Source organism: Dreissena polymorpha, chromosome 3 (assembly GCF_020536995.1).
Source record: "Dreissena polymorpha isolate Duluth1 chromosome 3, UMN_Dpol_1.0, whole genome shotgun sequence".
Taxonomy (NCBI): domain Eukaryota; kingdom Metazoa; phylum Mollusca; class Bivalvia; order Myida; family Dreissenidae; genus Dreissena; species Dreissena polymorpha.
Genome location: NC_068357.1, coordinates 79,581,587 through 79,653,675, shown reverse-complemented (window position 1 = coordinate 79,653,675; position 72,089 = coordinate 79,581,587). Strand labels below are relative to the sequence as shown.

At 34.6% G+C, this 72,089-nt stretch overlaps 1 protein-coding gene and 1 pseudogene across 16 annotated transcripts; both read left to right on the top strand.

Annotated features, from left to right (window-relative positions):
* The first annotated feature begins 942 nt into the window (after positions 1 to 942).
* LOC127872350 (uncharacterized) lies at positions 943 to 4,588 on the top strand (annotated as a pseudogene).
* An 11,302-nt stretch (positions 4,589 to 15,890) lies between these two features.
* On the top strand, positions 15,891 to 42,834 carry LOC127874896 (adhesion G protein-coupled receptor L3-like). 16 transcript variants are annotated; one of them, XR_008047157.1, is made up of 27 exons: positions 15,891 to 16,027; positions 17,191 to 18,625; positions 18,853 to 19,014; positions 19,322 to 19,486; positions 19,951 to 20,121; positions 20,613 to 20,723; positions 21,560 to 21,651; positions 22,489 to 22,695; positions 23,219 to 23,284; positions 24,212 to 24,455; positions 25,364 to 25,427; positions 25,573 to 25,678; positions 26,346 to 26,392; positions 26,841 to 26,958; positions 27,303 to 27,567; positions 27,867 to 28,076; positions 28,303 to 28,464; positions 28,771 to 28,935; positions 29,403 to 29,573; positions 30,064 to 30,174; positions 31,004 to 31,095; positions 31,972 to 32,178; positions 32,708 to 32,773; positions 33,620 to 33,864; positions 34,371 to 34,434; positions 35,427 to 35,473; positions 35,914 to 35,986. XR_008047157.1 is itself a non-coding variant. In XM_052419573.1 (26 exons), the coding sequence occupies exons 8-26, from the start codon at positions 22,549 to 22,551 to the stop codon at positions 41,638 to 41,640; spliced, it is 1,917 nt and encodes a 638-aa protein (XP_052275533.1). In that variant the 5' UTR covers positions 15,891 to 16,027; positions 17,191 to 18,625; positions 18,853 to 19,014; positions 19,322 to 19,486; positions 19,951 to 20,121; positions 20,613 to 20,723; positions 21,560 to 21,651; positions 22,489 to 22,548; the 3' UTR covers positions 41,641 to 42,834. The 16 variants fall into 16 exon arrangements, 4 of the variants coding, with proteins under 4 accessions (XP_052275533.1, XP_052275532.1, XP_052275534.1 ...); XR_008047159.1 differs by having other exon boundaries at positions 17,191 to 19,014; XM_052419573.1 differs by lacking the exons at positions 26,346 to 26,392; positions 26,841 to 26,958; positions 27,303 to 27,567; ... (8 more) ...; positions 33,620 to 33,864; positions 34,371 to 34,434 and adding exons at positions 36,700 to 36,800; positions 37,191 to 37,293; positions 37,647 to 37,797; ... (7 more) ...; positions 40,851 to 40,882; positions 41,377 to 42,834 and having other exon boundaries at positions 35,914 to 36,028.
* Positions 42,835 to 72,089: the final 29,255 nt, after the last annotated feature.

Sequence of the window (72,089 nt, the reverse complement as noted above, 5' to 3'; positions counted from 1 at the left end):
CTATGTAATATTTCAACGTTTTCACTGCGTACTCCCAAATTCATCCCTTTATAATGTATTTAATTGTGTTGGTAAGTCTCAGTCTTTAAGCTCAACTGCAAATACTGGATATCTTAATCATGGTTGAAATACGATAAATCAAAATCACTGCTCACTGTGTTAAATGTGTGTCTATGTTATCTGACGCGTTGACAGTCTGGATCAGTATGCATGGGCATCAATGTTCCGGTCTGTTATTCACGGACACGCGGGTTACTCAGTGTGTAGGTCAAGGTCTCTATTGTGTTTACTAACATGGTCGGTCGGGTTAGTGGAAACACACACATTTTTGCTTTATGTGCAGACACCAAGCTATAGACCGAAACATTGCTTGTGTAAATGCAGGTAAAAGGAAAAGACAGACATGTCATTTTTGTGACATAGTTTGCGTGTTCCGTCTGTTTTCTTTCAGGTGCAATTGGGTGCAAGATACTACTAATAATGTTTCCTCGCAGCTATATCGTTTAAAAGTGGTCCGTTGATAGATGAACTTTTAATGTGGTTAGATAAACAAATAATAATGAACGTAGTTCGTGACCGGGTAAAACGAATGAGGCATTCATACATTAGATTCCGAGGACTGTGATCACCTCTACCCATAACAAGTTATTACAATTATGAAAATAGTTATTTCTTAATTTAGAACGGAAAAATCGTTTGTTGTGATTAACTATATACGTTTATATTTTCAAGCTCACATCTTATGCACATATTCATACATAAGATTCCGAGGACTGTGATCTACTCTACTCATAACAAGTTATTACACTTATGAATATAGTTACTTCTTAATTTAGAACGGAAACATCGTTTTGTTGTGATTAACTTTGTACAATTATATTTTCAAGCTCACAACTTATGCACATATTTCAGGTTTATCGGGCCTTTCGCACGAGGGGCTGCATTTAAACGTCTGTTTTAACTACACGTATTAACATTATAATTTATTTAAAGCTGTATTCGAACTACATCGCAATCACCTGCCTCCAAAAAAAGAAGTTCGCAATACGCAAGTGATCGGCTTACAATGATGAAATCCAAGTACATTATCGACGTTGACACGGGAGTTGACGACGCACAGGCGCTTATGCTGGCGCTCTCGAGACCGGACGTTGACGTCATAGCAATCACGTGCGTGTCCGGAAATGTGCCCCTGGACCAGGTCGTTCTAAACACTCTCAAAGTCCTTACAGTGTGGGAACGGCTGGACGTAAGTTGTACTTTTCTGTTCACACTGGCGCTGCAATTCGTTGTGTTTCGTCTTATTTATCTTATATCGACTCTTTCATAGGTTTTAACGGTTCTCTTTGTTTTCAATGTTTTGTTGACAAACTTAATATAATTTGTAAACCTTAACATTGCTGTCTGCGATACCGTAAATTAGCAGTAAGTCTGCTGTAGATCACTTTTTTTAAGCCAATGCCCCACACACATTTTATTTTACTTGCATAAGACTTGAGATATGGGTGGTTTTATAATGCAGTTTTTCGTACCTTTTTTAAAAATGTTTTATATGAAATTTATCAATAAAGCAAATAGCTGGCTTTTGCAGAAATACGTTGCACAAACGCTTCGCTCTATGGCCGCTGTATACACATAACTTTTATTGTAAACACCTTTACTTAAGGCTTTATTCCACATGCACATTCTTTCTTATATATGTTGGAAAAGAAGCAAAAAATGACTATGTACCTTACGAACAGATCCCAGTGTTCGGTGGCGCCAGTAGCGCCATGGTGGTTGAAGGTTAAACCGCCACCCATTACCATGGGAAAGACGGCCTCGGAGATTCTGACCTTGACATCTCCGTATCCAGGGACCAAGTGCAAAAAGAACATGCTGTATCAGCTATAATAAGACTTGTCCATGAAAATCCAGGTAGGGCGTCTTTTCATTATTTCCAAACCTGCTTTCTAGAAACATCAAAATTTGACCTAAGCGTGATCAGTTATTTCGAAGGATGATCACAGTTTGACAATGATTATATGAAGAAAACATAACTAAAAAAAGAGAAAAAATATCTAATATTTTAGTAGCATTATGTATATTTATATCTTTCTTTTACATTTCTAAGATATACGTAAAATTAAATATGTCTGTGCTCAAATATGTACACATTATGTACTCAAAACAAACAGTACTACACCTTTGTTATACCTTGGACTTACCTTGTAACACTCGGCTTAATATCTGACAGTATCCACAGTTTAATCGCCTCTTTTTGCACGTTGTTATGGATTATATGACGATGTATGGTTAAAAGTTATACATTTGAACTACAAACCATCTTTTGAACGTAGGCAGATGCATGGACGTTAATCTGCTCCCATTGCTCTTGCGCAAAAAATAGAAATTGTATCAAACTCCTAACAAATGTCTCAATTGATCATTAGCATATAATAGAATCTATTAAAAACGAGTTTTCCAGATTTCCTGCTTAAGCCACCATTTTGTTTTATTAGGGGAGATCACTCTGGTTGCCCTTGCCCCACTGACCAACATCGCCCTTGCCTTGCGTCAGGACCCTGCACTCGGCGAGAAGTTGAAGAGAATCACGGTGATGGGAGGAAACCCACAAGGTGAGCATATTGACCAGAGTCCATATTTACAAGCTGCTAAGGATAAACTAAAGATAATTTCTTAAACTTCTAAATTAAGGTCTCTGGCTTTGTATGTGTTAGGTTAATTTTCGTGGCTATGATTTAACAAGTTAATATTGCTCAACAATTAATGTGTAAGCCTAAAACATTGGATTTGCAATAAAGTTAACATTTCTATAAAGGGCTATGGGAATATCAGCCCTATTCCCAAAACAACGTTGATTTTCTTAATGCGTTTGTATATTTGTTCGAATATGCAATGATGCAACAAAGTTGCAAAATAAACTTTAAAGCCATCATTGATCAACTCATTGAGTTACATAAAGTTACTGGTCAATTGATCGGTCGGCATTCGATTTGTAGTCACTCATGCTCATGTTCTCAATCTCCTGTTGGGCTTGTTAAACACTTTGTGAGTGAGAAACCTTTTCATATCTTATGTTCAACTTTGTGTGGGTGCGCATTTTATTTTAACACTTTTGACATAAATAAATAATTTAAGTGTTGTCTCTAACAGATAAATGATCTGCCGATTAAAAAGCGCAATGCATTCTTAGTTGCGCGTAGCAATGTGGCCAGAAACATATTCGTATAAGATAGGAGCTTTTCTCAATTTAGAACCACCGAGCGTTTGCAATGTTTTGTTTTAAGATCGCTAGAGCTGTACGCTACTCAGGATACTGTTATTTAATTTCGCCGTGCTCATTCACAATAATATGAGAGTATGAAGGGCATATTTACCGAAGAAAGTGTTTTTTTAAATAATTTTCAATGCTCCATTAGTTTTATTTTATCTACAGGTCGTGGGAACGTCTAACCGTGTGCCGAGTTTAATTTCGCCGTCGATCCTGACGCCACGTTCGTGGTGCTGAGCGAAATGGGGCGGAACCTGACAGTGGTGCCTTGGGAAATCAATCTCACTGCGGCAATAGGACAACCTTGGATGAGACAACGTTGTTATGTTGTGCGTCTTTTTTGTATTATTAAGGCCATTTGTTGAAATAATTAGCGAACGACGTTGCGCGGTTTGCGAGCTATTAAACAATCGCGCAATATATATTTACGTATTGCATAAAATGTTATGACTTTGATATTGTTGTTTTAATTATGTACTAGTCTATTTATCAAGAAACACTAAAACTACTACAATATTTAAATTGCAAGTATGATCAATGGACCCAATTAGAGATTTTCACAACGTTTTTACGTTTTAAAATTAGGATTTGGCCGGGCCTGTCTTGTAATAAACAATGAATATGACTGTGCATGGTTAAAAATGTAACGTGAATAGGGTAAAGAGAGTTGACAAGTTCATACTTATCAATCAAGGATTGAGATGGCTAATAACGGGGTTAGATTTGCAAGGGTATAAAACATATGCATGATTCGTGATCAAATCAATGTGCTTTAAAACCGTAAAACAAACCAACACACAAACGTAACTTTTAATGGAAACTGGTCGACGGTATCAAATTCGTTTCCTTTGTGAAAAAGCAACATAAGTATTGTTAAACATACAACATAGGCAAAATAAATGTATTCTGGCCTAGATCGATGTAAAGTCATATATTACTGTAGTATTAACACTTGTTACCGACATATATTTATAATGTTTTACAGGATTTTTACGACAAATGGGTGGAGACGGACACTCCGAAAGGGCGCTTTATGAAAGCGATTGTCAAATTACCCGCCTACCGTCAGCGTATCGAGCGCAAAATGCCAATATACAGGTCATGTGACCTGAACGCGATGCTCACAGTTGTCGATCCCTAATTGGTCAGTAGCACCAGTACGTATACGCGACAGTTGAATTAGCGGAAAAATATACACGTGGAATGATGGTGGTTGACTGGGATGGATTAATAGGAAAGAAGGCTAACATGACGCTTGTGAACGTCATTAATACGAAACTGGCTCAGCCGCTTCTAGAAGATATGCTTCTTTGAACAAAATAGAGCTTCTTTGAAAACAATCCGTTGTTTTCAGGGACTATTAACTCCACATCATTAATTGTTATATTTGATTCTCATGAACAAATAAACCTGCCGAGCACGGTTCATTTGATTTCAACAATAAGATGTGATGATTGCATCTGACTTTCAAAGGTCGAAATCTTGACGTTGTTGATACATGAACTGTCTATTTGCATATAAAATATGTGCACAATATTTTTCTTCTCAAAGAGATGGCGAAGATGTCGAAGAACAACACTGATTATGTCTTTTTAAACTTTTTGTAAAACATGCAAAGGTATAATAAGTTAAAACGTAGACTTAAGCTCGTAGACATTCGTGAAGTAAGGCTTTTTGTTGTCCCCTTCTGGTGTGTCTGTGAGTCTGTCACACTTTTCTGGATCCTGCGATAACTTTAAAAGTTCTTCATATTTTTCATGAAACTTGAAGCATGGGCAGATGGCAATATGGAGATTATGCACGTCATTTCATTTTGTTCCTACGTCAAGAATTTATGGTTGATATGGCAACAAATAGACTAAAATGGTGGATCCTGCGATAACTTAAAAAATTCTTCATAGTTTTTCATGAAACTTAAAACATGTATAGATGGCAATATGGAGAGTATGCACGTCATTATAATGTGTACCTACGTCAAGATTTTTGGTTGCTTTGGCAACTAATAGACTAGAAATATTGCTGAAAATGATGGAGTTTCCCCGGTTGGGGACCATATAGCTTGACAATAGTATTGTTCAATATGGTTCTTATGCAGCTAATATAGGTAAACAGTAATGTTGGTGTTATTGTGCAATGAATTATGTGCTTATACTAATAAATTTAATACTATTGTGTGCAGCTCTTAATTTCTTACACATGTGCGTTTGGTCAAATATTTGTGCTCGAACAAAATAAATGATACATCCAATATCAGCGTCATCATTTTGAATATGCAGTACGTTAGCCTGCTATATGTTGCTAAGTTAGCTTCACTTAAAATACAACAATTTAGTGTTCGGGTATACAAAAATATGTTATTTAAAATTGCGTGTTACGAACTAATTTGTCATCATTCTACAGAGCTCCAGATAAGGGCCGTACAGCCGTAAATACGCATTTTTCATGAAGATTTACGCATTTATTTTTATAAACTGGACGTACAATTACGACATTAATATCCATTTTACGCATTTACGAAAAAATCTGGCCGTACCGATACGTCTGCGTCAGCGCGGCGTGATTTGTTGGTCTCTAACCTAACGGCGCTTTTCGTTTTTTAAATTACCGAAAAGTTGTAGACTGGGTTCATATATTATTGTCCATTCTGTCACGTGATTTCCTGTAACTTGTTAATCCGTCAAAAACGATATGTCTGCGCGCAATTGAATGCCGGCTTAACCGAAAGGGGCTCAAAACAACATTTTGTTGTCATATAATGACTTCATACGATGTCTTCTAACCATCCTGACATTAAATCTGTAAACCCAGAAAAAGACATTGTCGCCCCGATATTAAACGATTTGATAGCATAAAACGTTAGAAAACACGATGGGAAATGGATGAGACAGTGAAATAAGTGTTCATTTACTTAGCTTACTAGTTGGCTTGTGTTTTCTTGTCAAGAAAAATGACGAAATAGTATTAGTCGTGAGTTTTAATGTGTAGTTGTATTAGCATCATAATTCAGAATGGAAAACCTAATACAGTAACTGTTTAAGAAGCTACATATATTTATCATAATTGCTGCAAATGTTTCTGTAAAGTCAGTTATATACCCTTCAATATCCAAGAACACGGGTAGTACAGTACTGCCCGTATTTTTGGATATGGTAGTACAGGTACTAATTGATTTTAAGCGTTACTCCTTTTCTTTCTGCCGGTGGCAGTACCGTTACTTATTTAACAAATCCTTATCTGGAGCACTGATTCTATTTATAGCGTTTAGACGTCACGGTAAGTGCGTATGTTAATCATCTATGCCAACACCAAATAACATATGCACTACACTATAGAAATCGAAAGCATGAAATAACATCCGATAAATAACTCGTCACTGCATTAATGACCGATTGGCTTGATACTTCACATGTGCATTGGCCTTGTACTGTAGATGACCCCTAGTAAAATTGGGTTTTAGGTCCAAGGTCTAGGTCACTGTCACAATAAGTTTAAAATAGTTTCCGATCAATAACTCATCAACGAATCGACCAATAGGCTTGATACTTCACATGTACATTGGCCTTGGGCAGTAGAAGACTCCTATTAAAGTTGGGGTCACTAGGTCAAAGGTCACTCTCACAATAATTGCAATGCTCGTTTCTGATAAATAACTTGTCAACTATTTGACCGCTTGGCTCGATGCTTCACATGTGCATTGGCATTGGGCAGTGACCTCTATTGAAATTGGGGTCACAATAGTTATTGCTAATACACTGATACAACTTTACAGACTCATAAACCTGCATTTGCGGTTGCACACCTAAGTATGAGCAGTACTTTTTAAATATTACAGGTGATTTTGCCCATTTTTGAAGCATACATATTGATAATTTTGAGAATATTTGGTGGTTGTTGAATACAGATGAAGCTCATGTGTTGCTTGAAAACATATGAACACGACATTTTTTAAGTCAAACGAAAAGTCCTTGTGAATCTTTATAGACTTTATTTTATCCAAAAGTTACCTACCATACACCAATTTTTACAACATGCCGTTATAAATATGTAAACAAGCGCGGTCACTGTGTGCTTTTTTAATCTCAAAAGTTTCATCGTGTATTTTGAAGTGTGGGAAAACTGAAGTGTTATTTATTCATTAATAAAATAAATAATTAAAAAAGAAAAATCATTCCGCAATGATATACCTCTGATACTTGCAGAGTAATGCTTCGCATATGAAGATGACTATACAAAAATACGCAAATGACAAAAACGTAACAGAAATATGTATACGTGTATTTGAGTCGTTGTTCTTGTGAGCTTCATGTACTCTAAATCTCCTCTATCACAATTTTACGTACATACTTATACACGTCTCATACATATGAAGTTATACTCCGCAAACGTCAATATCCTGAAGCGTATGACTCTTCAAATCTTGAAAAGTTATGTATGGTCCCTGTAATCTGCACCTTTTTACGTTTTGGTAAATTGACAAAATAAAAACAAAGTTGTTTTAGATTCGCGAATGTTCGTTGTGGTTATGATATTGTTGAGGAAACAGTAATACTGAACATTTACCATATTCTACAATATCCATTATATTTATTCATCTTTTGACGATTTAAAAACCTAAAAATTGTAAAGCGTCGCAACGCGAAACGATTGAATACTTTGGAGTGTTCTGTTGTTGTGGTTATATTTTGTGATACTACGAGGATTGCTTATATAAAGTATAAAATGTATTACTAATTGTATGAACATGGATGGCCGAGTAATCTCAGCGATATACTTTTACTCCAGGGATCAGAGGTTCGAGCCCAGTGGAGGGTTATTTTAATTGTATTCTTGTTTTTTTTACAGAAGCTTTTTAGATCCAATGTTGACATTTATCAATACAATCCATATAATGACAAACTTCAATACATGCCAAAATCTATGAAAAGGCCCCTTTAAGCTATCGATCACTATGTGATGATCTATTTATATCACGTCAATACTTCATGATATGTGCATAACAACATATAACAAAGTGCAATCATATGGAAATTAAACTTTAATACTAAGAAAGGTATGCTCCGACTAGAAATGTGACTTCAGGCCAATACATCCGTAAACCACAAAGAAAGACTTAAGTTTGATGTACCCTACTCTTCTCTTTAATCACTATATATTTGATATATGATGACTTTTTATTTTAATTCAATAAGGTCGAATAAGCAGAAGAACGGACGGTGCGATGACTCTTTGCATCCTTATGGAAGCACAAATGATATTACCTTTTGTGTACCTGTTCAAATACCTTTGTGTTTTCTTCCAACCTTTTTAAAACACCACAAAGCGATAAAAAAGAAAATATCGGATACAGGCTTACTATAGAATACATACTCTGGAAAATTGTCTGATTTACAAAGCTCTAATATGGGTGTATAAACAAAGTTGACCATTAAACAACATTTTAAAATCACATACAGTATAGTTGTATTTCTGACTCGTGTGCTGAAATGGGACACCAGTCTTATATTGGTAAGAGTTCAACATACAACTTTTTTTTTCCAATGCTGGATATGTGTATGTTTTGTTTGAAATAGACGAAATAAAAATTCCGTACTATTAGGCTGTACTTTTCCACTGGCGTATGCGACATGGGATGGCGTTCGACAAGTTCATATTGAACCAAATGACTAGTAGAACTTGTTTAACTTCACCGAAAACCATGGAGGAAAATTCTCATGAAACACGGGCATCAGACATGCAGTTGGCATCCGTATCTAAGTTTCAGACTTAAACCCAAATATAATTTCTCAGGCTAAACGTTATATGCTTCCATTTAAAATAATCAACCAATTTGAGGAAGTTTAATTAGAAGGCGTGTCAACGGAATAAAACGCGAACGGTCAATATTTATACAATATTGAACAGAATGGTTGTAACTCTGAGATTGCAATGGGCTTCATTTAATTGTTGGTAGCTGTTTGATACACACCTATATATTTATGGGATTGTTTTATTGTCCTTGTCGTATCGGTGCGGTAAACAACGGGATTGCGGCTGGGTAGTAAACGGTAGTGCTATGACCGTCAAAGTATATGTTACGTATTATGTGTGTGTTGGCCTCTAATTAAATAATAATTGTTATAAGAAGAAAAGAAATTTCATTTCAATCGAATACAAATAGTAAACATATAAATCAATTACACTCACTAATGTTTGATCAAAACAATATATCATAAAAAAGGTGCCATTGGTGAATTCGAATAACATCGCGATCTCAATCAATGAAGGCTTTGTCTGATACCTACACAATTAAAAGTCAATATTGATGAGCACTTGCATTAAATTTCAATATCAATTTACACCAAGAACATATTCAACTGTATACAGTCAATTTATAGGAGATGTTACGTCTAACGGCCTGCATATAAGTTTCAACCGAAATAAATACACTAATCTCGAGCTCGCTGTACAAAAACGTTATTAAATTTGAAGTGAATCTCGAAACAAGCTTTAAACAGTGGTTTTAAGTCAACGTAGTACCATTCGAATACAAATCCTAACAATCCTTGTATTGTCAAAAATACAAACAAATGAATATTAATATAGCATATGTAAAACGCTTTGTCTTAAATGAAGTTTGACAAGCCCACTATTCATTGTTTATAATCCTAAAGTCGAGGTATTTGAACAGTGTAGATTATCATCATCCGATAATGAATTACGCAATCAAGTTTGGCATTAATGCGATAATAGTGTATGCACAAGCATAAGTCCATAATATGATTATAGGTGCTACCTAATTTACGGGCAAAAGCTTTTTAAGTTTTTGTATAACCATGTATTTTTAATAAATATATGGACATGATTGTGTTTAAAATATTATAATTGTTGCAATAATTAAGTAATGCATCTAAAAAAATCAATCTTAAAACCAGTTACATGTTCCAAGCTTAAAGATCTAGCATCTTATATATATTTTGTTTTCTAGCCACAGGAATTTATTGCTAGTTCGGTGTCTGTGGTATAGTGGATGGAGTGTCTGCTAACTGGCTTAGTCACTGGGAGGTTTCTGTATTGATCCCTTAAGTGGGTAATTTATACCAAATTATGCGACTATCGACCGCTAACTCATATTGTGCGTATTTTGTATAAATTATAATAATAATAATGTTTAATAAATACATGTACGCACAATATCTATGAGTTAGTGGTCGATAGTCGCATAATTCGGTATAAATAATAATAATAATAATGTTCAATGTCAAATATCTCTAAAAGCAACAGACGTAAGGTGTCTTCTGATTGGCTAATACTCAAGGGTCGGTGAAAATTGTACGTCGAAGTACATTACTCGTTCTACCTAGTAGGTCTTGTAGACTTTCGACGTTATGGTACGTCATATAGACACTAAGTACTGGTCCTACCTAGGAATCAGTTTGTTTCATCAAATGTCTCAATTCAACTTGACAGCTTGCTAAAGCAGTTGCATTTAGCATACAGTACACTGATTTAACAATCAAAATCATGTGATGTGTCAAATCAATTTTGAATGACAAATTTGACAGGATTTTTTTTTAATCCAATAAGTTTTAGACTGTCAAATAACACACACTACGTATTGAAAGCCATACCTGGAGCTTTCGTCTGTATATCACTGACTTCATCAGAAGAATGATTTCTACTGTTGGGAAACGTTAACACCACTAATTGTCTTCTTATTTATTATCAATGTATAATTATGTGTAACAGCATAACAACATACTTGTTGCGCAATTAAAATATTTAATAAATTCAGGTATCTTGCAGGTTTCTAATTTTCTTTCGCAAACTATTGTTGAAAAGTTTAAATTTTGTCGCCACTAAAAAACTAGCCATTTTGTAGCAATTCTAAAATCACAGTCTAAACTGCATACACTTAGCTCTATAGTTACAATTTGAATGCAAATTTTAGAATGCATCATGTTATATCATCCATATTTTTTATTTAAACATTCAAATAACACATAACACAGTACATATATAAAAAGGTATGTGGTATTGTGTGGAGATACAAAACACTTCACATCATTTATTTGCACATAAAATTATAGTTACAAAATAAGTTTAACTAAAACACTGTCATCATCCTACATTTCAGGAATATTTACGTATATGAAATTACAAAGTGGTGTTATTGTATTACCTTTTACAAAATTAACATTGCTGGTTTTGTACTAGCCATAAAATATTTATCATGGATTAACAAGTAACAACCAATTTATTAATTACACAATAGAACGGAAATCATATTAATTGCATTATGCATTTACTAATCAAGCTATTTGCTACTGTTTAGAATTACACTATCTTACTAAAAATGATCACAGGTACTTAGTGCTTTTACATACTTGTGGTAAGTTTTGTATTACTAGTTTGACAATTATCGGCAGACACTTGTCGATATACAGACAAAATTTGCATGGGAACTTTCATATTTTTTCAGCATAATTGCCTTCAAATTGTTAAATTTAACAACCCTTTGACATTGTTTTCACATCTGATCTTATTATACCATAGCTGATTTTTGTTTATAGATAGACATATATAGACTTTTCAAAGTTCTATTAAAGTTCACACATGTTCCATCCAAGTAAACAAACAGAACCAATAAAGATCACCACAGATAATAACTGTGTGTATAGCTTTGGAAATTTTGATAGTTCGGGAATCCCTACTTTGTTGATTTCTGTAAACCAAAACTGTCAGTTTTGCCGGATAGAATGGCTTGTATGATGCCCAGCTCTTGCCTTGGCAGAACAGCTTCTAAAAACAGAAAACACACAAATATCTTAAAATTTGATCAATAATTCAGACAATTTATAAATGTCTTGTTTTTTGTTAATTTCGAATCTGGAAGATTTTTTTACGTAAGATTGTGGTACGAAAATCCAACGGTATCGGATTTTGTGGTTTAAGGCCTAAACTAATTATAGTGATATGTAACCTTTCGGGATATCGGTAAAGTGCGAGCAGACGAGGTGTAAATACGTTAAAAATTAAAGCTATAAGACTAAAAAGTTAGATCGGAATATCTTTAAATTTTGTGAATAAATGTTTTTCTGATGGATAACAACGACAACTTACCAGAATATTGCTCATGATCACAAGTAAAACTTCTTTCTGAGAGCGAATGGAAATGCGTCACAAATTCTGACAAATAAACAGTAGGGTGTCGTTATTGAAATACCGTGAGAATAGTGGAAGAATAGAGATGCCAACTATAATGTTTAAAACAAATAATTGTTTAACAAGCGTTTGTGATTTGTCAGGATAATAATAACAATAAGATATCGAAAAAATGAAAGCAAATAAATTCGACAGAAATCTGAGATTCGGCAATACATTAAAGAAGGGTTATGTTCACCTAAATTGTGTTTGGTAAAGACTGTCACTATATGTAGTGAACCAGTCTTCGGCTTATACCCACTGAAGAAGACCATTCAGGGGAGATAATTGAGTAATGACTTAATTCTGGAACGGTTGCGAAGAAAAACAAATAATGCGAGAATATTTAGTGCAATTCGCTACACAATTATGATGTCATTGATATAATTTATCTGAGGTATGTATTTATATGTGATTTAGCATATGTCAAAGTGTTATTGATTTGTTCAAGGTCATAAATAGCATCGCGAAAATATATGTCGCGTGGCAAATTTTTTTGAGACGCATCCCTATATGGTATTCTTATGTAATTTTATGGTCTAAATTTCCATATGTATGAACGGTCAACGCCCGCTTTGCGGGCTTTTGCCCGTATAACGTTTTCCTACATTGATGAATAATTATATTAAAGGGACCTGTTCACACTTTGGTAAATTGACAAACTTGATTTTTTTCCAGATTTGAACATTTTCGTTGTAGTTACTTGCGAGAAAAAACAATACTGAACAATTACCACGCTATAAAATATCCATTACATGCATCTTTTTACTATTATAAACCCTGACAATTAGTGAGCATTACAAACGCGAAACGATTGAATAATTTGGAAAGTTCTGTTGTTATGATTATATTTGTGTGACATTACATGGATTGCATATCTAAAGTACGAAATACACCTTTATAATAATAACACAAAGGGCTGAGTTTTCTAAGTGTTAGTCTTTTACCCCAATGGTCAGTGGTCCGAGCCCAGGTGTGGATAACTTTTTTTCTTCCTTTAATGTTATTATTGTTTGATACCTCAAAGGTCTTTGGATACCTGGAGCTATTTAGTTCCAATTATCAATTTATATAATTTAATGACACATTTTTAACATGCAAAAAACTGTGAACAAGTCTTTTGAAGATGATCTTTAGACTCAAAGATAATGTCTAACGGATGTAAAGCTTAGCTTTTTATGCGTATTGACTTTGCGTAGTTGATGTTGACATAATCCCCAAGACGGAAACGTCCGAAAGCTAGTCTGAAAATGGAAACGGTAAAAATTGGAGCGTTTTACGATTTATATCGATTATAATAAAATGTTTGCTATCGGAGTTACTTAACGTGGATAACGGTAAGTTCTAAACGCATACAATTATTTTGTAGATACGTGTTATCAATATACAAACATGTTCTTTTAAGCATCTATCAATTATTCGGAGACGTTCCCAATAATGTGGTATGACCATGTTATGAAAAATCGTTTCCTAAATCTTTAATCAATCTTTGCATTCCGCTCTGACATTTTTGTTTGAAAAAATAAATGTGATACATATGTTGATTGTGTGCCTGTTTTATATTAAAATACAAACGAAGTTTCCGGTGTCTTAATCTTTATAAAGGACATAACACTATCGGGATTTTATAGTTATGTTAACATTCCATAACTCGGTATCGGTTGCGAAACAAAATAGGCATCTCATGACACGGTTTCAAATATAAATATGACTAATACGTTTTTAGTTAATGCATTATTTATAAGTGTCAATAATTAATTCAGTAAATAAGAAGTCGTTTTAAATACATATTCGTATATTATTTTTGCCACAATGTGTGGAATTTTAATGGACCCTTTCACAGAGCTTGGCATGTTTTGAAGTTTGTAATTAAATGCTTTAAAATGATAAATGTAAACATCGGAACTAAACAACTCCTGTATAACAAAAATAAAGGGAACAAAGAATCGACACCTGGGCTTGAACCACTGACCCTTTGAGTACCAGATCAGCGCTGAAACCAATCGGCCATCCTTGCTGCTGGAACGCGGTATGTATTGTATTTCCAGTATAAGCAATCTTCGTAATGTCACAATATATAACGCTAACAGTCAACAGAACCTGTCAAATCATATAATCGTTTCACGTTTGTAATACTTGATAATTGTAAGGTTTGAAATTGTCAAAAGATGCATATAATGGATATTTAAGAGCATGATTAATATTCAGTTTTACTGTTTCCTCGCAAACAAACATTACTAAAACGAACATGTGCACATCTGACAAATGTTCTCTCTAATTTTTCGTCAATTTGTCAAAACGTGAAAGGTCCCTGAAACCGACATATTTACAAATAAATGTGTACTTTGATTTTAGTCTCATTATAATTACAAACAAATAAAAGCTTTATTAAGTATCAGTGTCATGAAAGAAGTATATATAAGTAACGGTAAATAATATGCTCAAAAACAGAATGTAGGGATATAAAATCCATGTGCAATAACTAAGCCGCCCCTAAATACAGACATGTGTATGTTAACAACAAACGATGTCAGTATCTTCAACTTAAACTTCATTTTATTAAATTAAACACAGTTAAACAGTTAAATATTTCAGGTGCAGTTTCAAATCATCATCTATCAAAATGTCGTTAATGCGTCATTTTCACTTTCGCAAACCTCAAACAAAATCAATCGCATATCACCCTTGATAATAGTTTACTAAATCGATTTTGAATGTAAAACTGATAGCACTATTTGCACGAGCATTATTTTACATCCAGCTGTCTGTAAACTGCGCGCAGACGAACTAAATCTTAGATTAGGTAGGTATTAATCATTTACTGAGTTATTTTGTTTGGTATATTATCACTGCGGAGCTATACATTTTCAGGGTGTGGTGTAAAATAATATACATTAAATGGCTTTCAATGGGTAACCCATACAACACATTTCAAATTAAAGATATGTATTTGTTTATTATAATATTAAAGTTCTTTCTTGTTCAATATTGATCCACAACAATAACCTACCATCGCCGAAAACATGTTACACGACAAGGAGCTCATGGACATGTCACAGTTATATCGTTGACATCTATAACGTTTCGTAATGGCAAATTATTCTTTTAAAATACATAACTATTTATTGTCAGTATTGGGTTTATTTTTATTTATTTTTTGAATCCTTACACCGCGTTTTAAAATTATTTTAATCAATATATTCAAACAATTTGATTTCAAACTTATTTAAATTATTTCTTTTTTGCAAAATGATGTTTGTGGAAAATACAACATGATACAACACAAACGGAGAAACATTTTTTACAATTATAATCTACGTATTGTATTAATTGTGCAACTTATACATTATTTTAATCTATAAGTATCGCTACGCCTCTTAGCTTTTATATTTCCTTTAACTTTATCAAACTGCCTATCCATAAATCTTCTGTCAGGTTAGCGACGTGAAATACTTCTTTTCCGTGAGCATGTTTGTCATAATGAATTCGTAAACTAAGGAGAAATAGTGCACGCGTCGTGACAAAAAGGAGAATAATTGCTTATGGGTGTAAATAGTTATACTTGTAGTACAGGTATGTTTAAAACCTAAAAAATGGCATGCAACCAAATAGTTATTTATGCATTTAAATGGAATACGCACTACAATGTCAATATTAAAACAATGCGTGAGAATACTATTCAGACGGTTCAATGTACAATTGCACGTTAATGTTATCCTATTTTGGTAAACTCTTCTAAGTGTTACAGTTACTGCATAAAGTGTTTGTTTACAAGAAATATTAATTGAAAAAAAATCACAATTGATTAGTTAGACATAAACGTTACAGCTGGATTATACGTTTGGTCAAAGTTAAGTATTTGATGCTTATGTCAATACCTGGAAAATGATCGTTATGCATCTTTCGTGGCATTAAGGTATTTCACAATCAATTTATTTTGCTTTTTAACAAATAACTGTTACACCTGGAAGTAAGATATAAACGTGTATAACGTATATATTGACATACACTTTACACTTTGGATGCATTAAAAGTTGAAAGTTGTATTGCATTAGGGAACTTGTTAATTTGTATATATATTGGATGATCGGTGATAAATGTTTAACTTTAATATTTTTATATTTTCGCTCAAATGAATTTTAGTCTTGATAAAGGCAAATGCGAAAAAATAATGATGTGCTTCCAGTGTAATTAAATAATCAACGACTATTTTTTCCATTATATACGGTAATTTAAACAACCAATACACATTTAAATTGTCTATTCATGCATACATGTTTTTTATATATCTTTTTGTTCTGCATAACATTCAACAAATTCTGTCCTAAAGTTATAAATATAACAGTCTTCGTTGATAATTAAATTTGCGGGTTAGATACGGGATTGTGTTTTTCTCTTTATTAGCTCTCGTCACGAGATTTATAGAAGCAATATAGCGATCCCGTGCTCGTATAATAAAAAACGATGTACACTCGTCTAATATAAAATCGCATGGATAAAAAAGAACGAGGCAGTTTTACGTTTGTTAAGCTAGATGTTAAGAGTTTATCTCTGCTTATGTGTTTTTATAACATAGTCTTACAATTTGTTCGCGTCAATACGTTCAGCTAAATTAATAAGGGTTCTAGGTAAAAGAATATAGTTCTTATAATAAATGACTAGATAAGCAAATATCACGCCGTATGAGAATATATAAAATTTACGTCCTATTTCAGTGCCTACTTTAATCATTTTAGGTAACAACAAACTTCTTCAACAAAATGCATCAGACGATAATTAGTATCCTCACGTGCTGTTTGTGTGTTTGTACCGTCACTATTTCTACATCAACTTCATCGACGAATGCTTCTCCTAGTACACCATTGACATTGGCTTCAACTTCACTTGAGACATTATCTCATATTGGCTCTGGACTACCAACGAGTACTACTCAATCAGTTATTGGTTCTATTACGCCTACAAATACATCGCCATCAACATCGACCGCGGATCACACGTCTGAAGCGGAGACCGTCTTTATGTCCAAAGAGGTAACTACGTCCGATGTTCTAACTCCAACAATAATTCACACACCGACAACGACCCAGCTTTCGACTGGCACTGCAGAAATCACAACTGTCAAAATTACAACGAATACTGAAACGAGCGTTAATCCCACGATTAATTTAGAAACAACCACAAGTCTTACAACTAATATAGAAGCGGCCGTGAGTCCTACGGTTATTTCAGAAGCGACCACTACAGAAACGCCCGTAACATTTACGATCCATTTAGAAACGACAACAAGTCTCACGACCAAAACCAACACGATCGCTACTAATACGATCAATTCAGAAACAACAATTCCAGATACGGAAACGGTACCTACGGCTAACACAGGAACGTCAGAAAGGCATACAACCTATTTAGATACTACTAATCGAACTACAAATAATACAGAATCAACCACAATTTCAACGATTTATTCGAATTATAATCAAACCACTACAAGTCCTCCTACAACCAGCATAGAAACGACCATTACTCTTACGATAAATTCAGAAACAACCACAGGTCCTACGACCGAAGCAATCATGGATAATATGACAATTCCGTATACCACCACGGTACCAACGGTAATCACAGGAACGACAGAAATTCAAACGACCAATGCAGAAACGACCACTGTAACTACGACTAATACAGACACACCCATACTTTTTACATCTAATACCACTTTTATTATAACGACAACAAGTCCAACCACCAATGCAGAAACGACCGTACCTCCTACGATCCATTTAGATACGACAAGTCTCACGACTAATACATACACGAGCGCTACTCATACGATCAATTCAGAAGCAACCGCAAATTATACGAATAATACAGAAACGAGCACAATTACTTTTACATATCCAATTACGACCATGGACCCTTCGGCTAACAATGAAACGACCACAAATAATACAACCAATACAGATTCAACCAATGGAACAACGACATATTCAGAAACAACAACTACTACTTATGCCGAAACAGAAACGACCGCAAGCTCAACGATTTACACAGAGACAATAACAACTGAAGACCGTCCAACATCGGCTCAACAAGGGACAACACCGACAACAAGTGTGTCGCCAAGTGTAACACTAACGTCGTTTGGACCATTAAGTACAACTGCAAAATTAGGTACTGATTTTCAAGGCCTTAACAAATAAGTGTCTAAACAAAAGTCATAGGTAAAATTAAAATATATGTCATTTTATTAAAGAAATAAAAAGTACAAATCCGACTCATTTATTACACATTGGTTGACAAATTTTGCTTCCCGTATATATTAAATGACAATTAACAATAATATAATATGTTTTTCCCAATGAAGAATATATTTACATAAACATTTATTTTATTTTTAGAATGTTTAAATATAATAGAACTGGTAAATGGAAACGTAACTATCTCGGCTGATGGCATACTAGCAAATTACACGTGTCACGATGGATATAGGTTGAACGGCAGCGCAATACGCACTTGTGTTAACGGTACATGGAGTGGATATGATCCTAGCTGTTTGAAAAGTATGAGAATGTTCAATACATTGCATTATACAACATGGCCTCAAGATGTATTGTATAAGTATTAGAAATTTGCTTATATACCCATTCGAACTTGTTCGAGCATATTTTATTATTTTGATTGAACGTACGTTTAAAATTTTAGCAGGCAATTAGTTAACAAACATATTCCTTCGAATGTAAACAGCTGAGTAAATTTCATTTATGTTAAAACCAGCTTGCTCCTAGAAGATTAAGTTTATATTATTTGTAAATTGGGGCACCTACTTAACATTTTATAAACAAAAAATTACATGTATGTTGTTTTCAGATTGTATAATCCCATTAACCCTTGCAAATGGCAACGTAAGTTTCTCCGCTTCAAATACTATTGCCATTTTCACGTGTTTACCGGGATTCTGTTTAAATGGAAGCAGCCAGGTGACATGCGGCGATGGCAACTGGAGCACAGAAATACCAACTTGCCAAAGAAAAGGTAAAGTATTATTTTTTAAATATATCTTCTTGAATACACGTCGTAGTTCTTTTTGTGTCTATTGAATATGGTGATATTAAAACACGTTAATTTCCTTTTTGAAGTAAGTTCCAAAAACGTCGTTGATATCAATTTATATATAGAGATCACTTGCTTATTGGGAAATTCAGATGCATTTATTTAGCAATATATAAAAAAAAGACACGAACTTTAGCAAGTGGTTGAGGTTTGCGTACAGAGAAAATCAACTCATCTCTATTCAATATTTAATGGTATAGTGTTTTTCTCATTCAAATTGTCTCATGCACGGCTGGAAACAAATCTTTAACATCAAATGAAGTTATGTTAAAAAACACATTGACGTTACCATATTTTGCTGTATATTCATGATTAAAACATCATCATTATTCATTTGTATTAAATACTTAATGCGGGGATGATGAAGAAATAAAAATGTTTTGTAGATTGTGGAAATCTCACTGCCCCAGTTAACGGAAGTTTGATTCAAAATGGGTCGTTATATGAATCGGTCGTCAATTATACTTGCAATAACGGATACTACATAGTTGGCACACGGACACGGACATGCCTTGACTCTGGAAGATGGAGTGGTCAGACACCAAGTTGTGCAAGAGGTACACGAATACATTGATTGCTACATTAACGACAAGAAATTCATTGGTGCTCTAATAATTATAATTGCGAGCAGTATCAATATCACTGACATACATTTTTGCTTACTGTAGTCGACAACACATACCTTCATTGTTCTTGATCTAAAAGGTTGTCTAGTTTAAACATATTGGAGGTAGATACAAGGAAAGTAATTTTATGCTTGAAATGAAGATAGTTATGATATATATTTTTTGTTTGTTATATAACGTATATATCAAGCACTATGCCTGTGTCATAGTGTACAGTTTGTGCTTTGTATTTCTTTCGTTTGCTTAGAGTGTAATGTTATCTTTAGCAAATCCGCTTTCACACAATCAACCATACAGCAATTGCAATTCCTTCAATACAACATTGCACCGTCTAAACTATCAATGCTCAATGAATATATGCAATCATTATCTGGTATTTTTGGCTTTCTGTGGTGTTTATAATGTACTTATTATTTATGCAGTTGCATAATTGACGTGTACGTGCAAAAATGACACGGATATTTGGGGCATTGCTTGGTACGAATCCCTGTGTGGTCAAACTCAGTGGTCACAGTGTCCAAAAGGAAGTTTCGGTATTTCATATTGTTATTAAAATTATTCTTCATTATCAGAGGGGGTAAGCACGTGCTAGTCAAGATGGCGACGTCCATGCGGGGACAGTAATTTTTCGCCGTTGTATACCCTTTATTTCTTTTGTTAAATTGTAAAATAACGTTCAATTTCCAGCCATATTAGTAAAACGGTGTTTTTAAACGAATATTCGCGTTTATTTCATATTAAAATTCGCTTTACAGCTCGACTTTACTCGCCGACAATTTTCTAAGTTGAGCTGTAATTAGGCCATCCCGCTAAGTAATTTTGCAGGGAGTAAAGTCGAAATATAGAGCGAATATTAATACGAAATAAACGCCATTAACTTTTTTGCTGATATGGCTTGAAAGTGAGCGGCAGTTAAAAATAATACAAGTACATTTTGTAATAAAGGGTATAAAACGGCGAAAAATACTTGCCTCGGAATGAACGTCGCCATCTTAACGTGATTTCCTCCTCTGATTATTTCAATTATGTCCCTATCTTCGTTTTGTCCTTTCCGTTATGAAACAAATATGGTTATAAACCGTGATAAAGACTACCGACTATAAACTACAATCTTTCTCGTGGAGATGTCTTGGTCGTTTCAATATATTGATATCATGTTTATATCTAATTATATTTGTTATAATTTTACCGTGTTGCCCGTCATGAATACTGTCACAAAGTCGTAGGTTGGAATCGCATTTCTTTTTTACTTATCAACTCATTTTTTTTATTACTTTCAGTTTGTATAGAATAATTTTTATCGACATGATCCAATTGCCATTTCATATAACTTATTTTGTGACTTCTTGTATGATGTTATAATTTGCAGGGAATTACACCAGACAATGTGACAGCAAAGGTGTTTGGGTTAAATTAAAGAACACCTGTATACGGGAGGCGATTAGTAACATTGCAAACACGGTACGATAGAACATACTGTAAAAATTTCAAATCCCGATCGTATAATAATTGTACATCTTTATAGAGAAAATACAATTCTAAATATCTCAGAAAGCAATCCAATATTTTCTGTCTATAGTGAAGTGCATGTGGTTTCGAAGATTTATCGTATAATTTCATCTTAGCAATGATTGTGACTTAATATAAACCACTTATAAAACTATAAAATGGACATTTACATGAATGCAATAGTAAATTAAAAAATCGATACGGTGACTAATTAATGAAACTATATCCCACTTAAATACCATAACTGAGATTACAACTTGCCAACTGATAAACTCCTGTTATTACATACAGAAAATGAATACAGTTCGTCATTTATAATAAAAGAACTCAGTTTAATATCCAGTAGGGTTATCAAGACAGTTCAAACGATGTAGTAAATTCATATTTGTAAACTTTTATAAAGCCCATTTGGGCGAAATATTGGAATAAAAAGAGTGTTTTTTTTAAATATAATTTAAGAGCTCACGACACTTCGTGTAAATATTTATAGCTGTTCATGCACTTATTGAAACACACGTACAACCCAAAATATCAAAATCCAACAACATGTACCATCTAATGCGTTCTTTTACAATGTCTGTAATGTGCAAATTCGCAATATTGAACCGTCAAATTATTAAATGTTTGTAATTAGCCTTGTGCTTTCATAGAGTGATTAAGCCTATATGCTGTGTTTGATTATTGCACACGCGTTGGGATAATTTTACAATTAGTGATCTTTATACAAGTAAAAATACGAACCTTTACCATTACAAATACCATGTGGACTTTGGTGTTGAATAATTGTAGCTGAATGCACTGAACGGTACAAATGTGAACGCAAGTACCATTGTCAACGTGTTAAATACAATGACAGCAGCGACAACTGTAAATACCACAACATCTGAAAAACTTACAGGAGGAGAAGTTTCAAAATTAGCCGACTCGTTATCAAAAGTTTCAGACATCTTGAAATCTAGTTCCGGAACGGTTAACATAACAACAAGCATGACCAAAGTAAGAAATCTTATGCTTGGTTTTGTGAACATCATATAATGATATACAAATATAAAAAAATGAGATTGTAAATCTGTTAATGACCATTTGCTTTTGCTGTTCTTTTTATGTGGAATTAAGTAAAAATGGCAAATTTATAACTTCCTAACTTTCCCTTCACAAATTATAATCAGCGTTAAAATACTCATTCGACAACTTGTATTGCCTTTCAGAATAACATCTTGTAATGCAAGGAATAACATTCTGAGTTTGAAAATTATAAAAGCATGTAAATAAGGAATCGATCTGTTTCTAAAAAGTCGAACTTAAGTAAAAGCAATCAAAATTGTGTTTTCTATTTTGTATTATTTGCATGTTATAATACGTAAGATCCAGTCAGGTTTAAAAACATACTAAAAAGAAGTTATACAAACATACAACCAATATTTAGTTTATTTATATGAACACATACTTGCTTTAGTCCTCTTCTAACTGAACTGTATATCAATATTTCTATAATTTAGTATTTGTTATCATTATTAAGGATTTTCTAACATCAACGAGCAACCTGTTGGAGGAAAAAGATACATGGAAAACAGTGAAAGACTCGGTAAAACTGTTTGTTGCATGAAACTCCAGCTACGTAACAAAAAGACACGAGTAATTAACAATACCAACGAAGTACTGACGAAAGAGTGTCCTCAGAATACGCATACAACAAACTTACCATCTGTACACTACAATTCAGACGCGAAAACAATAATAACGAAAGTGACAATATAAGGTTTAAGTCAATGACTGTTACAGCTGGTTCAACTGGGTTTCATTTGGTTAATACATTTAACTTATTAAAACAAATAATAAGCTAATATACGATCAAATTGTGGAATAATAAATAACTAAATTGCAGTACTAAATATAGTTGTAACTTACGTTGCAAATCAAATAACATAATTACACATATATAGGATATGGCACGAGTGGTCATATTATACCATATTTTATTAAACGAGTTCAGGAATTGTGTTAGTAAGCGAGCCTTTGGCGAGCTTACTTACGAATTTCCTGGACGAGTTATATAAAATATGGTATGATGTGACAACGAATGTCAGATCTTTTTTATCACATGCTTTTAAATGAGCAAATTAAATATATATTTACGCTAACATAATGATTAATCCCGAATGTTGTTTACATTTCGTGACGTCATTTGACGTTTCAACGTCATTTCAGCAAACAACAAAATGCGACTGGTCAATAAACGAAAACTAAGCCAATGAAAACGCTTAAAAATGTTGTATTACACATGCGTAATATAAAAAATATGTAAAGGTTGTATTACATGGGAAACAGGGTATAGCATGTGATAATAAGTTTATAACAATTTTAAAAATTCTTTATTTAATGCCGCCGTGTCTTATTACTTAGTTTCAGTGACTAAATACATTAGGTATTTGAAAACAATAAGCACAACATTATAAACACGTTAATACAATTTATAATCTGCGCGTAATTAACAGTGACGATTTGCTTGCAGGGTACAAATGATGGCGGCAACATTTTGAAAGCAGTGGACACATTGACGGACGTACTGAGAAAAAGCTTTGAAGCCGATTCTACAATAAATAAGACCTTTTCAACCACAAATATTGCAATCGAATTACTTAATATGACAGGTAATGAAGCAATTAAATTTCCCGGTGGAGAGTTCGCAGATACACTGGCTTGGGGTGCCGAAAGTACGAAAACTGCAATAACCTTTCAACCGGATAGTCTTAATGGTACGTATTTTTTATTTCATCTCATTTCTCAATATATGCCAACATATTTTTTTCCGGACAAACGGCTTTTTTTCTTGAATGTTCATTAATCATAAACATATAATGTACTGTGTCTTATAAGCAAAGCGAAAGTTGTAATTAAAAAGACAGTAGAGTTGAGATCGATATTAAATTTTATTGAATGATTACGAGTCCTACTATATTTGGCTACAATTGAAATGTTTTATTGATGTTAATGATATGCATTTTTAAGACAGTTTGTATTTGATAATTATATTGTTGATATTTTTTAACTTCAACAATTAATATACTGCCATGCGAAAGCAAATAATAACATAATGATAATATAATAAATAAATATATTTAAGAATAATAGAATACGTTTTATTTTATGTTTTCCGGTGGTTAATTAAGAAATATCAGTGAAGTAAAACTGATAATTTCACTGTTTCAAACAGTGAAAATGAACAGTGAAAATTATTGATAATGTTCACTGTTTACTGTGAAATGACGTCATTTTTTACGAAATGACGTCATTTTCCCAGCGATATTCTTTGGTTAAACTCTTTAACAATATATATAAACTGTGAAGAAAATCATGAAATAAAAAGAAAATGTGTTCGATTCGGTGGAATATCGATTTTAATTCACTCGTGATCATAGAAAATATTTTTTTTTCACTCGTGGATGCGCCACTCGTGAAAATATTATTTTCTATGATTACTCGTGAATTAAAATCAATAATCCACCGAATCAAACACATATCTTCTATGTAATTGTGTCTTGACGTCATTCCCTGCCTGATTATTCTACTTTTGTATAATTAATATCGTAAATATTTATCTTTACCCTGGCTCAATTAATGTATTGCATAGAGATGATGGTTTGTTATATTTTGAACTTTACAGCTTCATTTGCAACTGGGGTCCTTTATCGAAACATGTCCGACATTTTGTCGACTCACTCTTCAAAGTAAGTGTTATGAAGACAACTCAGATGTTAAAACGTGTGCTACGCTCGCAAATATACAGCTTTATATCAAATGTATATACCAAACTCAAAACGACATTCTTCGGTTGCAAATTTTCTTCAATTGTATATTACGTTGTATTTATAGTGACTCAATCTACACTGAAATCCGTGGACAGGTTGTGGCATTTTCGGTATCTGAGACAAGTGTTAACTTGACGAAAAATATTACCGTACAGATTGAACATTTTTCGGTAACTGTCTTTGTTTGCCTTTTAACATTGCACAATTTATTGAGAGATTCCAAATGTCAGCCATTCAACACATCTCTGCCGCACGAAACTCAAACAGTATCGTGGCTAGATGGACGGACATAATATAATCACTATGTTATTTTCAAGAATTGAATATTGTTTAATGTTTGTAATCAGCATTTAAATATCATTATTATGCTCTTTTTAAACTTGAGTCGCTAATTAAACATATAGTTTAACTTTATGAACAGTAACGAGCATGATAACTTATGCTCTTGGATATTTCAGTGCAGTTATTTTTTAGTGTAGCTGAGTTTTATTGCAACCAGTAGTAAGTAAGGGAATATTTGCCGTGCCGACCAGTGTGTAGTTTTCAGGCGAATTGTTGTAATTAAGTCTTCTTTAATGAACGCAATGGTTCGAAAATCAATATTTTTCAAAATTTCTGTAAGATTGTTTTGACACCGACTTGTGATTGTGATTACAACACTGTAATTTCATAAATGACAAATGTTTGGTGTTAGTTTTGTTTATTTGCAAACATGGTTTAAAGAAAGGAAAACTAATGAATTATGTATTTTCCTATATTACACTTTTCAATTCATCAAACGTGTCTTCTTGCCTATACCATATATACCTGAATGCTTGTATTATGTTTATGTTTCAGCCATCATTTACAAACCCGCAATGTAGTTTTTGGGACGAACAAGCAAGGTTGTTACTTTAGTCACTCTTAAACAAACATGTTAAACACAATAAAGCCTGTAAATAAATCTATGTTGCTCTGACTTAAGATGTGTATTTTATTATATTTAAATTACCCAAATCTTTATTAGTAAAGCAAGTAGAAATGCTTAAGTTTAAAACATACTTTCAACTGTCAAACGTTTAACTTAAAAGAGTCATGTTTATTATAATACATAACCTTTTGAAGTAAGATATATCGTGTATAGAGACAAATTACATATTGTTTATAGATGCCCATTTTTGTAAACATTAAAACAAAAATTATATTTTAATTATGTACAGCGACCTAGATCCAAATATATCTAATATTACGTTTGTATTGTGATGTCGTTATGATTATTAACATGTTTTTGATTAGACATTTTATTTTAAGAAATAATTTTTATAATCTTAAACAATAATTCACGTATTCAAGTGGCAATGGACAATGGTCAACATCGGGATGCTTCTTTGTTAATTCGACGGCCATCCTCACAACATGCGAATGTAACCACTTAACCAACTTTGCAGTTTTAATGAGCCCATTTGTAGAGGTATACATTTTGATAAGATTGAATGCCTGTTTGATTCAGTGCTATGTTCTGTTGGCAATTCAATTCAATTGTTGTTTGATATCTAATTCTGTTATTGAACTGTTAATTGAAAATTATACTTATGTTATGTGCTCAAATTTTAAGACTTTGTATCGAGTTTTTTCTTTGAAAGCGTTATCTTTTATGTATCGATTAATTCCGAAGTATTTTTTTTTTCGTTTATTTATACGTTATGGCGTTTTTAATTTAATATCAATACATTCTGGGCCAAACAGGGCCTAATATTTTATGAAATTCTCTACATGTGTTATCTCAAAGTATAACTACTAGCGTTGGTCGTTCAGGTTGACAATACAGAGACGAGCACAATTACTAGTACATACCCAATTACGACCATGGACCCTACGGCTAACAATGAAACGACCAAAAGTAATACAACCGATACAGATTCAACCAATGGAACAACGACATATTCAGAAACAACAACTACTACTTATGCCGAAACAGAAACGACCGCAACATCGGCTCAATCAGTGACAACACCAACAGGTGTGTCGCCAAGTGTAACATCGACGTCAATTGGACCATTAAGTACAACTGCAAAATTAGGTACTGATTTTCAAGGCCTTAAAAAAATAAGTGTCTAAACCAAAGTAATCGGTAAAATTTAATTAGATTACATTATATCAAAGAAATACAAAGTTCAAATCCGATTTATTTATTACACATTGGTTGACACATTTTGTTTTCCGTATATATTCAATGACAATTAACAATAAAATAATATGTTTTTCCGTATGAAGACTATATTTACATTAAAACGAGCAAAATTACTATTACTAATCCAATGACGACCATGGACCCTACGGCTTACAATGAAACGACCGAAAATAATTCAACCATTACAGATTCAACCAATGGAACAACGACATATTCAAAAACAACAGCTACTTCTTATGTCGAAACAGAAACGACCGCAAGCTCAACGATTTACACAGAGACAATAACAACTGAAGACCGTCCAGCATCGGCTCAACCAGTGACAACACCGACAACAAGTGTGTCGCCAAGTGTAACATCGACGTCAGTTGGACCATTAAGTACAACTGCAAAATTAGGTACTGATTTTCAAGGCCTTAACAAATAAGTGTCTAAACAAAAGTCATAGGTAAAATTAAAATATATGACATTATATTAAAGAAATAAAAAGTACAAATCCGACTCATTTATTACACATTGGTTGACAAAATTTGCTGGCCGTATATATTAAATGAAAATAAACAATAATATAATATGTTTTTCCCAATGAAGAATATATTACATAAACATTTATTTTATTTTTAGAATGTTTAAATATGATAGAACCGGTAAATGGAAACGTAACTATCTCGGCTGATGGCATACTCGCAAATTACACGTGTCACGATGGATATAGGTTGAACGGCAGCGCAATACGCACTTGTGTTAACGGTACATGGAGTGGATATGATCCTAGCTGTTTGAAAAGTATGGGAATGTTCAATACATTGCATTTTACAACATGGCCTCAAGATGTATTGTATAAGTAGTAGAAATTTGCTTATATACCCATTCGAACTTGTTCGAGCATATTTAATTATTTTGATTGAACGTACGTTTAAAATTTTGGCAGGCAATTAATTAACGAACATATGCCTTCGAATGTAAACAGCTGAGTTTAGTTCATTTATGTTTAAACCAGCTTGCTCCTAGAAGATTAAGTTTATATTATTTGTAAATTGGGGCACCTCTTAACATTCTATAAACAAAGAAATACATGTATGTTGTTTTCAGATTGTATAATCCCATTAACCCTTGCAAATGGCAACGTAAGTTTCTCCTCTTCAAATACTATTGCCATGTTCACGTGTTTACCGGGATTCTTTTTAAATGGAAGCAGCCAGGTGACATGCGGCGATGGCAACTGGAGCACAGAAATACCAACTTGCCAAAGAAAAGGTAAAGCTATTATTTTTTTAAATATATCTTCTTGAATACACGTCGTAGTTCTTTTTGTGTCTATTGAATATGGTGATATTAAAACACGTTAATTTCCTTTTTGAAGTAAGTTCCAAAAACGTCGTTGATATCAGTTTATATATAGAGATCACTTGCTTATTGGGAAATTCAGATGCATTTATTTAGCAATATATAAAAAAAAACACGAACTTTAGCAAGTGGTTGAGGTTTGCGTGCAGAGAAAATCAACTCATCTCTATTCAATATTTCATGGTATAGTGTTTTTCTCATTCAAAGTGTCTCATGCATGGCTGGAAACAAATCTTTAACATCAAATGAAGTTATGTTAAGAAACACATTGACGTTACCATATTTTGCTGTATATTCATGATAAAAACATCATCATTATTCATATTTGTGTTAACTACTTAATGCGGGGATGATGAAGAAATAAAAATGTTTTGTAGATTGTGGAAATCTCCCTGCCCCAGTTAACGGAAGTTTGATTCAAAATGGGTCGTTATATGAATCGGTCGTCAATTATACTTGCAATAACGGATACTACATAGTTGGCACACGGACACGGACATGCCTTGACTCTGGAAGATGGAGTGGTCAGACACCAAGTTGTGCAAGAGGTACACGAATACATTGATTGCTACATTAACGACAAGAAATTCATCGGTGCTCTAATAATTATAATTGCGAGCAGTATCAATATCACTGACATACATTTTTGCTTACTGTAGTCGACAACACATACCTTCATTGTTCTTGTTCTAAAAGGTTGTCTAGTTTAAACATGTTGGAGGTAGATACAAGGAAAGTAATTTTATGATTGAAATGAAGATAGTTATGATATATATTTTTGTTTGTTATATAACGTATATAGCAAGCACTAAGCCTGTGTCATAGTGTACAGTTTGTGCTTTGTATTTCTTTCGTTTGCTTAGAGTGTAATGCTATCTTTAGCAAATCCGCTTCCACACAATCAACCATACAGCAATTGCAATTACTATAATACAACATTGCACCGTCTAAACTATCAATGCTCAATGAATATATACAATCATTATCTGGTATTTTTGGCTTTCTGTGGTGTTTATAATGTACTTATTATTTATGCAGTTGCAGTATCGACATGTACGTGCAAAAATGACTCGGATATTTGGGGCGTTGCTTGGTACGAATCCCTGTGTGGTCAAACTCAGCGGTCACAGTGTCCAAAAGGAAGTTTCGGTATTTCATAGTGTTATTAAAATTATTCTGCACTATTAGAGGAGGTAAGCACGTGCTAGTCAAGATGGCGACGTCCATGCGGGGACAGTTATTTTTCGCCGTTGTATACCCTTTATTTCTTTTGTTAAATTGTAAAATAACGTTCAATTTCCAGCCATATTAGTAAAACGGTGTTTTAAAACGAATAAATTCGCGTTTATTTCGTATTATATTCGCTTTACAGCTCGACTTTACTCGCCGACAATTTTCTCAGTTGAGCTGTAATTAGGCCATCACGCTAAGAAATTATGCAGGGAGTAAAGTCGAAATATAGAGCGAATATTAATACGAAATAAACGCCATTAACTATTTTGCTGATATGGCTTGAAATTTAGCAGTAGTAAAAAAATAATACAAGTAATAAATGGTATAAAACGGCGAAAAATACTTGCCTCGGAATGAACGTCGCCATCTTGACGTGATTTCCCACTCTGATTATTACAATTATGTCCCTATTTTCGTTTTGTCCTTTCTGTTATGAAACAAATATGGTTATAAACCGTGATAAAGACTACCGACTGTAAACTACAATCTTTCTCGTGGAGATGTCTTGGTCGTTTCAATATATTGATATCATGTTTATATCTAATTATATTTGTTATAATATCACCGTGTTGCCCGTCATGAATACTGTCACAAAGCCGTAGGTTGGAATCGCCTTTCTTTTTTACTTATCAACTCATTTTTTTTATTACTTTCAGTTTTTATTGAATAATTTAAATCGACATGATCCAATTGCCATTTTATATAACTTATTTTGTGACTTCTTGTATGATGTTATAATATGCAGGGAATTACACCAGACAATGTGACAGCAAAGGTGTTTGGGTTAACTTAAAGAACACCTGTATACGGGAGGCGATTAGTAACATTGCAAACACGGTACGATAGAACATACTGTAATCATTTCACATCCCGATTATATAATAATTGTACATCTTTATAGAGAACATACAATTCTAAATATCTCAAAAAGTAATCCAATATTTTCTGTCTATAGTGAAGTGCATGTGGTTTCGAAGATTTATCGTATAATTTCATCTAAGCAATGATTGTGACTTTATATAAACCACTTATAAAAGTATAAAATGGACATTTACATGAATGCAATAGTAAATTAAAAAATCGATACGGTGACTAATTAATGAAACTATATCCCACTTAAATACCATAACTGAGATTACAACTTGCCCACTGATAAACTCCTGTTATTACATACAGAAAATGAATATAGTTCGTCATTTATAATAAAAGAACTCAGTTTAATATCCAGTAGGGATATCAAGACAGTTCAAACGATGTAGTAAATTCATATTTGTAAACTTTGATAAAGCCCATTGGGGCGAAATATTGGAATAAAAAGAGTGTCTTTTGAAAATATAATTTAAGAGCTCACGACACTTCGTGTAAATATTTATAGCTGTTCATGCACTTATTGAAACACACGTACAACCCAAATTATCAAAATCCAACAACATGTACCATCTAATGCGTTCTTTCACAATGTCTGTAATGTGCACATTCGCAATATTGAACCGTCAAATTATTTAATATTTGTAATTAGCCTTGTGCTTTCATAGAGTGATAAAGCCTGTATGCTTTGTTTGATTATTGCACACGCGTAGGGATTATTTTAGTGTGGCATAGAACAAGCCTTCTTGTGAATCATTTTAAACTATTAGTGATCTTTATACAAGTAAAAATACGAACCTTTACCGTTACAAATACCATGTGAACTTTGGTATTGAATAATTGTAGCTGAATGAACTGAACGGTACAAATGTGAACGCAAGTACCATTGTCAACGTGTTAAATACAATGACAGCAGCGACAACTGTAAATACCACAACATCTGAAAAACTTACAGGAGGAGAAGTTTCAAAATTAGCTGACTCGTTATCAAAAGTTGCAGACATCTTGAAATCTAGTTCCGGAACGGTTAATATAACAACAAGCATGACCAAAGTAAGACAATCTTATGCTTGGTTTGGTGAACATCATATAATGATATACAAATATACAAAAAAAATGAGATTGTAAATCTGTTAATGACCATTTGCTTTTGCTGTTCTTTTTATGTGGAATTAAGTAAAAATGGCAACTTTATAACTTCATAACTTTCCCTTCACAAAATATAATCAGCGTTAAAATACTCACACGACAATTTGTATTGCATTTAAGAATTACATCTTGTAATGCAAGGAATAACATTCTGAGTTTGAAAATTATAAAAGCATGTAAATAAGAAAGCGATCTGTTTATCCTAAAAAGTCGAACTTAAGTAAAAGCAATCAAAATTGTGTTTTCTATTTTGTATTCTTTGCATGTTATAATACGTAAGATCCAGTCAAGTTTAAAAACATACTTAAAAGAAGTTATACAAACATACAACCAATATTTAGTTAATTCATATGAACACATACTTGCTTTAGTCCTCTTCTAACTGAACTGTATATCAATATTTCTATAATTTAGTATTTGTTATTATTATTAGGATTTTCTAACATCAACGAGCAACCTGTTGGAGGAAAAAGATACATGGAAAACAATGAAAGACTCGGTAAAACTGTTTATTACATGAAACTTCAGCTACGTAACAAAAAGACACGAGTAATTAACAATATCAACGAAGTATTGACGAAATAGTGTTTCAGAATACGCATACAACAAAGTTACCATCTGTACAATACAAATCAGACGCGAAAACAATAATGACGAAAGTGACAATATAAGGTTTAAGTCAATGACTGTTACAGAATAATAAATAACTAAATTGCAGTACTAAATATAGTTGTAACTTACGTTGCAAATCAAATAACATAATTACGCATATATAGGATCTGGCACGAGTTGTCATATCATACCATATTTTATTAAAAGAGTTCAGGAATTTTGTTATTAAGCGAGTTTTCGGCGAGCTTACTAACGAATTTCCTGGACGAGTTTAATAAAATATGGTATGATGTGACAACGAGTGTCAGATCTTTTTTATCACATGCTTTTAAATGAGCAAATTAAATATATATTTACGCTAATATAATGATTAATCCCGAATGTTGTTTACATTTCGTGACGTCATTTCACGTTGCAACGTCATTTCAGCAAAATAACAAAATGCGATTGGTCAATAAACGAAAACTAAGCCAATGAAAACGCTTAAAAATGTTGTATTACACATGTGTAATAAAAAAATATGTAATGGTTGTAATACATGAGAAACATGGTATAGCATGTGATAATAAATTAATAACAATTTTAAAAAATCTTTATTTAATGCCGCCGTGTCTTATAACTTAGTTTCAGTGACTAAATACATTAAGTATTTAAAAAAAATAAGCACAACATTATAAACACGTTAATACAATTTATAATCTGCGCGTAATTAACAGTGACGATTTGCTTGCAGGGTACAAATGATGGCGGCAAAATTTTGAAAGCAGTAGACACATTGACGGACGTACTGAGAAAAAGCTTTGAAGCCGATTCTACAATAAATAAGACATTTTCAACCACAAATATTGCAATCGAATTACTTAATATGACAGGTAATGAAGAAATTAAATTTCCCGGTGGAGTTTTCGCAGATACACTGGATTGGGGTGGCGAAAGTACGAAAACTGCAATAACTTTTGCAACCGAGTAGTTTTAATGGTACGTATTATTTATTTAAGCTTATTTCTCAATATATGCCAACATATTATTTTCCGGCCAAACGGATTTTTTCTTGAATGTCCATTAATCATCAACATATAATGTACGGTGTCTTATAAGCAAAGCGAAATTTGTTTTTAATAGACAGTAGAGTTGAGATCGATATTCGAGTATACTGAATGATTATGAGTCGAGTCCTACTATACTTGACTTTAATTGTAATGTTTTATTGATGTTGATGTTATACATATTTTAAGACAGTTTGTATTTGATAACCATACTGTTGATTGTTTTGTTGAACTATGACAATTAATTTACTGCCATGCGAACGAAAAGAATAACATAATGATAATACAATAGAATACGTTGTTATTGTGCCTTAAGGAAATTCCTTGTCTGATTACCATACTTTAATATAACTTATGCTCTCTTAAATATTTATCTTTACCCTGACTCATTAAATGTATTGTATAGAGATGATAGTTGGTTTTATTTGAACTTTACAGCTTCATTTGCAACTGGCGTCCTTTATCGAAACATGTCCGACATTTTGCCGACTCACTCTTCAAAGTAAGTTTTATGATAACAACTCAGATGTTAAAACGTGTGCTACACTCGCAAATATACAGCTTTATATCAAATGTATATACAAAACTCAAAACGACATTCTTCGGTTGCAAATTTTCTAAGATTGTATATTATTGTTGTATTTATAGTGATTCAATCTACACTGAAATCCGTGGACAGGTTGTGGCGTTTTCGGTGCATGAGACAAGTGTAAACTTGACAAAAAATATTACCATACAGATTGAACATTTTTCGGTAACTGTCTTTGTTTGCCTTTAAGCATTGCAAAATGTATTGCGGGATTCCAAATGACCGCAATTCCGCCAATCTCTGCCGCACGTTACTCAAACACTATCGTGACCAGAGGGATAGACATAACAATCACTATGTTATTTTCAAGAGTTGAATATTGTTTAATGTTTGAAATCAGCATTTAAACTTTCGTACTGGCAAATGTGATATTTTGATGAAATGAGCCTCGTGACGGTTCTTTTTTTATTTTAAAATAAATCTCATTAGTATGCACTATTTTGAACTTCAGTCGCTTATTAAACATATAGTTTAACTTTACGAACAGTAATGAGCATGGTAATTTATGCTCTTGGGTATTTTAGTTCAGTTCAGCAGTAACTTGAAGAATCTATGCCGCACGGACTCATGTGTATTTATAACGTGAATATTTGTATTTAAGTCTCATATAATAAACTCAATGGTTCGAAAATCAATATGTTTATAAATTGCTGTAAGATTTGTTGACAACCCGTTGTGATTTATAACACTTTATAATTTCATCAATGACAAATCTTTGGTGCTAGTTGTATTTATTTGCAAAGATAGAGTAAACAACCCAGAAAGAAAACTAATGCATTTTTGATTGTCCTATTTTACACTTTTAAATTATCAAACGTGTCTTCATGGTATAAATAATTAACCGCTAAATAATGCTGTGCCTATAACATATATATCTGAATGTTTTTATTATCTTTATGTTTCAGCCATCATTTACAAACCCGCAATGTAGTTTTTGGAATGATATATCAAGGTTGTTACTGTATTCACTCTAAAGCAAACATGTTAAAACATTAAAACCTGTAAATTAATCTATTTTGCTCTGACTTAATATATATTATATATAAATTAATCATATCTTTATTAGTAAAGCTAGTCGACAGGCTTAACGTTCTAATATACTTTAAACTGTGAAACTTTTAACTTAAAAGATTCATGTTCATTATAATAGACAACCTTTTGAAGTAAGATATATCGTGTAGAGAGACAAAATAAATATTGCTTATAGATGCCCATTTTTGTAAACATTAAAACCAAAATTACATTTTAAATATGTACATTGACCTTTATCCATATATAATTAATAATAGTTTGTATTGTGATGTCGATTCGATTATTAACATGTTTATGATAAGACATTTTATTTTAAGAAACAATATATTTAATCTTAAACAATAATTTATTTCATTCAAGCAATGGACAATGGTCAACATCGGGGTGCTTCCTTCTTAATTCGACGACTAACCTCACAACATGCGAATGTAACCACTTAACCAACTTTGCAGTGTTAATGAGCCCATTTGTAGAGGTATAGATTTTGATAAGATTGAATGTCTGTTTGATGCAGTGTTATGTTCTCGTGACAATTCACCATGTTGTTTGATATCTAATGTATGTTATTGTCCCCTACCGGTGAAACCGGAGGGGACTTATGGTTTGCACTCCGTCGGTCTGTCTTTCAGTCTGTCTGTCAGTCTGTCTGTCTGTCAGTCAGTCAGTCAGTCAGTCAGTCCGTCACACTTTTCTGGATCTTGCGATAACTTTAAAAGTTCTTAATATTTGTTCATGAAACTTGAAACATGGATAGATGGGAATATAGAGAGTATGCACGCCATTTTTTCATTTTATTCCTACGTCAAAAATTCTGGTTGCTATGGCAACAAATAAAAAAATATTTTTCTACTGACAATGGTGGTGTTTTACCGGTAGGGGACCATATTGCTTGGCAATCTCTTGTTTAATTGACAAATATACATATACTATGTGCTCTAATTTTAAGACTTGTATCGAGTTATTTCCTTGAAAGCATTATCTGTAATGTATCGATTAATTCAGAAGAATTTTTTGCGGTCAAACACGTTTATACGTTATGGCGTTTTGTATTGAATATCAACACAGTTTTGGCCGAACAAGGCCTAATATTTTATAAAATTCTACATGTGTTTACTCAAAGTATAATTATTAGCGTTGGTCGTTCAGGTTGACAATGATCTTCCGTTACGACTGGTTTCCATCATTGGCATAAGTGTCTCAATTTTTGGCCTACTACTGACGGTGTTACTTCATGCGTGTCTTTGGAGGTACGAGTCGCTTCATCAAACACGTTATTCACTTGTTGTTTTTTCTTACAGTTGTTACAGTTGATCAGCATGTTTTTCAGTATTCACACCTGTGCACCACCGCACTTGTACACCGCATTTCCTGTCGATAGCAACTTTTATAATTTTGTAAAAAATTACAATCATTAAACATCATGCCTTTCAAAAAGGTATCATATTAGTTAAAATTGTAATTCATTTAAGTTACTGATGCTCATCATTGTTAATTGAAAGAAGTTCTTAGCAAACCTCAATTTTTACACAAGCTTTACATGTATGTTTTGATTCGCATTGATATATTCAAATATATTAATAGAAATTATATAAAGTTGCCTTTAACATTTTGCCACTGAATTGATAATTGTATTTCAGACAGGTGAAAAACAACAGGTCGTCCCTCCTAATAAATTTGTGTGTGGCCTTACTGTGTGCATATATTGTGTTTCTTTCTGGCGTAGATAGAACGGAAAGTAAGGTGAGCTATGGATTGTATACTTAAGGTCTATGAAAATATAATAGAAGCTAAAACGTTAAATAATATTCAACATAATGCGTTAAACGTTTGATTCAGATTTACCAATTTCGTCAACATTTCCTTTGTTTGAGTGTAACTGCTGAGTTAAAAAGAGAACATGTTTATTGTTAAAATTTATCACTTTGTGTGTTTAATTTATTTCTATTTGTTGTATGTTTGCGATTAATTGCTTGTTAAATTCTGATTTAATGAGTGTACGTGTTTTGCTTTATGTACATTGTGAAATGGTCGAAATCCTAAATGTAAATAATTCAATCATAACTATAGTTTTATGTAAAGCTATGCACATATAGGCTTTCTGTGCTGCTGTCGCTGCTTTACTCCACTACATAAACTTGGTGGTATTTTGTCTGATGCTGGTGGAAGGAATAGAAATAGTGATCACTGTTGTCTATGTCTTTGCCACCAAGCCAAGGGCTAGACCAATGATTATTCTGGCATGGGGTAAGTTTAAAGCATTACACAACGTATCTCAACTTTGTTCAATCAACAATTTAATACATACATTTTAACAGATCGAATTATTGTTGGCACTCTGATGCCATATTAAAAAACGATATTCTGTTTAATGCATAACTGATACTTGGTTCTACCAATTCTGACATTACAGCAATTCCGGCCGTAATAGTGGGAATTAGTTTGGGAGTCACGAAGACAAAGGGGTACGGAAACGAAAACTTGTAAGTGTATTTTGAGATTTTGGGAATAACATGTTATCAAACTACCCAATAATTGATACATTTTGGTATCTTTATATTATTGTTTAAAATTAAATGTTAAGCAGTCAGATTTTGTACAGAAGGGTTATTATGAAGTCTGGTCAGTAAATACGGCTTGCTATTTGTCCATTTCAGTTGTTGGTTGTCTATAAAAGATGGCTTGATTTGGGCTTTTGTTGGGCCAACTCTACTTATCATTCTGGTATGCAGTTGATTAACATATGTTTTTTTCTCATTAAGGCTATTATGCAATTCTTTGATTTTATTTGTGATCTGTTATTGTGTACTTTCTTTCGCAGTCTCCTTCAAATTTTATTCTAATAGTACATACGATGACCTACTTAATACCTTTACATCACACATGGATCAGCAAATGCTAACGTCTCTTTACAAAAATATTCAAAACAAAGCAAACCATATGCTAACATTAAAATCCTAAACGAGTTTTTTTATGACATACATTTTCAATTCCACTTGTAGCTGAATGTTGGAACCTTGGTCATTGTGTTGAGAAAACTGTTTACAATGAAAGCCATGGAAAATAAGAACTTCAAAGACAAGATCCTGTATGTATAAAAACTTCGTATTTGCACATCGTTATGTATTTAAGTACACACCTTTCTAATTTGTAGACATACGTGTATATTTTTAAATTATACTTAAAAAATAAGAATGTGCTAATTTTGCATGGAATATGATACTTTTTAATATAATGTGTACTTATTTTCTAGATATCATTAAATTTTGTTGTATTATTAATTAATTCCAGCTTTAGCACTTTTCATAGTGTAGTGACCTCAGTTTTAATCATGTTTATGTTAAGTGCTTTTCTTTATGTGCATACATGATTCGTATAATACTGTTTAAAGGTAAAGTGAATTGCTCTTTTAACCATGTGTGAAATGTTCTTTATATTTCCTGAAATGTTTTGTCACATAGCACCAGTGTGCGGTCCCTGTGTGTGCTAGTACCATTGATGGGCGTGTCCTGGATACTCGGTATCTTTTACGTCAACGAAGACCTCACCGTCATGCAATACGTTTTTGCCGTTTGTAATGGCTTACAGGTTACAAATCATTCGCACAACATAATATTGATGTATCCGTGCATACGGTTTTAATTAACAATTTCTTGCGCAAAACGGTTATTATCCGCGTTCTTATTTCCTTGCACAAAACTAAAGGTTCCGTTCTGTTGTTAAGCACTAATTATTGTAATCTAAACCATAACCGTTTATTGAACCCTGTATCATTCTTTACACGGAAAAGATATCGGTTCATTTAAGGAACTCGTTTGCCAGCGATATTATAAATAAAAATCAAAACAATATTAAAACTCATTATATTAGTATATACATTTACGACAATGTCGACTTGCGTCTACTGCTGTGGCTGAATGTAAGCATGATCAGTATTATCATATTAAGTTTACAAAGTTGACTGGAATTCAGATCAAGCTTTGTTTTAAAATGACGTCTACTGCAATTGCGTTGTGCTTGTTTTCGTTGACCTATAGTGACCTAGACTGTTATGTTTATTGCAGGGCTTCTGTATTTTCCTGATCCACTGCGTCTTTAACCCAAAGGTACAATCACTTTTATACAAACTAATATTATACACAGACCAAGATTGTAATACCGAATAAAACAAGATTTCTCTTCTGGTAGAGTTTCTGAAGTATCATTGATTGATGTAGGGCTTATAATCGAGTTTGAATAATCTATAGAATAGCTTGTAATTAAATCAGTATCAATCTCTATTTTCTCACCTAACGTCAACAATGAAGATTCGTAAATTTGAATTTAAAACAATCCAATTGTTTAAAAAGTAGAAACAAACACACACAAAAACATTATTCTGCTTGTATTTATTTTATTTTCAATACAGAATTCCGTTGCCGGAAATTAATTTAATCCGTTTGTTTATTTTAATGTACCTCTGCTTTGTATGCTTAGCTTCTTGATTGGTTAACCATAGATGACGTTTTTCAGATGAGAGTGGCTTTATGCATCCGGTATCGTCGATTTAAATCCGAAGCCGTAAGTTATTTTACAACTATTGTCGCTTAATAGTTATTGACAACATGTGTAACTGTGTAATGTAAACGCCTATCAAGACATTTGTTTCAATGGTGAAATATAGTTGTTGGGATGATTTTGCATTAGTCTAGACATTGAACTTGTGATGAATACAACGTTATAATTATAAAGTTCACATGTGGAATATAACACGAATTTGTTAATGTTGTTATGTTACTTCTCATTCGTATTGATGCATGGTTGTCTATGATCATTCTTAATATACCTTTACAACTAATATGTTCTTTACTTTTACTCATTTACACACTGTGCCATTCTCGACAAATATTTACCATGTACAGCCCAGCCATGTAATAACTTTTGAACTACAGAGCAATGGTCAAGATAACCTTATGTGCACATGTCTAACAATTACATCGTTTATCGGTCGAGATTTTGCTATGTTTATTTAATACCATGCTGTTTTGTCTCAAAATAAAAAACATTTTATGTTTAACTTTGCAGGACACAAAAGATTCCAGACATAAACGATCCAATGCCAGTAAGTTGCTTAGACGCATTCAACAGTATGCCATAAAAATGCATATACTGTCAATCGTTCGTCTTTGGCTGTTTTCAACATTTTGAAGTTGCATGTTCTAAATATCACAATGCACCCTTTAATATACAATTGTCTGTATCGAATGCCGTGCAATATTATCATTAACGTTATCTTACAACGCGTTTTTGTATTTTTGCAGCGAGTAACAGTACCTCTGACTGGAGGAATTTGGTAAGAATCAGTACTGAAATTAACTGAACCAGTAACTTAACTTGACTGTACGCATTCAGATGTATATATAAATATACAAATCTGAAATTATACGTAAACGGAACACGAATTTCTGGCAATATATACACATCAATCATTTATACAAAGTCATTCTGAACGGCTTATCGTAGTGACCGTCTTATTACTTAGCGATACAAATGGTTGTGCGATTGATGGATATTAAGGGTAAAATATCTTTTCAGTGTTTGCAAACATAGACAATCCTTACGTGTGTCTCTAAACGGTACCATACAAACCGCTTAGTTAATGCTCTATTTGCTTCGGTGTCATTTAACAGCGATGAAAACGTTAAAAAATATTTTCTCATATATAAATCAAATGTATTATCATGTTGGATAGCGTAGCAATTATTAACGCGACGTTGTTGATATTCCAATACGTTGTTATATTATTGGTTGTCTGGCTTTACGTTCCGTTAACCACTTTATCTGCAGATTCTTGATGAAACCTTGTCATATGAAGCAATTAATTCATCTACCGAGATTGGAAAGATTAAGCGGCCTAATGTGGATTATAAGCATGGGTCCAGTAAAGACAATGGTTACTATGATGACAATGCGGTCGGCTACACATCGTTGGGTACGAGCAATTCTGGATACACAGCGTATACGGGCTACAATAGACACGATAAACATGTTTCGGACAAAACAAAGGCCGGAAACGGCGACTATAGAAAGTACACTTCAACAGAACTTTAGAACTGTTCGCATTCATCACATATATTGTCTTTGGTTTCTAATGAGTCAACACGTGTCAATGATTATAAATCGAATATTGGTTGTTTTGTGTTGGACGAATGTTGTTATGATAGGTTGAAAACACTTTGATTAAGACAAAATATATAAAGAAGAGTGTATGAAGTTTTATGCTTTTAAGTTGTAACATCATTTTTGTTATTAGTAATGATATGGATGAAATTATATCTTAACGTGTTTGGTTTCTATCTTTATTACGAGTTTGCCTTGTTAATTATAAGCTGTGTTCTGTACCACATTGTTTCCTTCACATGTTAATTTGTGTGTTTAAATTATGAAAAATACAGAAGTTATTATTTAGTTGCACACTTTGTACATACTATCATTAATTTTGCACCTAAAACGACCCTAAAATGAAAGAATACAAAAAGTCTTTGCTCTATCGCCTTCTTTATTTTTAAACATTTTGGTATGACTGTTAGTATAAACATTGCTTTCATATATAAAAATAGAATGACAACTTTAATTGAGTGTTTATTTGTTTCCATTAGAATTGCAGCTAAATGTCATCAATATCACAACATTAACAGTTCACATTTAAGGACTATCTAAAATGTTTTTAGGTTTATTTTTATATTAGTTCATTTAGACCTGTTTCTGTTAACAATGTTTAAAACGTCCAAACATGTACATACATAGTTGTATTCAACTGATTTAAAAATACATTAACATTGTTGCTGTGCTTTGCACCGGCTAGTGATGACGGCTAAAAATTCTTATTTTCTCGTTAAAGATGGCAACACAAACTAGGCTATTGCTTATTAAACCTACGCAATGTTGTAACACACATTGCCTCAGTGCTATTTTTTAACATTGAGATTGTTTTGCTTCATTATGTTGTATTAAAAGAATCGTTCATGATAATTAAAGTCTACACTTAATGCATGTAATATATTCTATTTCATTAATACATAACATATTACATAACATGACATAGCTAGCCTCCAAACCGGTTTAAATCAAAATGCTTTGAATTAGCCGTTCCATGTCTGTGATCTTTGTTGTGTAGTTTTTTTTGTAGTTAAATTGTATTCAGAATTGAATTTTAAGTATGTATACACCTTTCTATGACCCATAGAACGAGTGCATTATTTATTATTTGAAATATACATGGCTATAATAAAAGTTGAATTAATAGTAGATGTTTACTTGTTTAGAAGCCTATACTATATTATTAACATTGAACATATGACCACAACACATGTGTAATTATTATATTTATGAAGCTTTGTATAAATATTTGTGTTTTCAAGTTCAATTATGTAAGAAACTTTTATAATTGCACTTTTATAGCACTAACAAAACAGTCGATTTCACATTTTTACACATTTAAACATAAATGTACGTGTGTGTATCAAACCTGTTTTGCTTTGTTTATATTACATTCTAACTCATTGATTCTGATGCTTTAAATCAAAGGGAAGAAATATGTTTAAGATGTTTGTCAACGATAATATTCAGCAGAATGACTCTTATCAAACGATTTATGAAACCAATACAGCACTTTTGCAATGCACTGCTTAGATACAATCGAACACAACGTCTAACTTAGGAATGAATGCCAGCCCAACCATATAACTCACGACGTGACGATTCAATACATTTTTTATTTGTTCACCCTATACTTCCGAGTATGCAGCTGTCATTATCTTAAATAAGTATATGACAATAGTACGGATGAACCGCTTAGATTATGAATGTTTAAAAGTGGATTCAACGATTGTTGTTATAAAACTTTTAAACAGAAGCACAATAACGCTTAATTTGAATATTTATCACATCTCGACTTTTCAGTTGTTTTTGTGTGTTATTAAATACATCTATGAAAATTTATCGCTACCAAATGTGCAATTTTAATTTAATTTTTGTCATAACTTATGATAATGTTGCAACACTGATGATCTTTGTTGTCCACCCCAAAATGTCGAACACAATTTATATTTCGGCCTCACTTTGAGAGTTTGCACATAGTGAAATTACCAATCAACCTATACATTATACAATAAAACATACGCCTTTTATTTACAACGTTTAAAATGGAAAATATACTTTCATTTTGAAATTTGTATTGTTGCAACTTTTTTTTTACAAGAGACCTTTAATTTATAGTGTGTTTTATTTGCAGGGAAAGTTGCATTTTCAATAAGTTTGTCTTTACAATTAATATATTTTGACAGAGAACCATGCATTTGCAATGTATACCATTTCAATAGAGACAAGTGTGTAACGTTTAAGAAAAGAGACAAGTCGTTAACAAATTGTAGGTTTGACAATAGGACTTTCGGTCATATTGTGTATCGGTTGACAATAAGCATTAAAATTTAATTGTGCATAATTTGGCAAATACTATTTGTTTCAATTGTAATCCTTCAAAAGACATCATCTATCCCATTTTCAGACAGGGAGTGGTCGGATTATAAATATTACTTTGTCCATTGCGATTGCCATCAGGATTTTCGCGTAACTAAAAGATAATTGCTGCAAGCGTCAGTGCTATCAGCCAACTTGCCCATTACCATAATTTGGGCTAGTTTACCAATGTAACGGAGTTAAAGTCCTTTAAAGCGACATTACAAAAAAATGTTTGAACTGGAGTCGCGTGCATCTCGAAAGTTATTGCTTTAAAATTATAAAAGATTACAAACACATAAGCCAACTTGTGTACTTGCACACCTGATACTTTTGTTCTTATGTTGTTTGTTTACCATAAGCTGAGTTATTGCCCATTTAGCAATAACATTCTAATTTTGATCTTGTGTCGGACAGAACATGTAATAGTACACTTGTAATGAAACATTTCAAACCAAGAAGCGCAGCCATTTTGTATACTTAAGCAGTTCTGTTAAAATGTACATAAGCAGAATAATTACAATTGCCCTGTTTCGGATAATCAAATGAATAGCTTTTTTATATCATTTTAGGTAATTTAAATGTATGATGAATCATCAAACTACACCATATTCACTTAAATAGGTAAATAAATATCCAAATATAATCAAGTATTTCCATTGCATAATTGAGCGAAGTGTTATTCAACTTGTTTTACGTGTATCCACTCAAATATTTTCTGGTATATCAATACACGTCTGATTTGTGAGCTTTTACTCAGTTTTCTCATACACACGTTTATTTGCATCGGCTTATACCCCACCCCACCCACCACAGTGTGTTACTGTGTGGCGAATTAACCAAAACAGCATTGCTACTAGCGTCAGTGTTATCAGCCAACATGTAAACTTGCGCATTACCATAATCTGGGTCCGGTTCAATAAAAAACTACAAAACCCGACTGTAGTCTCTTGACTGTGGGGTCGACCGACGCTCGTCAGCCGCCAACTGACCACTCGCCGCGTTCAAGGAGCAAGTTGCCGCGACTGTGGTCGCACGACGGTGTGGTCAGTCGACTGCGGTCGTGGAAGTCGCTATTTTTAGGAAACTAACCACTTCCGCCATCAAAATCCGACGGCGAAATTACACGCGAAAAAATGGAAGACGAAGACAGCAACATTTGGAGTCAGTGTCATTTGTGGTGTAAAAAAGAGATATATATCATTTAAAATCTTGTTATTTAGACTAAGAACCTGCTGGAGGAAAAGCATGGGCCATTGGTGACCGAGGCAAATTAGCGGAAAAAGTGGCAGGAGACTGTGGTAGCCATATACGCGTGTTGGGTGGCGTTGAAGACAGCAGACACATGTAAAAAAAGCTACGTGACATGAAGAGGAATGCACAAGACTGACCACTGATTGACTTCAAGGTACCAGCAGGAGACTTCCAGAAAGTCTGAGACGGTGCCAAGACCGCATTGACACCTGCAGTCTGTGACGGTGCCAGACCGGCATGGCACCTGCAAGAGACTCCTAGACAGTCTTCGACGGCCAAGACTGTTTGGGATCCTGCAGGAGACCCCGACACAATCTACGACAGTGCCAGAAAGTCTTCAAGACCGACGGTGCACCTGCAGGAGATTCCTAGACTATCTGCGACTGTGACAAAACCGTCTGGACAGCTGCAAGAGACTCCCAGACATTCTGCAACGATATCATGACCGTCTGACCACCTGGCGGAAACTCTCAGACAGTCTGCGACAGTGCCAGACAGTCTTTTTAATCGGCGGGGCAGCTGAGAGAGACTACGAGACAGTGTGCGACGGTGTTAGGACTGTCTTTGAACAAGTGGGAGACTGCCAGACTGTCTGTGACGGTGCCAATGCCATCTGGGCACCTGCAGGAGAATCCCAGACAGTCTGCGACACTGCCAGAAAATCTCCCAGACCGGCGAGGCACCTGCAGGAGACAACCAGACAGCCTTCGACTTTGCCAGGACCGTCTGGGCAGCCGCAGGTGACTCCCAGGCGTTGCGAGGAGTCTCCGAGACCGTCAAGGCACCTTCGGGAGAATTCCCAGACAGTCTGTGACGGTGCAGGATACTTAAAGATGGTCTGCTACGGTGCCAATACCGTCTCGTCACCTGCAGGAGACTTTTACACAGTCTTTGACGGTGCAAGACAGTCTCTCAGACCGGCGGGGAACCTTAAGCAGAACCCAAGACAGTCTGCGACGTTGCCAGACAGTGTCTCAGATCGGAGGGGCACCTGCAGGTGACTTCCAGACAGTTTGCGACGGTGTCAAGACCGTTAGAACACATACAGGAGACTCCCAGACTGTCTGCAATGGTACCAGACAGTCTCCAAGACCGGCAGGGCACATGCAAGAGACTCCTATACATTCTACGTGCCAAGACCGTTTGGGCAACTTCAGGAGACTCCCAGACAGTCTGTTACAGTGCCCGACAGTCTCTCACTCCGTCGAAGACTGTTTGGGAATCTCATACATGTGCCCAGACGGTCTTCGCACCGTCGCAGACTGTCTGGGAGTCTCGTGCAGGTACCTCGATGGTGTTAGAGACTGTCGGACACAGTCTAGGGAGTCTTATGCAGGTGCCCGGACGGTCTTGGCACCGTCGCAGACTGTCTGGTATTCTTCTGCTTGTGCCCCGACGGTCATGTATATTGTCTGGCACCGTGTGCGAGTCTCCTGCCGGCACCCAGACATCTTTCAAACGCCATAGACTGTCTGGGAGTCTGCTGCCGGTGCCCCGACGGTCTGGGTGACCGTCTGGCATCGTCTGGGAGTCTCCTTCAGGTACCAAGACGGTCTTGGCATCGTCGCCGACATGTCCGAGAGTCTCTTGCAGATGCCCCGGAGGTCTGGCACAGTCCGTGATTCTTCTGTAGGTGCCCAGACGGTCTTGACACTATCGTAGACTGTCTGGGAGTATCCTGCAGGTGCGCGGCCGGTCTTGGAGACTGGCACCGTCGCAAACTGTCTGGTTGTCTTTTGCAGGTGCCCTGATGGTCAGGGCACCGTCGCAGACTGTCTTGAAATCTCCTGAAGGTGCCCAGCTAATCTGGGAGACCTTCTGAAACCGTCGCAGACTGTCTGGGATTGTCCTGCATGTGCCCAGACGATCTTGGTAAAGTCGCAGATTGTCTGGGAGTGTTCTGGGACGGGTTTTGGGTGCCGACAAAGCGTCACGCGACGAGCAGTCATGGTGTGAGGGGTGGACTGCGGTCGCTCGACAGTATGTCGAACAACGCGCGGTCGACGGACGATCGTCGCTCTCTATTTAACCCGGTTATCGTCGCACGACGATGATTCCCTGGTACAACCATAGTCGCCTGACCATGGTCGCTCTAATTAAACCGGACCCTGGTTTACCTATGCAACAGAGTAAAAGTCATTATATCAACAATGTATATAATCTTGTTTGAACTGGAATCGCGTTCATCTCTCGAAAACTTCGACAAAATTACCACATTTTGAACCGTAAACCCATTTTAACTTTATTTTGTGGACTTTAAAAATGTAATCGGTAAACATTTATACGTAACACTATTGAGGCGTATACAGTTATAATAACTTCTATACATGAAGATACATAATTAAGTTAGCCATTAATATCAATTTATACATAATTAAAATGAATATCACTATTGGTTCTAACATCAATGTGCATATGTGTAATATAGTTAACATAATTTGTTTAACACGATGCTAGTCTATGATAAAACATTGAAATGAAGATGGAAGCTGACATTTTAAATAATAAAGGAATGGAAGAAATGATAATACATTTGTATTTTCAAAGTACTTATTCTATTGGAATTTATTACTAGTATTTCTTTATCAAAATGAAATCTTCCGAAGGACAAGAATACGGCATCACAATGTACGGTTGAAAGCAAAAACAATTGGTTAGTTCCTGTAATTAACTATTGAAAGAACTTCGATAGTATCAATTTTTGATGATCTTATATATTGGCTGATGTAGCTTGTTTACCAATGCCATAGACGGATATTATGATTGTAAATATTAACAATGTTAATATATTTGTATGAACCTTGTTAAGTTATGCAGTATATTCTGTAAATGACTAAACAATTGCGACTAAATACGTCAATAAAGAATGTTCTGTCTGATATTCGACGCACATGCCCGCCGGGAATCCTCAGCACGGCGGTACATTTGCTTCCTTTCAACGTTTACTCGGACAACAGGTATTCATAAAATGAACGTTTTGAACACAAGAGGTACTTGCCTATACCGATTCAAGGCATACTGAAAACATATGAAGGAAACATAAACGCACGACCGAGTTCTTGCTGAATAGTTTATTTCTATCCATTATATCTGATGACTGAAAAGTGTTCTTCTTTTACTCAGTAAATTAATTATATTTGCGCATTGACCGCGTACCATCAGACTTTATATTATATTTGTAATTGAACCACTGAGATCGCTTTTGACAACGTTCTACAAAACAAAATTTGCCTTTCAAGAGGCATTAATAATTCAACTTAAAGCACGACATTTATGAACTCAGGTCCAATAAAAAGTTATGAACACAAAGTCATACAAGGAAAGCGAGTAAGTAGTATCGATTGATACAACACGCAAATGCATGCCTAAAATAGCGACGCATTGAAAATCATTATTGTTTGAATACCTTGATTTACGGTTCATCAAATTTGAAGTCCATTTGGGTTTCTTTCGCCGTAAGCTGCTTGATATCAAATAAGCAAGTACCTTAAAAAGAAACCATGCGCTTCGTCGTGATATTTTGTGTCTTGTACATGTTTTCTTTGTTTCATTATAAATTTGCCACGAAGGGCATGTATTCTTATTTCACAGAGCAAATCCATTTGGAATGTCAAATGCAACTTGTTTGGAGCAACAGAAGAAATGTTATTGACTGTTCAAGATATTGCCCGAGCGGATGCAGTGGTTTTACTTATCATGAAACATCACGCATGTGTGGGTTATGCTTTGGAAATCTTACTTCAACGACTGAAGCGATTAATCATATTTACAGGAAGGTAAGCCTAATAGTACATTTTCTCTCAAAACTAAAGTAACTTCAACAATGAAATTAATAATTAAATGCATGTATTTTTGGAAAATTCTTCCAAAGCATGTCAATATTAATTCATACAATCAACAATTCTATATATTGTCAAAAGAACATTATTTATAAAATTAAAAGATATATTTTACTTATGTTTGATTGTTAAGTATTGTCATTCTGTGCTCCAAAGTGACAAAAAGTCTTCAATATGCGTAGGACATCTTGCCTTTTGTGATTAATGACATAACACACATTATGTCATTTCAACATGTTTTTCTTAAATTGAAATACATTACGGCTTGCGAGCCAAGTTTACGCTGTATACGATAAGACTGTTCAATCGGTTTTGGTAAGATGATAAATACTGTATCGAAAATTATGGAAATCTTATAACAACAATAAGAAATCGTTGTTTGTCCGTATAAAGGTAAATTTTATTTCTTTCGGAAAATGAGAATAGAGAGAGTGTTATTGTTTATACTCCTTATTGATTACTTGGATTGTTATACAAGTTATTTGTATAGGTTTGGCGCGCCTTTTAACTACTTTAACAAAATAATTCTTTGCATGGATCATTCCGAATTGGTAACCACGGTTTTAATTAATAGCTAATTGCATGTTTGGTCTTCTTATTTAAGACCTTTCCTTAAGAAAAGTCTAGCGGATTTCTGATTTCTTTCCTGATAATGTCCCTGGAGTGTTATGTTAATAAAAAGTTCACATATTTATATCTTCGCAATTTTTGAATGTCATTTTAAGGTGATCACCAGCTACATTCGCCGATACGAGGTCATTACGTCACGATACAATTGTACCGACGCTCTGGACTTTTGTAACACGCAGTATAACGGTTTGGCGACAGTCGCCGATGACTTCGAACATCTGGCGATGGTTCGGGCCATGGAGGAAAGTGGAGTATTGGTTCAACTCTGGATAGGCGGGATTCATTCAGGCGGCGATATACATTCGGGCTGGAACTGGAAGCACAAAGATGGTACGCTTGAAACCATCAAGTGGTCTAAATGGACCCCGGGTGATCCTTCCGGAAACGGACAATGCATACAAGTGCGTTTCGACAACCTATGGGACGACTCTGAATGTTTAAAGAACAAATCATTTATTTGCAATGCTTAGAAGCGTTCGTACTCTGGTTTGTCGCAATAAGTCAACCTGACAATGTAAAGCATGTTTCAAGATATGTCGATCATTTTGTATTGTATGGTCCAATACAGGTTTGTTATGATATACGTTTAGCTAGCACCCTGTATGTTTGTTTGGAAGCATATTTGTCCTTCCGACAGTAAGAATGCACATAATTAGTTTTGTTCCTTAATATTAGATAGCTTTATATCATTCGAAAAGCATATGTTTACACATAGACCAATCAGTTGTACTAGAAGGTTTGTGTGGTATACGACGTTGGCAGAATAAGCTTTATTAAACTTGCATTACTGCATATTAAATTGAGTCTTCAAAAAGTATTGTCCGTAATAGGAATACCTACCTTTCATAATATTACTGAAGAAAAAAAAAGTTTACACATTTCTGAAAAAATTATCGAAACATCTTCATCTGATAAGCTGTTTCTTATTCCAAGACAGAGTGAATCGCAACGTCGTATATCTCCGTCGAATTCAGTATTTCAAAAAAAAAAACTTGTGCTTTCTTTGTAGCAAACATTAAAACATACTTGTCTTTGGAGTTTACAACCTCATTTTGAAAATAATATGTGTAGTCCAGTGTGTTTGTCTGAACGTTATTCTTTCCGGCTGTTAATCGTGCGCAACCAAGATCCATAGTTTAAGGCATACGAAATTCTGTTTAGGATATAAACCTCTAGGTTATTGCGTACGACCCACACGTTTAAGTTTGCAAACATATTAGAGTAACCAGCATGTATGATCGCTCACTTGCTATTTTGCTTCTGATTAATTAAACATGAGCAGAATAGTACATATGGCCCATTGCAGAAAACTACCTTATTTTCTTTTGTTGCATATAATTTCTAGTGTAATTAATTTTTAGTTTCCTTGATCTTTAGAATCAATCGTCATGTGAATTTTCTACGTTGGCCAAATTGGCGCAGTTATTTTCGATATTTATGGAGTTTTGATACAAACTCAAAATGTAATATCACTCTGATTAGTTTTTATCATATTTTAAACAGTAAAACCAGGTTTACTTTATCAAGGAAATACATATATTTTTTCAACATTTTATCGGTCTGTGATATGTCGGGACATATACGCCTAATTTGCATACATATTGATGGCATTGATAAATCAGAAGCATTGGTTTTATTCGCAAATAACAATGATGTTGATGAAAAAGTTGAGCTGCAATTATATTGTATTAATTAATTTGAATTGGTTCATCAAGAAATGAAACACTTGTCTCCTGTCCTTATCAAACAATGCTTCCTAAAATTAAAATGCAAACGTTTTACTTACGTATGCACAACGTTCTGTGTTTTCCTTGCACTTTCATACAACTTTGATGCTTATATTATGAATAAAATATGTTCTATGTTAAGTCTGTACGGAAGGTCGAGTGGTAAAAGCGCTCGACTTTTACTACAAGGGTGTACGCTTCGATTCCAGGTGAGGATTACTTTTTTCTTTCTTTCTCTAAATGTATTTCTGTTTTGCAATGGAAATCTTAAGTGCCGATGTTTACATTTGTCAATTTAATATATTTATATATATATATATATATATTTGTTTATATTTATTTATGTACATATTTATATATGTATGTATAACTTTTTGTTTGTATATATATTCAAATTTATATATATGTATTTAAAATTGAATATAAGTATACTACTTTATTTATTACAACGGTACTATATCGCTCTTATGAAAATGTTAACGAACTATATATTCAAATATATATATATTCATTTCAATGAATTGCCGATAGTATTTTAAAACACTAGGGACGCCGCATGTTCTCGTTCTCAGCAGGACAATTAATAACTGTTTTCACGTTTTACATCATGATTCAATTCATGTCTACGGTAATAATTCCCAAGCATATCCATATTTATTCTTAAAATCTAAATTCTCACAACTGTGTGCATCTATAATATCACACTCCTTTGCCATAGGAAAAATTTAATAAATAGACACGTTTTGTTTGTATTGCCATTGTTTTCCTCCGGTGTTACACAATGGCTTAACGTCTACCATATGCGTTTGACTGCTTTACTATCGCGAATAAATTACGAAACACTATTCGTATGATACAAAAAAAATTAGTTTTGATTTTATTTTGTATACATTATGACTTGCGAGCCAAGTATGCTGTATGGACCCATTAACTGTTTGGTAGGGTTTGGTAAGAAAAGTGTTATTGTTTCCCAAATTAAGACTATATTATAAAACTCGAAATAAATATGCCAATAAATGTTTGAGCCAATAAATGTAGTCATGCATACATAATGTTATTAAAACTAACCCGTATTGATTACTTGGATTGGTTATATAGATGAATGCTGAGTAATTTCGCCCGTCTTTTAACTAATTTAATCGCATATTGCTTTGCAATGACCGCTCCGAGATGCTAACCCTAATTTATTAAATTTCATGTTCAGTGTTCTTCTCTATTGTGGTTTATTTCATAAGCAGCGGGTCACTTGCCTCATTTTAAACTCTAGAGGATTACAGTTATGATTTCTCTCCAGAGAATGCTTCTTGAGTTGTTGTTTTTTATGTTAATATGTTCTCATATTTGATATGTCTGCGAGTTTTGAGTGTCATTTAGACTCGCCGTAACGGGGTCATATAGCAGTTTTGATTCCAATGAACCGAAGCCCTGGGCTGATGTTATATGCAGTACAACGGTTAAGCGACGGTAAAGTCGACGACTTCGAATATCTGGCGAAGGTTCGGGCCCTGGAGGACAGTGTAGTATTGAATCAACGGTGGTAAGGTGAGACTTACACAGGCAGCGATGTAAACTCGGTCGGGAACTGGAAGCACAGAAATGGAACGCTTGAACCATCACGTGGTTTAACTGGTTTCCTAGTTATCCTTCCGGAAACAGACATGGATAATAATACAAATCGACAATATATGGGTTGATACTAAATTTTATATGAAAAAGTCATTCATTTGCAATGCTTAACATTTCCTGTTGCCTTTCTCCTGAGTACAGGTGGACATGTTTAGGATAAACGTTTCGGCTTATTTGGTCATACTCATGCTCGCTAATTATTGCGGTTATTGCAAGCACCAGATGACAATATAATTGTGTTGGAAAGAAGACACATTAGTGAGCTACAAATTGAGCGTTTCTTGCCAATCATGTAGTCCTTCTTTATTTGTATATAATTTTCAATAATTTTCAATGACTGTCCCATGAAAATATATGTCATTATTTCTGTATTGTATAATAAAATTAATGTTCTTGTTATATACATATGTGATAAATGCTTTGTTCAGGTGTATTTTTAAAGATATATATTTCAATATTTTGTTTCTTATGGTTCTAATGGACATCTGATGTAAGTTAAATTTTGTCTTGTTATATAATTTAATATAATAATGACCAAACTTACTTTGATATTTTTCTGATATGGATTTGAAGAGAACGGGTATACACAAAGGGTGTTTCTATATCACTTTTCTACTCCTACTGCCTCTCATACGGATAGTAGACACATGATCGATAGAAAAACACGTTAAAGCGCATACTGACACAGAGCGTGCCTAACAAACTGTATAAACTGTAATAAACTGTTAGTATATTAACGAACAAATAAAACATTTAGTAAACAAAGTATGTTTTCGTCCGAGCTTTTGAATCGTTTGTACATTTACCATACTAATTCGACAATATCCTTAAGCGCAGGATGATCTACTGGTATCCATTTAACCTCTGTATAAATCGTGTAGATGCACTATCAATATTAAAAAATGTATTGAATATTTTATACGCAAGTGCCTGGTTGTTAACGATTGACAAGGTTGATTGTATGTGTATATTTAGGTTATATGTAAGGTTTCTCAGCAGTGTTCTTGGAAAGGTGGACTCAAGAACCATTATAGTTAACCTCGCATGAACACCACGATGCTTGCAACAGGCAATCGCAATGTATGCATCAAAATTCGAACAATACCCCCCCCCCCCCCTCAAAAACACACTGGTGATCACAGTAACCCCACTTTCGGTAAATGGTATTTACGCAACATCGAAAACATCGACAAATCAGCCGTTGGTCGTCATTTTTAACACCAGTTTTTATTTGTCTCACTTACGATCCACCAGTTACTTGCGTATGAACTACCACCTGATCATATAATAGACCGTACACGTACTCACACAAAAAGAAAATAGGAAATCAAAACAATGCAGACAAAAGCAGTTATAGTAAAGTTTAAACGTATTTCGTTTCTCTCGTTGAGAGACCAAAACGTTGTTCAAAATGAATGAACGCAGGGAAAAGACAATACAAGCTTGACCATTTAAGACAACATGAGTTTATTCAATACTTGTCCTTAATAAGAGAGTTTTTTCTTGGAAAATCTTGGGCCCCGATTAACCTTCTGCTAATGAATACCCTTGAATATGAAATATAGATTGGAGGCACTAAGGTACTGTTCCAAAGATCCAAGATGTAACAATGATAATTTGAAGCGTGTTGTTTTCAAAGACAAACAATAAGGTGAACGGATGGCGGTACCCGATCATTTATCCACGGCTTGTGGAGCAAACCTGAGTTCGAAGTGTATATGAAAAATGCGATACCTTTAATAAACATAAGAATTAACACCTAAACAACATGTAAAATTAATGTCTCAAGTCAAGTAAACATCTATAATGCCATTGAATGCACTCGTGACACATAATTTCACTTTGGCTAATTGACTCGAAATAAAAAGCTCACATCCGTCGTATTTTCCTGTCTGTATTAAATTAAATACTTTACATCGACCAAATTAATGGATATTGAACAGAATGGAATGATATTCAATTTGAATAGAATGCTTTGAGGTAAGTGAGTCTACAATAACATATTTATTCAATAACTGGGTAGGTTAGGAGGTTTGGAGCTCCGTAAAACTGGTTTAAACCACCAAAGCTTTGCATTTATAGCTTTAAGGCGGTGACTCAAGTTTTAAGTCATGTATGTGTATGTGTGTGAGGCATATCTGTGTGCCATGCCCATTACATAAGTGGTTAGTCATTCTGTTTGGCAATTTTCTCCTTGCTTAAAACAAATGAACACATGCTTACACTTGCAAATGCAGATAAAGTTTCACTTTGTATATACCTGAATAAAATACAAGAGAACCAGGATGGTTTGTTACGTAATTTCTTGGGCCACAAATATAATATATACAATACATGCGCATAGTTTTGCAAATATTGTATTCACGATACGCAAATAAGAATCAGTACATGTATAATATTCTCATGCACTGTACGACTTACTTTTCTATACATTTTACTTGTCGAAAGATATGTATCGACACTTTGAAAATTAAATCAACTTCGTATTGATATGCATAAAGGATAACGTTTAATTCTGCATAAAATGCAACCAAAATTCAAAAATAAAATTATATGGTTTATGGAATATAAATTCCATTTTTTTAAATGCTTCGATTCATTACTCGATGTACGCTCATTGAATTGTGTGTTTACATATCAACGTTACCGCGCGATAATTCATGAATAACTTACGAATTCATTACAGCGTGACCCATCTCGGTTATAGCATGCACAACGAATTTTGCGCAATGATATCATTAAATGTAAATTTACGCTCCATCAAATGGGCTATAATGTTTATTTTTTAGTAAAACAAAACATGCATTAGGCACATGTGAGAGTTCACTTGATCAAAATCTATTAAAATTGATTTTAGCTCCTAGTCAGGATTGTCTTTGCTCTTTTTGTCGCGAATATAGCAATGGTAAATTAGTAATTTCATCATGTCATGAATCTTACACTTTCTTCAAAACATAACATATTTTATCTTGGGGAACATAGTAATTTGCTGAATTTTTAATACATAATTGTGTTATATTTCATTGACTAGTAATAGCATTTTCTTTAAAATATACGTTTGATACTGAATCATATATTATTTTTCATTAATTACGACGTCTACTTCCTTTCATTCAGTTCATAAATGTGATTCAGGACAAAACTGGCAAAAAGGATATAATTAAGAACGCAATCGATTGTTTTGAAGTTTAAGTGGCACATCGGAATGAATCACGGAAATAGTTAATGTTTTTTGAAACAGGTAGGTATAAGCATATGCACATTGTAGAGAACAGGAATAACATCTTAGTAATAATATACAAGTGTTTGCACTAAAATTTGAACCCGATGTAATGAGCGAAGAAATCGACGGGCCTTTTACAGAACAAAAAGATTCAAAAGATTCAAAAGAAACGAAACCTAAATAGTCTCAACAAGTTGCAAGAACTCTTGTTTGAACCGTTTTTTTATCAAATATGAAATTAATAATCGAATATCAATGAAAATGTAACCACAATTAATGTGCATAAAACATATAATTTGGATGTAAATGTGTGTCTTTTAGGAAAATTTTAATCACTGTAAAGAGATTGTCGTAAGGAACCAAGTGTTCACAAGAATCAATATGAACACAGTACGCATATAAAAATGCATTAGTGTATATCATGTATGATAACAAGAGTATAGCATTCGACGTGCCTTATATTTTAAAATAGCATATTAAAATTATCATCGAGTTGTTATCATACACATTTTATCAGTCACTTTTAGAGCCGAATTAATTAGTTGAAAGCCAAAAAAGCATTGCATCATTTAAGTTTCTTCGCAATAATATGGGAAAACTAAGAAATCCTGGACCTACAACGAGCACGTATTTTCTGTCCAGCCACTTTTTGTTACATCCCTAATCTCTTGGTGTCCAATTTTTATTGAAATATAAACATGAATTAATTTGATAAATTTCAACTGCACTGTCAAGCTCACGTCAATTACTTACATTTGCAGAAAAAAGACAAAAACGTGTCAGTAGTTTGGGGAAAAAAATGCGATTTTATACTCGCATAAATTAATGTTGTAACACTGGAAGACACACTCTGAACATGTTTGTTTACAAAATAATTTTCCTTTTTTTTGCATATACTTATGTTTGATGCAAACCTTCTTTTGTTGCAATACAAACCTAGACAACAATTATTCATTATCACAAACTTAATGGGTATACTGTACTTTAGACTTTGGTGATGTAACCGGACAATGAACTTGTAAAACAAAACACCTTGTTTTTCCAACGTTTGATTAAATGATTTATTAATTATTGTGTTATTCTAATAGTGCTAGTAACATATTGATAGATTAGATGGTTTAAGCAAATCACAAATGCAAATATCACTGAGCAATACTCAATTAAAGGTTGGCAGCGTTAATAATGTTGTTTTCATTGACACTTTCGTTGATCTTCATTGTGTTGTTGTTAAGAGTCAAAAAGCAGAGTGTTAGAAGGTTATAAATATCAGACATTTTTTTTTAAATATGATCAATGTCAAAATGTTTATGGTTTTTTCTCATAGTCTTTCGTCTTCACTGGATCTATCCACTCTTCTTATGTTTGGTATGTTCCTGTCCTCAAATCACTTTCTTAGCTATGGTATGGCAGCTGCTTTTGGTACTGTCCCCGAAACTCCCCTGCCTGCTCAGCCTACAGCGTCCGCTTTCGGTAATGATTGGTAGAGTGCGGCAGGTTAGGTTATACTGGGGCTGAAATTGACGAAATGGGTTCCAGGTCAGGGGGTGTAATAAATCTCGTGTGGGTCAGGTGTTCTTAACTCAACTGGCCTTTTCAGTGACTCAGGCATTAGCAGTGAAGCCAACTGAAGGGTGAGTTCCTGTTTAAACAAGGTCCTCTCCCAGCACTTTCCACGAGCGCTGAACCTGAAATTAGACAAGTATTTTCTTTACAAAAACCGTATATTAATGAAAAACACTGAAATGCCTTTCTTATGTTAACTGAATAATACCATCAAAAAAATAAGTGATATATAATTTGACTGTAAATGTTAATATAATATAACAAAACGATGAAAATATTTATGTAAAAATAAGCTCGTCAATAATAACCGAGCAATCAATGTGTGCCGAGTTATATCCGGATGCTGAATGCGCATGTTTTGCATCACCCGCTGTTTGTTAAACACTATTTCCCTAATCAAGTTGTTCTTCTTCAGGGCTGTCCACCACAGCACCTGGGCAATACCAAATTGTGTGGTGAAATCCATGAAGGCAGCGCACAACTTCACTAGCAGGGCTTCCTGATACCTGCTACAGGCGACTGGACCAACGTGTTGGACCAGTGCACATATGTAATTGTAGAAGATAACAGTTTATATTATATGAATAGTAGAGACGCTTTAATAAACAATCGTATATGTGTTTATGGTTGCTTATTTGCTGATAAATCCTGATGAAGTTGTTATCTTGAACATTTATAAATGAAAAAAAACTAATTTCATGTGATGTTCCGTTGTTTTATTACGTTGTTATACTCTTGACTCGAGGAATCATCTGTATACAAGATCATGTATTTGGCGCCTTGAAGCGTCCCTTGTTAAGCTGGGTCTGAAGTCAGTATTTGTACTGGGATGGCCACATTTCGTTAGCAGATACTTTAGACCACAATGGAAAGATGTTTTCTAGTATACATCATATCAATTATATGATATCAATAAAACCTGTTAAAAACATAATCAATATATTTCTGATGCAAATTCTTCTACAAGATAGAATATAATGGGACTTTAATGATTATTTGCTCAACTGGGATTTATTTGAAAGATGAAAAGAAAATACTGCTCAGCAATTTCTCCTTCACTACAATGCTTTCTAGATTTGTCTGCAACAAACTTGTAAAATCGTGTTATTGTTTGGCAAAGGGTTTAGCTGTGACAATTGACAAGATAACTTCACAAGTTGTGATAACATGACCAACAAAAATGAGAATGTCAATGTTACATAATTCGATTTGTAATTTTAAAAACTATGTAGCAACAGAAAATAATTCTATTAAGTCTACCCCGTGCATTATAGTTAACAATATTACATGATAGTGTGTTTACAATTAATAATGTACAAGATGTAATTTGGATGCAATGAAGTAACACGGACAACACAATTTGGAGTCAAGTTACATCTCATAACATTCATCAAATACATTCTGGTCTAAACACATTTGATTCTATTGCTGGTATACTCTGTAAAACAAAACACAGATAACCTTAATCTTGAACATTAAAATGTTCCCCATATGTTGTTTTTAACAAGATCAACTCATATTTCAGCAAAGATGTAACTGGGACCCAACATTGAGCCACTCAAGGAACAATATTAGTAACATGGAAAAAATTTGTGTACGGTACAATACGACACATTATGTCAACAAAGTATCTTGCCCAACATTATAATTTGTTGCAGTCATGTTAAAGATTGATAAAGAAGGGACTTAACAGGTGACTATAAAAACTATTTCCAATGTAATGTTCAACAACCTTAAAACATTAACTTCATATAAGATACAACCCTGGAAAAATAAGGATGTAACAGTGACACAACGCGATCAAAGAATTCAGTCGTCCCTTTTACACCTTTGACATGTATCATATTTATGTCATAAATGTTCATCTCATTCTGGAAGAAGTGCATAAACAGGATTTCAAACCTCAATAAAAAGTGATTCCACTTCAGATTTTTTACTGTAGACAATTTGTTATTAATATATCTATCAGAGTTTACAATATGAATGTTGTGACAGCGGATGATGTATTCGATAACGTATTTTGATAGAGTTCTCGGCTAAGTGACGTCTAGTTCTGCATGAGCAAATGAGTATGTTGATACAGTAATAGTTCTGTCGGTTTGTTAGGTAGTTTATGCCGTTATTCAATTAATAATTGGCGATGTTTTTTTATTCGTGACGTAACTTGTTATAACACTTACCCGAGCTCGCTCCGGCCTTCATCTTTAAATGAAATGGCTGCTATTCTCGCGAAAAATATATATCGGCCGCTTTCATCCAAAATAACAAATAATCTGATACTGCACACTTCCTTCCCTTGGCCATGTTGAGTGTGTTTACAATCAATCACGACGTAAAATGGTTAGACCAGAAAAGTTACATCACCAATTAGGTTCTTACAATTGATTTTATTTGAAATAATATGTAAAAAATGACGAATTTGAATTCCAGGTCTAAAAGAGTGAGATGAACTGTATTCATGAAACAGATGCATGATGGTGGCACTTTTCTGAATCCTTGACCATGGAGAAGGGCGACTTATATAACGCCATAGCCGAGTCTTATGTAGATTCATAGAACATGCATTACGGACAAGCGACAGTGGGGTTCGATGGCTACGAAGACGGTCATTATAACAAAGACAACATGCACCTGAGACGATAAAACAAACGTTAATCATATTATGAGTTTCAACAAAGAAACAGAATGCTCATGTAAAAAAGGAAGACTTTGTCTCGTGACAGAAACAAGGCCGGCATGATTGCTCTGATCAGCACAACTCTGCCTTAAACGGGATGCTATGTTGTTCTGTCTTCAGTGGATGCAGACGTTGAAATTGTTAAAGAAACAGTATAACGATCCCGTCGTAGCACCACACAGTTGGTGGGCGAGGATACAGATTTGCTCATCTAGATCCTGCATTACTCCGAAAGGGACAATAAGACCATCTACTTCTGCTTTGATGTAAATAAATAGTCACAGGAACACAAAGTGTATAATATTAACCTTTTGGAAGAACTCATGCTAATTCAGGCTGTAATTAATATTCAATGATTTTCAGCAACGGTAAAAAATGGAAGTCTACAGAAGTTAGTAAAACCTGATTCTATTTTGAAGTTATGTGCTAGTTCATTCTCTCTTCCAAATGTCATAAATTGGAGTTTATGATTATTCAACTGCTTAATGATAACCTCAACTCGATTAAAGTGCTCCTTGTCTCCTAAACTATGGCGTTTTACATAACAACCATAACTTTTGAGTAACAAGTTTTGGACATGTGGTCCTTTGTATAGTGTTAATGGCCATTTTGGTCGCCGTGTTGGATGTTTGTGTAACATAATTAGCTTACATTTTGTCTGATGATATAAATGTGATATTTATGTGTTCTTTTCTCCCGGAAACCTGGGTATAGACACCAAATTAATCAAATTTGAGTGAACAGTTACATAGTCATTTTTTATTATCATAAATAGGTTTTGACGGCCATCTTGGCGGCCATTTTGGATTTGTGTGATATATAATAAACTTAAAAAATGTCTGATGACGTTAATGTGTTCTTTGCCCCCTAAAACCTATCTATAGACACCAAAATCTAGATCTAAAATTGAGTGGAAAGTAACATAGTTATGATCATTAATATGTTTTGGCGGCCATCTTGGCAGTCATTTTGGACACCATGTTGGATTTCTGTGTGACTGTATTAATTTACACTTTGTGTGACGAAATAAATGTGCTCTTTGCCCCCCTGAAACCTGGTTTTAGACACCAAATTCATCAAATTTGAGTGGATATTTACATAGCTATGGTCATAAATAGGTTTTTGCGGCCATCTTGGCAACCATTTTTGAAGCCATATTGGATTTGTGTGAACTATATTAAACTTCAACAATGTCTGAATTTTAATTCAAACTAGTCAAAGTGTTGTGTACGAAATCTAAATCAAGTAATATTCAAAGCAGTAAAACCTTTCAGGGAATTTGTTTCTTTCTTTTTCATTTTTCAATCCTGACGGCGGCCATCTTGAAAACGGACGCTATTTTAAAATTTTGTATTGGCTAACGTGCTTTATCAAATCTATAGTTACTGAAGAGTATATATGCCAAATTTGGTGCTTGCGTCACAAACTAAAAGATTTCTTGATATATAGACTTAATCTGCTGAGCTATCGGCGGAGAAGTATAACGTCATACTCGGCGGATTACTATGACGTCATACTCGGCGGATAAGAATGACGTCTATTGAAATGAAGGTAGAACATAATATGTGTATGTAATTATTGTTAACGTACTCTGTTTGTCAGCGCTGTCCAGACCATGAAGATGCACGGTGTGGGCAAACTCGTGCACCCGAACGTTGGCGGAACCTCGATACGGGTCTGCGACGTTGCACAGGATGTGGTCGTCTAGGATGGCCGTCCGCCTGCCACCCGCACCCGCAGTCCTTTATACCAGTATTTTTAGTGCTGTGCATACCGAACAGGAGAATCGATTTACGAAAATGTTCAGTTAATGGCACAAAACATATTTACGATTAGAGAACCATTGTCGAAGTTGAATATTAAATTGTTAATATCAAAATCAATGCAAGCATATTATTTAATCCTAAATGCATTATGGTGTGTTTTTTAAATAGGGTCTGACTTTTGTGTGTTCATCCTTGCTTTAAAGGTTTTTCAATGAGCACACTCTTGTTATCGAATTGTTTTGTTATGAACGCTATTTCTAAGTATATATATAGAACATGTTTACACATTCAATTACTGTAAAATGATTTTTATTCGTTGGAAATTAAATTTCGTTGATTTCGGGGGTCCGATCGACGAATTTAACACAAGCACATCGGACAAATGACCGACGCAAATTCTTTCCCCAAAATCAGGAATCAACGACTTTACGTGTACACGAAAAAATCAGTTTTTAAACCACGAAATTGTATGTCGAATATTTATAATTTCACAGTCAGTATCATACAAGTGAGACACGTGCGTCACATAGCGGTCTGCTTTAACCATGTGTTGTTTTCTTTTATGCTTGTAACCAAAGTATGCATCGTAAGCAACAAAAAACCGCATTCATGAATATACGAATTGAAACATGTAACTATAACATGTTATTAATGAAGAACATGTCACATTCCTACAATTTGTATGAGCCTCGCTCTGGTAAAACTGGACTTACTGCATTCCGCACAGGCTTATCAGGGACGACACTTTCCGTCTTGAAAGGATTTTTGTTTCGAAGAGACTACCTTTAAACAAAATATTATCTCAAAGCGGAAAGTGTCGTCGCTGATTTGCATATGCGGACTGCTCGGACTTATCTGGGAAGACACTTTACGCACATGCAGTAAGCTCCTTATTCCCTGAGCAAGGTCCATATCATTTGGATACACGAAGCGGCCTCTAGTGCGTACTAGGTGCTATGTTGATGTAAACATATCATGAATATATTAATTGAATCATGCTACTAGAACATTTTATTAATGAAGAACGTGTCACATTCCTTCATTAATATCAATTTGGATGCACGTAGATGCTTCTAGTGCGTGCAAGGTCCGATGTTGAAGTCATGTCTAGTGCGTGCAATGTCCGATGTTGAAGTGATGTCTAGTGCGTGCAAGGTCCGATGTTGAAGTCATGTCTAGTGCGTGCAAGGTCCGATGCTGAAGTCATGTCTAGTGCGTGCAAGGTCCAATGTTGAAGTCATGTCTAGTGCGTGCAGGGTCCGATGTTAACGTCATGTCTAGTGTGTGCAAGGTCCAATGTTGAATTATGTCTAGTGCGTGCAAGGTCCGATGTTGAAGTCATGTCTAGTGCGTGCAAGGTCCGATGCTGAAGTCATGTCTAGTGCGTGCAAGGTCCAATGTTGAAGTCATGTCTAGTGCGTGCAGGGTCCGATGTTGAAGTCATGTCTAGTGCGTGCAAGGTCCAATGTTGAAGTCATGTCTAGTGCGTGCAAGGTCCGATGTTGAAGTCATGTCTAGTGCGTGCAAGGTCCGATGTTGAAGTCATGTCTAGTGCGTGCAAGGTCCGATGTTGAAGTCATGTCTAGTGCGTGCAAGGTCCGATGTTGAAGGTGTGGTTTGTCCCACCAGAGAACATCTCCTGGATGATGCCGTACAAGGTGACGTCACGATGGGAAAGGTTGTTCTTCCCGGCGTTCTCCGTGGAACACACTGAGCTGCCGCATCTGAAGACATTTATAAGTAAAATCTAAACAAGGTTTGTTTTTAAAGAGTTGTTTGCACAATATTTAAGCGATTGGTTATATATTTGTCGATGGAAGCCATTAAGCCGACTTCACTGCAGACAGTAGTTTTTTAAAGACGTGTCGCGGTTTTTGGGCATGACAATGATGTAATATTACTCTAATGTTAGAATGCAAATGTGTAGAATTCATCAAATCACGTTGAACCGTTGTTCTGTTCGATCGAGATACATACGTATATGTTGTTGAGTATACCGTTGTCTTATGTATAATAAAAGTTGTTTGTTAAATATTACATCGTCATGTTTGGCCTGCTATTGCCTTCTCGTTGGTGATCAGCACCGAAAACCACCGACGTCGCGACAGCGAAATATTCCTTGGCGTTAACCATAGCGTATTGGTCTGACCAGAGATTGTGCGAATGAGCGTTGCTATAGGCGTTGGTGATCTACAGAGAGTTCAGTAACATAGTGAAAACAACACTATGTTAACATAATTATCTTATTTAATTCACTGAAAAAGAACACAAGTAAATTTCCGATGGAAAAAGATAAAACAAAGGAATTCCTTATCTCGACGCAGCGGAGTGAAATCTAGTTTACCAACGTGTTGGATCATTTACGAACCGAGCACATTTTCGCTTTTGTTCGGCAAATCTTAATCTTGTCATTCTAATTCATTACATTTTAAATGATCTTATTCACAGACCGAAAAACAAAAATAAATCGACTTAAGGAATAATAAAATGAAACTGAAGAAACATTATCAGGGGTGAAATTTGTGTTATTAACAGCAAGTATTATCGTTCGAAAACATATAGGCCGAGTTCTGGGAAAACGGGGCTTAATGCATGTGCGTTAAGTGTCGCCCCGGTAAAGTGTGCGGGCAGCGTAGGCTGCGTAAGCTAATCAGAGACGACACTTACCGCCTCAACTGAATGTGTGGAGACGACACTTACCGCCTCAACTGAATGTGCGGAGACGACACTTACCGCCTCAACTGAATGTGTGGAGACGACACTTACCGCCTCAACTGAATGTGTGGAGACGACACTTACCGCCTCAACTGAATGTGTGGAGACGACACTTACCGCCTAAACTGAATGTGCGGAGACGACACTTACCGCCTCAACTGAATGTGTGGAGACGACACTTACCGCCTCAACTGAATGTGTGGAGACGACACTTACCGCCTCAACTGAATGTGTGGAGACGACACTTACCGCCTCAACTGAATGTGTGGAGACGACACTTACCGCCTCAACTGAATGTGTGGAGACGACACTTACCGCCTCAACTGAATGTGTGGAGACGACACTTACCGCCTCAACTGAATGTGTGGAGACTACACTTACCGCCTCAACTGAATGTGTGGAGACGACACTTACCGCCTCAACTGAATGTGTGGAGACGACACTTACCGCCTCAACTAAATGTGTGGAGACGACACTTACCGCCTCAACTGAATGTGTGGAGACGACACTTACCGCCTCAACTGAATGTGTGGAGACGACACTTACCGCCTCAACTAAATGTGTGGAGACGACACTTACCGCCTCAACTGAATGTGTGGAGACGACACTTACCGCCTAAACTGAATGTGTATTTAGAAGAGACTTCATTTACACGAATAATTCAATAACACTGAAAAGTGAGGTCGATCTGACACGCCACTTCACGTACATGCATAACTCCCGGTTTCCCAGAGCGAATGTCATATTTATTAATTACCGAGACTCATAAATTGTGTACTGAATCCATGGGAACTTACTCTGGTTGTCAAAGGGCTGTCCAGACCATAAAGATGCACGGTGTGACTCGTGCACCAGACCGTTAAGCTCTCCTCGATACGGGTCTGCGGCATTGCACAGGATGTTGTCGTCCAGGATGGCCGTCCGCCTGCCACCCGCACCCGCAGTTCGGAACTACTTCCGGCTATCAAACGTACAAGAGCTTGAACATGTCCCGCTGCAGCCTGCGTATATTTGGTAGCAAGAAAAGCTCGGTAAATCAATTCGAACTAGCCGACAGACACGTTAAATCTTAACAATATATCTACATGTATATCTATATGGTAAAAATATGTCGTGTTTTATATTTGTTGTGTCTGAGTATCCATGTACATGGGCATTCTATAACAATAATTGATAAAATAAAAATGTTTCATTTACTGAGGTAAGATTATTGGTCAGTGTATTCTTTTTAAAGGATATAATAGTGTTAACACGTATGAAAATGAATATCGCTTAGATAAAAGTATTTTTATCAATTAAATATTTCGCCACATTAGAATTAAAAGCAATCCTTTTATTAGGAAATTGAAAACTCGATATTGTAGTTCGTGACATACATACATCAGACAAACTTGTTATTTGTAAACAAGTTATGTATCACACTTACTCATATACAACTGTGGTCGGCATCACCTTTCCAACAATATCACCTAGTAAATTAGCAAACTGATGGATATACGTATCTATCAACTTAACGCCTACATATGTTAAATACATATGACTCTCGTTCTGCGTAAAACATATGCTTAAAGTGTCGTCCCAGATAAGCCTGGGTTTTTTTACAGGCTAATCAGGGACGACACTGTCCGTGTATGGTATTTGTTCGTTTAAAAAAGGTCTCTTCCTAGCAAAAATCAAGTCTAACGGAAAGTGTCGTCCCAGAGTGGCTTCTCATGAATAAAACCCAGTTATCACAAAACGAGGCTCATATTTAAAAAAAAACTACGTAAAAACACGATCCTGTGTACAACACTCTGGTGGGTTAGCCACCGTATAGTATTCAGGGTACACCGACATTGTTTCTGCTTTGGTGAATATACCCACTGTCGCATGGGAGGCCAGACGTTGGGAGATCGCTACGGGCATGAACTTAACCTTTTTTGTATGGTTTTCGATACCTACAACAATATTTATATACTGGCACCCAAATAATTGAAGCATGTTTTACTGTTGTTAAAGTAATAATATTGATCAGTGAGAGAAAATATCATACTTTAAAGGGATCATTTCACGTTTTGGTAAATTGACAAATTTGAAAAAAGTTGTTTCACATTCGCAAATTTTCGTTTTAGTTATGATATTTGTGAGGAAACAGTTATACTGAACATTTACCATGGTCTAATATAGCCATTATATGCATCTTTGACGATTTAAAAAACTGAAAATTATAAAGCGTTGCAACGCGAAACGATTGAATTATTTGGAGAGTTCTGTTGTTGTCGTTTAATGTTGTGAAACTACGAAGATTGCTTATATAAAGTATAAAATACGTCACTCATACATACTTGGCAGGATGGCCGAGCGGTCAAATTGGTTTTTACTCCAGTACTGCGGGGGTCCCTGGTTCGAGCCCTGCTGCGGGCTACTTATTTTCCTTTTTTCGGCGTAAGCTGTATTAAGCCAGCTTTTCACCTTACCTGACCTTTGTAAGTGTCCAATAAAATTCAAATAAAATTTCCCGCGGCTAGGTACGAATGCATACACTTCATTTATTCCATTGGCTGATTTTGACGGGTAGTTTCCAAGGTAGCGGTATTAGGGCAAACATACATTTTTTTAGACGGCATTATTTCCTTTTGTCTTGGTCCAATGACAATGTCTACTCTTAAGTTATAGTGTAGGTCTTAACAGCCTGTACAAACAGCTTGGAACCATGGCAGACCAGGCATTGAATATCTCTGCATCTGGTCATGTTCCAAGCTCTTTGTCATTCATATTTACTCCAAATACTGTTTACAAACCCTTTGAATGATTGTTAACTATGTTCATGGTATGGTAATTTAACTTAAAACAGAAAAGCAAGAGGTCGTTTCGGACTAGAGATGCTCACCTGCACTTAAGTTGTGTGCTTAGGTTGTAAAATGGTCATTGACCTAATTTATTAATGGTATATTGATCCATTTATATCTCCAAATTATTTAAATAAGTTTACGTACCTTTATTGACAAAGTGGACACGTGTAGACTGCATCTGAGCTTGAGAAGTATTCCCAGTCCTCATCATCTTGCAAATGTACACAGGTCCTGTGAAACCACCTAAGGCAAGAGTCACAACATATTGAATCCTCTCCATCTCGACAAAATATACCACAGACAGGACACTGTTCACTATCGTCACCTTCAGGCTCTACTTCTTTCGATTTGGACTGTTTTCTTTTCTTGGCCTGACCTCCCTTTCCTTTTGTTAACTGTGTTGCTCCTTTGTTAGGAACAGGTTTTTTCTTTCTGGCTACTTGCTTTCCTTTATGTCCATAATCCGTTTCATATGAGTATCCAGCAACTTCCATTTCCATAGTTTCACCTGGTACTTCACTAGTACTGCTAGATGTTCCTGCCACTGGTGAACTGCTAGATGTTCCTGCCACTGGTGAACTGCTAGATGTTCCTGCCGCTGGTGACTCTGGTCTTGGCGTTTGCTCTGTTTCTAAACAAGCTTGTCCAGAACTTTCATCAAAAACATCTGGGCGTATCATAGAGATGCAAGCATCGTTTATCAGAACACTATGCATTTTTTTCTCCCAAGTCTTTTTTAGTACTCATTCCTAGCATTTCTGTCTCATATGCTTTCAGTAGTAGCTGAAGGTCAGCCTTTTTGTAGGCAGAATAGAAGTCTTTACCAGACTGCACCATGGCTTTCAGTTTGAAATGAGAAGTTTGTTTTGTAGTAGACTTATCTGTCTTTATCACCTTTATTGAAACACATTCTGTGTTGTTCTTTCCTGCTTTCTCAACCACTTTTTTCCTCAGTGCTAGTCCTTTCTCTTTTTTGATTACCCTCAGATAATCTTTTCTGAATTGTGCAACAATAACTTTCAGAAAGAGCTTCACTATCATCTCAAATACCATTATTGCATGACTACAAATGGTAGAGAGACTTTCACAAATACCTGTCAGACATTCTTCAATGCTGTCAGTGTCAGTATCAGAAGTAGATTTTAAGGAAACTTTCCATTTTCTGATAAACTGTTCTAGAAGTTCTGTTGAAGAAATCACATTGCATACAACCGATCTGTAGAAGTATTTCTTTTCTTTGCACAGATATTCATAACTCATGTATTTCAAAATATACCTTTGTAAAGTCTAAAAAAATTCAAAAGCATCATCTGTGATATTTGTTAATCCTTCTCTTACATTCTGTTTTCTGTCTGTTTCCTTTAGTGTATCTTTATATTTTGATTCAGATTTGATTTCTGTTGCTGAGACAATAACTGTGTCAATTAAGCTTATCTGATCACTTAAATTGTCTATTTCAGGTTCCATTCCAGGCTTGTACAGACATTTGTGTAAATTTGTGCACAGACGGTACCTACATTTTGCTACACAGTATCCACCAACATACGGTATTTTACCTCGGCCAGTCTCGCTTTTATCTTCAGTAGGTAACACAGTTCTTTGGACAGTTTTCATCGGTACCTCATCTGAATGAGTTCTAAGAAGATTTCTTTGTATCACAAACATGACTGATGTCAAGATGTTAGAGCTGTAAGGAACGTTACTGAATTTCTTAATGCTGTTCATATATTTATCTGATGACACATACTGTTCAAAGCGTTTATAGAATTCAGCAAACTGCTTTTGCTGATATTCGCCTGGATTGGAAGTAAAACATTCGTCATAGATCTTTTCCAATGCTGTCTTATGAAGATTGTACCATGGGGTCGGGTTACACTCATGTACAATTTTATCATGTGCTGCTCTTGCTTTTTCTTCTGTGGGATGTCCTATTAAGAAAAAAATGAGAATTATATTTTTATTTTTACAGTATTGCAGTGTAATTTTAATATAATTTAAATAATGATCTATAGAATAATTAATATATAATATCACAAATGTATGCATTTGGCAGAAATCCTGAATATGTTTTGCTTATTTATCTATTTACGATGACAATAAATATCTGCTAACAATTAGTCATGTTCATAGTTTCAAGATGCATGTATGTAACTCATAATTTATGTGTATACATGCATACTTTCTATTTTGTTGATATGAACATAGTGTTGTACAACATGCACAATAAAAACATTCTGAAACATTTTCATATTGTTTTTGATTAGAAAAAATGTTAGCATAGTACAATACATAGATCATAGAGGCATATTATATAAAGCATGAAACAATTTGTATTATTGAGCTATGTCACGCAAACAGCAACTAAATATAAGCAGTGTGGTGCGAAAATGGGCCATAGTGATTGCGACCATTTTGGATCTAGATCAGCCTGCGCAGTCTTATCAGGATCCAAACTGTTTGATATTCAGTCAATACTTCTAAAGATATTAAGCGAACAGTTTGGATCCTGATCAGATTGCACTTGAAAATCGCAGCCTTATCTGGATCCCAACAGGTGGCAATCGCCTTCAGACCCATTTTTCCATGACGCGGCTAATATCGTACACTGATCGACGGAGTCTACATAAGCATGCAATTATCTGTACAACTTAGCAGTGGCCAGTGGCATGGCAAACATCAACATTCATATTACATAGAGACCTAAAAAGCATAATTTGTACGCAATTAAGATGTGTCACGCAAACACCAACACTGTATTTGTATTAAATACAGAAATAATAAGCAGAACATGTTAATTGAGACGCAAAGAAAAACTATTTAAGGTACCTTTAAAGTCCTGTAAAGCTATCTCAAAATCTGTTAGCATATCATCAGTGTTACTTAAGGATGAATAGGTATGTTCTTCATGTATTCTTTCATCCCAGTAGCACAGACTCTCTGTAAGATCACCCTCACTATCTGAATCTGAAACCATTTAATCTCTGCTCTCTTGAGTTTCAATATGTTCATGTTTACAACATTCATTACAGTCCAAAGCTGTTGACACAGTCTGGATATCGCCATAGAACTTGTATACACAGGCAGGGTGTCTTTTTAACATTGTGGGTGAATAATTTACCACACGGAGTCCATCTGTTGAAACTGCACGACCGACTGTCACACCTATTTGACCCGGATTTGTGGCAAATTTACAATTTAGCTCAACAAATGGTAATGTCATACCCTGAGATTTGTGAATGGTTATTGCATATGCAGCCTTCAATGGAAACTGGTGTCTCCGAGATAACGCTATGCCTGTCACAGGGTCAAACTTTGAAAAAGTGTACTTTTCAATAGTTAAAACTACCCCTTCAAAGTCTACTTTTATTTTGTCACTGGACACTTGAACCACTGTTCCTATACTACCATTGACATAAGTCTCATTTACATTTCTCAAAAGCATCACTTTCGCTCCAACCTTAATTCCAAAAGTCTTGGGTACAATGAATCTCTTCAAATAATAGGCATGTCCACTGTCCTCTGCCTCAAATGTGTACAAAGGACCTGGAATGGACTCCAAATACCGATAGTTACTGATATCAGCATCGAAGTTTCTGGCATGCAGTCTCGTAATGTCTGTTTGGTCATCAACACTTAAAGGCCGATCTAGAGATTCAATGAATGCATTTGTTTCCGGGCTTGGCTCGCCATGTGCAAGTTCATTGACAGCTTTTATTAGCATCGGCTCTTTTTGTCTATGAATTTGTGACAAAACAACGATATGTGGGAACATTTTGAGAAGAAATCCTCATGAAAACAGTAGTCCCCATTATCTCCATATAACTCATCTTTAATATGAGGGAGCTGAAAAAAATCTCCACACAACACTACCTGCATGCCCCCAAACAGTTTACTTGGGTCTTTTAGTCTTCTGCAGACATACTCTACTGTTTCAAATATACGTTTTGAAACCATTGACACTTCATCAATAATTAGTATGTCTGTACTCTGGATGCCCATCAAGGTTTTCTCAAAATGTTCGTCTGTTGTTAACAGGTGAACAAGTTTTTCCTTTGAGTGCCTCCCATCTTCCAATCCAAAAAATTTATGAAGAGTCATTGGTGATAATCCAGTATAATTTAGACAGGCGATCCCTGTGTAGCATGTTAATGACACGTTCTTTTCTTCATTTTTTAATTTCTCCAATATTGTC

Coding starts and splice junctions, on each gene's coding strand:
- LOC127874896 (XM_052419572.1), top strand. CDS start 22,549: ATGACAGCAGCGACAACTGTAAATACCACAACATCTGAAAAACTTACA. Junction 37,294..37,646: donor TAGATAGAACGGAAAGTAAG/GTGAGCTATGGA, acceptor ATGCACATATAG/GCTTTCTGTGCTGCTGTCGC. Junction 39,139..39,614: donor CCGTTTGTAATGGCTTACAG/GTTACAAATCAT, acceptor TGTTTATTGCAG/GGCTTCTGTATTTTCCTGAT.